At 42.8% G+C, this 72,089-nt stretch overlaps 1 protein-coding gene and 1 long non-coding RNA gene across 2 annotated transcripts; one reads left to right on the top strand and one right to left on the bottom strand.

Annotated features, from left to right (window-relative positions):
- Positions 1-37,608: 37,608 nt before the first annotated feature.
- On the bottom strand, positions 37,609-67,712 carry LURAP1L (leucine rich adaptor protein 1 like). Its single transcript, XM_048851241.2, has 2 exons — positions 66,683-67,712; positions 37,609-38,007 (listed from the first exon to the last, which is right to left on the bottom strand). Exons 1-2 carry the CDS (start codon positions 66,914-66,916, stop codon positions 37,630-37,632), a joined length of 612 nt encoding a protein of 203 aa, XP_048707198.1. The 5' UTR covers positions 66,917-67,712; the 3' UTR covers positions 37,609-37,629.
- On the top strand, positions 50,527-51,618 carry LOC125637112 (uncharacterized). The gene is made up of 2 exons (XR_012668313.1): positions 50,527-50,672; positions 51,060-51,618. It is a non-coding gene; the product is annotated as an uncharacterized LOC125637112 (long non-coding RNA).
- Positions 67,713-72,089: the final 4,377 nt, after the last annotated feature.

Genomic DNA, 72,089 nt, shown 5'->3' with positions numbered 1-72,089 from the left:
ACCTCTTGCCTATTTCCATGTGACCCCTTGCTTTCCTTCCTACAGTATCTCATTGACACATCAGCATTATTTCTGACAAACAGTCCAAGATGATTTTTAGAGTTTGAGATTGAATGTCATGATTGGTTAGATTCTTCTATTCCTTGATGTTTTTCATAAAATCCCACGATATAATGTATTGTGCTGAAAGGGGGGTTCCATGGAATGCATATGCTGTTAAATATTTTGAAAATTAATTTAAAAAATCATGATTCGGTATGTAGCTCGCTGCCTTATGAATTCCAGGGGGATTTAATTTAGGTTTCTTGAATATTTTTGCTTCCTTGAATATCAGGAAGAGTCAATTAAAAATAAATGAATCCTTTTATCCCCTATGTGTAATGTAAAGAAATAGCTACACTTATGTCTCCCTGCACAACATTTGGCCAATATATGGGGAATTGAAGCAGGGACTTCCAGAGCATGAACTACTATAACTTGAGCTAACAAGCCAAGGCTGTCTGCCTGCAGCTGTAAGAGTCTCATAACTTCTGCAAAGTGGGACCTTTAATGCACATTCTGTGCTAGAGAAAAGGAGTACTTGTGGCACCTTAGAGACTAACCAATTTATTTGAGCATAAGCTTTCGTGAGCTACAGCTCACTTCATTGGATGCTGTAGCTCACGAAAGTTTATGCTCAAATAAATTGGTTAGTCTCTAAGGTGCCACAAGTACTCCTTTTCTTTTTGCAAATACAGACTAACACGGCTGCTACTCTGAAACCTGTCATTCTGTGCTAGGTTACATTTCTACTATGATCGTGTATCTTTTGCACCTTTTCTGACACGCCCAATCAAAGACTAGCAGGGTCCAATTCTGTTTTCTTTCCATTTGTGACTATACTCCTCTCAGCTTCTGCATAGGCCAGATCTGTGGTATCTAAAGATTCTCCCAACAAACTGTAGCTGCCACTAGAGGATGGTTGAGGAAGAAGGCAGTCGAAGGAGAGGAAATTCAAGAAGCTGAATGGTGAAACAAAAAGAGAACCAGGCGAGAGGAAAAACTAGAGAGTAGAAACTGCTATGAATAGTGCTGTAGTTGGTGGGCCTGGTCTGCATGCATCCTGAATAAACAGAACAATAATCAGTTATCATGGTGGCATGAGCCTAAAGCCTCTAGTACATCCAGTCCTCTGTGCATGGACTCACAGTACCCGCATCTGCTATCAACCACATTAACACAATAGCTGAGAATCACACAAGGTTAGATTTTCCTTTCACTTACACTGATGTGAATTGAATCACTTCCTTGGAGCAACACCAATGTTAGCGTCGTATAAATAGGATCAGAACCAGGCCCACAGCACGTTCTCCTTTCTGCTGATGTGTGAACTATCCATGCATGTACAGAATAGAAAACATCTGTTTTTGCAGACTAATTTGCATTATACAAGTGTGCTAAAGAGCAGGATCTTCATGTTATAATGAGAAAAAATGGAGAACAGACCACCTTACTCTTCCAGAACACAAGAAAACACCTTGATGCTTGCATTTCTAATCTTACAAATCCACCAGCTAAGCCAGTGGCTTTCAAATTGTGGGTTGCGATCCAGTACTGGGTCACGGAATATAAAGCACTGGGTTGTGGTGGCTCTGGTCAGCACTGCCAACTGGGCCATTAAAAGTCCTGTTAGCAGTGCTAAGGCAGGCTAGTCCCTACTTGTTCCGTACCTGAGTCCCGCCCCAAACCCAGAGCCCCCTCCTATATCCCAAACCTCTCATCCCTGCCCCACTCCAGAGCCTGCACCCCTAGCCCAGACCCTTAAGCCCCTCCTGCTCCCCAACCCCCTGCCCCAGCCCAGAGCCCCCTCACACACCCTGAACCCCTCATTCCCATCTGTGCCCCACAGCCCTCACCCCTGCACCACAACCCTCTGCCCCAGCTCTGAGCCCCTCCCACATCCCCGAACCCTCATCTCCAGCTCCACTGGGTCACGGGCATCACCAATTTTCTTCAACTGGGTCACCAGAAAAAAAGCTTGAAAACTACTGAGCGAAACCATCTCAAACCCCATTCTGCACAAAGGCATAGGCCTTGGTAATACAATGAGAGCTGTCAGGAGATATTTGAATTATAAAAAGAATTTTGACAAAAAGGAATCCAGGAAGGTCATCATTTTGTTCTTCAGTTAAACTTTCTGGAACAGAAAGTTATAGGAATGGCTTCTGATGTTTGTACAGGGCATTAATAAAGTTTAAAAGGCATCACTGCAGAGGGTTTCTATTTTTGGCAAATTCTTTCTCTGTGCTTTTGTCACTGTTACCACACAGATCCCATAGTTTTCATGTTGTAAAATATTTGTATGTGCTTTGCCACATGGGGTTTTTCTTACAATATGTACAAGTGGGTGTGTGCATGATAGATAGGATTGCAATAAGAAAATATGTGCAGTACTCAGTCAAAGGTGAAAAGATGAATTAACTTGATGGACTAATCCATAGAGTTAGAAGCAAGAGTCCAATAGAAAGCAGCAGACCAGTCAGTGGGTTTAATGGTACCTGTAGGATAGAATTCCAAAAGGCTGCTACCCTCACTAGGACATCGGATCAGTGCATGGCTACCATAGTGAAGGAGTGGGGTGAGAAAGAGAAACTACAGAGCACAAGGAAACCCCTAATAAAGGACTATATTTTGCCTGGCCCATGTAGGGGGCCAGGCAGAATTGTAGTTCATCTGCTCTGCATCTACTTCCCCAGGACATTAAAAAGTATCAGAATATTTGTAAACATTTTACATTAAAAATAAACAAATAAAAGTGAAATGCAGCTCTGTACTGGAAGGATCTCCTAGTGTGGAATCCCCAGATAGCTAAAAATATTTTGGTCATACAGGGTTAATACCTCAATGTCTCCAGCACACAAGACACATACATTTTCTTTCTCCCAGTCCCTCCTCACATCTTGTTCTGCACACTCCCTTGGTTTGAAGTTCGAACACTTTGTAATATATTAATGGACTATAAGAACGGCCATTCTGGGTCAGACCAATGGTCCATCTAGCACAGTATCCTGTCTTCTGACAGTGGCCAATGCCAAGTGCTTCCGAGGGAATGAACAGAAAAATTAATCATTAGGTGATCCATCCCCTGTCGTCCACTTCCAGCTTCTGGCAGTCAGAGGCTGATGCATGGAGCTTCATTCCTGACCATGTTGGCCAATAGCCATTGATGAACCTATCCTCCATAAACTAATCTAATTCTTTTTTGAACACCATTATAATTTTGGCCTTCACAGCATCCCCTGGCAAGGAATTCCATAGGTTGATTGTGTGTTGCATGAAGAAGTACTTCCTTATGTTGGTTTTAAGCCTGCTGCCTATTAATTTCATTGGGTGACTCCTGGTTCTTGTGTTATGTGAAGGAGTAAATAACACTTCCATATTCATTTTCTCTATACCATTCATGATTTTATAGACCTCTACCCATATCCCCCCTTAGTCGTCTCTTTTCCAGGATGACAAGTCCAGGGCTTTTTAATCTCTTCTCATATGGAAGCTGTTCTTTTCCCTTAATCCTTTCTGTTGACTTTCTCTGTACTTTTTCCAATTCTAATATATATCTTTTCTTGAGGCGGGATAACTAGAACTGCACACAGTATTCAAGATGTTGGCATACTATGATTTATATAGTATCATTATGATATTTTCTGTCTTATTATCTATCCATTTCCTAATGGTTCCTAACATTCTGTTGGGTTTTTTTTAATTGCCAGTGCACACTGAGTGGATGTTTTCAGAGAACTATCCACAATGACTCTAAGAGCTCTTTCTTGAATGGTAAAAGCTAATTTAGATCCCATCATTTTGTATGTATAGTTGGGATTAGGTTTTTCAATGTGTATTACTTTGCATGTATCAACACTGAATTCTATCTGCCATTTTCCCCCCCAAAGACTAGCAGTCACCCAGTTTTGGGAAATCCCTTTGTAACTCTTCACAGTCTGTCTTGAGTAATTTTGTGTTGTGTGCAAATTTTGCCACCTCACTGTTTACCCCTTTTCTCAGATCATTTATGAATATGTTGAACAGCACTGGTCCCAGAACAGATCCCTAGGGGACACCACTATTTACCAATCTCCATTCTGAAAACTGACCATTTATTCCTACCCTTTTTTTTTTTGTCTTTTAACCAGTTACTGATCCATGAAAGGACTTCCCTCTTATCCCATGACTGTTTTCTTTGCTTAAGAGCCTTTGGTGAGGGACTTCAAAGGCTTTCTGAAAGTCCAAGTACACTATATCTGCTGGCTTGCTCTTGTCCAGATGTTTGCTGACCCCCTCAAAAAATGTGAGGTGTGGTTTCCCATTACAAAACCCATATTTGACTCTTCCCCAACAAATTGTGTTCATCTACATTTCCAGTAATTCTGTTCTTTACTACAGTGTCAACCAATTTGCCTGGTACTGAAGTTAGGCAATTACCAGGATTGCCTTGAGAGCCTTTTTTGAAAGTTGGTGTCGCATTACCTATCCTCCAGTCACCTGGTATGGAAATGGATTTAAGTGCTGGGTTACATACAACAGTTACATAACTGTATATATTTTCAATGCCACTATCATTATCTGGATATATATAGGAATTAAAAATCAGAGGGATTGGATAGCTCATGGGATTTTACTAGGTTATGCCACCTTTTATCCTAGATAGCTAGTTCAGCTGTGGCTTAGACCAGTAATAAGCATAATTAGTAAGAAAAAGGTTGTCATCCCATAGCAATTTGGTGACCTGTATGAAATCAGCTGGAAGTGTCAGTAGTTAACAGTCACTAAACCATGACCACAACTGGAGCAAGTTTGCAACTATATCATTGAAGATTGGGATTAAGAGCCTTCTCTAAAACCCATTAAAGTCAAGGGGAGTTTTTCCCACTTACTTCAATGGGCATTTGATTAGATCCTGAACAGGGGTGGAAGCAAATGAAATGACACTCATCTTTCTATGGACGAGTTCTCGGGTTTGAGCCACATTAACAGGACATCGTTGAGAAGCTTGCACTGATTCTGTCCATGCTGTAGCTAATTTGTGGATAAACAAAGGACTTCAGTTACCAGAGCTGGAATCTGGTGCTGTATGTCAGCATTAATGTTGCTAAAAAAAAAAAGGAATTAAAAATCACTTAGGAATATCAAAATGAAGCTTTCAGACAATTTTGGAATACTTTATTTTCATGATGGATTATCTCCAGTTTTCTCTTCTCAGCTATTCTTGTTGGGTGGTGCCTTTACAGCAACTAAAAGGTATTTTCCTTTTGAAAATTTTCCTTCCAGTATATAGCCAATAAAACAAAACCAAATCACAATTAAAAGGCCAACATTAAAGTATAAATATTCTTTGCTTTTTATGCTATTTTTTGCAAAACCTGCTCCCACTGGTTCCACAAGGGGCTTTTAGCATATTAACATTATCTCATCATGTAGAAAATTCAGAAAAAGAGAGGATTTATTTTGAAGATGTTTATAATTGCCAGCCAAATCCTAATGCATATCTGAAGGAAAGGTTAAGTGCAGTCAACATTAATCTCTCTTTTTTTAAATCTACACTCGTGAAAAGTGCCTATTTGTTTTGGGGAAGGATGTCTTTATGTTCTCTGTTGCTATAGTAAGCTCATAAGTATTTTGAGAAAGACATATTTGCGATAACCCAGAACATTTCTTTTAAAGAGAAGTTTCTTTCTATAAAAAGGTGACGGATGTTTCCGACTGATCTCATGTTTGCTGGAAATTTAGTTGTGTGTGTCAAGAACACTTTTCATTTACACTTGTTTTAGAAAAACTTTGGTAACATAAAAATACTAGCACAATCCTTTTCCAGCTATGAAACCTAAAATTATTAATCTGCTGGAGTACCATGGGCTGATTTTAACTGGGTTACATGGGATACAAGTTTGTGAGGCAAACAGTAATTATTAAACTACTAAGAAAAGAAGTACTTGTGGCACCTTAGAGACTAACAGATTTATTTGAGCATAAGCGTTCGTGAGCTACAGCTCACTTCATCGGATGCTGTAGCTCACGAAAGCTTATGCTCAAATAAATTTGTTAGTCTCTAAGGTGCCACAAGTCCTCCTTTTCTTTTTGCGAATACAGACTAACACGGCTGCTCCTCTGAAACCTGTCATTATTAAACTACTGACATTTCAAATGCTCTTCACCTTGTTCCATTAACCAGTTCTCCTTTTTGAGAGGCAGTGCTGAGAAATGGTATGAATCCTCAAGCCTTCAAGTAGCGCCCCCCTGCTTTTTAAAAGCTGGAAAAACTGATGCCATTTAGAAACTTTGACACCTCAGTTTTAAGAAAAGCATGGGACTCCTATCTCTGTGTTTCTTTTCTCCAAAAGCTTTTTATTTGTGAGGTAACAGGATAGTCTTTCAAAGACAGAGGCCCTGTTTTATAACAGGCCAGAAACAGTGTGCTAACGGATTGGAGGCTATATATTTCCCAGATGTCCTAGTCAAGCGTACACCCTTTCATAGCTTTTGCAACTCAAAAAGACTCAGATCAATACATGACCTGTCACCTAGGTCGGAGATACATTTTATGTTGTGGTTTCCTGAACCTTACCAGTTTAGATGTTCCACAGACTATCTTGCCTGGATCATCTTGGTGGAGTCTCTGAAGCACCCACTTTTCAGATGTGGAGGTCAGTGAGTGGTTTTGTCCATGAACAACGTCTTTGTGAACCTCTGCCCTGAGATAATTCAGTTGCTGGCTGGTTTCCAGCATTTTTCATAGTGTCTGTCAGTCCTTGTCTTTGATACACACAGTCCTATTCTGGGGTGTTTTTCAAAGAAAGACTTGCAGTAGCTTGGAAAACAGACTAGATAGTGTATAGTACATTGATCTAGTCTTGGAAGTAAAGTCAAAGATTTCCATCTGCCATTTCTGGAAATCATCTGTGAAGGAGTCAGCTCACCACTGGCACCTCCTCATGGCCAGGCATGATGCGTCAGCTTTCCCTCTGCTGAGTCTGCTGCTGCTGTCTGCTCTGGCTTTGCAGCAGCCTGCATCTTCCAGTGACTTGGCCCTCCGACCTGGTCATTTCCATATCCCTCCCCTTCCAGGGTAGTCCAGAAGCAAAAAAGCAAGGGGAATTAGCACCAACTAACTGTGTTAGCAAGAGAGGGGAATATCTCCTTCTCAGGACATATCAGGATCAGGGTCTCCATTCCCTTCCGTTGGGGAAGATCCTGCATTCCCTTAGCCCTTTCCTCAGTACCTGAGGGTTGAAGGTCTGTTCTCTTCCCTGGTTGGCCCACAAGTGAGCTCTTTTGCATCCCTTTTAACTCCTCCTCCAGCCTGTGCATGTCTTGCAGGTATGGCAGGGCAAGGCAGGGCTGGACTGGCTGAGCCCAGAGCAGCACTTTAACCCCTTCTTGTCCAGTATGGGGCTTGTATGCCCTATTACATATTATAGAAGAGAAAAATAAAAGCAGCATAGTTAGAGGAAAGGATTAGGAATTGGGAGAGCTGTTTTCCATTCTCTAGTCCTCCACTGACTTGCTTTACGACAATGCACAAGTCAACGACACTTTGTTCTTTTGTTTTCTGATCTGTAAAATGGGGAAATACTATTTACTCACCTTTGTAACGTGCTTTGAGATACTTGACAAAGGTTTGAAGTCAGTGAAAAGCAGTGTTGTTCTTTATTGTACAATGGATGACAAATCAGAGCCGTATTTCCTGCAATGACAAAATGTACCTGTAGGGAATCCCAGCAGAAGCAGCACATTGCAAAGAGGGCATTGCTAGATGAGGACATTCAGAGGGCTCTTTGATGTAAGAGATCAAAGCATAACAAAATCTAAATGCTAGAAGTTGATGCTAGAAACATTCAAACTGGGAATAAAGTGCAAACTGTTAACAGTGACGGCAATTAGCCATTAGACTAGCTTGCCAAGAAATGTGGTAGATGCTTGATCACTGGAAGAATTTAAACTAAGACAGGAAGACTTTCTCAGAGATATCTACAAGTTATTGGGCTCACGTCAGGAATTGGTTGGTGAAGTTTTATGGCCAGGAGATCAGAGTAGATAATTATCATGGTCCCTTCTGTCTTTAAAATCCATTAATGTAATTGTGGATTTTAACTCAGACCCCAAACCTTTCTGTACATTTGAGGTTTTACTCCTGCATAAATCAGAATCGGAGGAAGTTCTGTTCCTGAATTAGACATCACTACCATTATAATTTCTTATAGGAGGTGTGACAAAGTTCCTCCTCTACCTTGGTGGGTCTTGCACTTATTGGCGGATTTGCTCGCTTTGGAGATTCACAGCAGCCCTTGGTGTGGCCGTTTTCTTGAACCCACAGTCCAGGTCAACTCCTCCTGTGTCTGACCAGGAGTTGGGAGCTTTGGGGGCAACCCGGGCCCGCCCTCTACTCCGGGTTCCAGCCCAGGGCCCTGTGGAATGCAGCTATCTAGAGTGCCTCCTGGAACAGCTGTGTGACAGCTACAACTCCCTGGGCTACTTCCCCATGGCCTCCTCCCAACACTTTCTTTATCCTCACCATAGGACCTTCCTTCTGGTGTCTGATAATGCTTGTACTCCTCAGTCCTTCAACAATGCGCCTTCTCACTCTCAGCTCCTAGTGCCTCTTGCTCCCAGCTCCTCACACGCACACCACAAACTGAAGTGAGCTCCTTTTTAAACCCAGGTGCCCTGATTAGCCTGCCTGTCTTAATTGCTTCTGGCAGCTTCTTGATTGGCTGCAGGTGTTCTAATAGGCCTGTCTGCCTTAATTGTTTCCAGAAAGTTTGATTGTTCTGGAACCTTCCCTGTTACTTACCCCAGGAAAAGGGACCTACTTAACCTGGGGCTAATATATCTGCCTTCTATCACTCTCCTCGAGCCATCTAGCCTGGCCCTGTCACAGAGGTAGTACATGTGTCCCCTGAAGGCCTTTTTTGTGGTGGTGGGGGGGTCACCTAGCCTTTTTCTACCTCTTGGAGGGATAGTAGGAATGAATGTGTCTGGTCACATGTAATTTTTATTTCACCCCTTTTATTAAGGGATCTCCTTCTCCGGCCTGTTTTACTACTAGTGAAATGAACTTTTTAACTGTAATACGATAAATCTATCCATGCAGTAATTACTCTTTATCCATTATTTACATCTATGAGGGGGTGGATGACAGTGCCAGCTCTCTATTTTCCTTGAAGTCATTTCAGCATAACTCTAGGGGACATTCAAGAAGGCAAGTTAATATTTTAGGATTTCCTTCATAGTTGAAGAATGCTATGTTCACCTTGGCCTAATGCCAAAAACTAAATCTGAGAAGACAGTCTAAAATTAGCACCTTCATTACATTTAGCAGTGACTATAACATCAAGGCATGCCACTTCTATGCCAAACCCTAGCTGTGGCTTTATTTAAAAAAAAACAACAAAAAACAAAAATCCACAGCCCTTTATTAGCTCATTAGCTCTATTACCAAGACCCAAAGGATAATGGAAAAACAAATGCCTTCAAGTCTGCTTATTTCACAGCTGGTACACTATTTTAATGCCATAATGGGAGATACATTGTTTATACTTTTTCCTCAAGACTATCTGCCACCATAAGGAAGTGGTGGATTAAAAGAACCAGAGGGCTTGTCTACATAGAAAATTAGAGCACAGCAATCCAGAGTGTGAATCTACAGTTCACCAGCTTGCTGCACACTGACTTGCCACGTAGACCCTGCTACCATAAACTAAAAGTTCCACAGTATGTTTTGATACAGTTCAAAGAGAAGTGCATAAAAGCATACTATGGAACTTTTGGTGCACAGTTGCAGGGTCCACAAAGCAAGTTAATGCATGGCAAGTTAATGCGCTGTATATTCATACCATTGCTTGCTGTGCACTAGCTGACCGTGTAGACAAGCCCTAAGAATGTCAGTCAGCCTTTAAGTGTCCCCCATTAAGATCCTTATCAATTCCTGTTTAAGTCAGTAGCAAAACTCCCATTGACTTCACAAGTGTTCATAAGAAGTGTGTGCAGTTCTGGTCTCCCATGTTTAAGAAAGATGAATTCAAACTGGAACGGGTGCAGAGAAAGGCTATTAGGATGATACAAGGAATGGAAAACCTACCTTATTGAGAGGAGATTCAAAGAGCTTGGCTTGTTTAGCCTAAGCAAAAGAAGGCTGAGGGAGATATTATTTCTCTCTATTAGAGAGAGAAATAGAAGTTAAGTGCCAATGCGGACACCGGAACAAATGGATATAAACTGGCCATCAACAAATTTAGGCTTGAAATTAGACAAAGTTTCTAACCATCAGAGGAGTGAATTCTGGAACAGCCTTCCCAGGGGAGCAGTGGGGACAAAAACCCTAACTGGCTTCAAGACTGAGCTTGAAAAGTTTATGGAGGGGATAGTGTAGCCATGACATGTAGCCCATCTGCAACTGCTGGCAGCAAATATCTCCAGTGGCTGCTGATGGGACACTAGATGGGGAGAGCACTGAATTACTACAGAGGATTCTCTTCCAGGTGTCTGGCTGGTGGGTCTTGCTCACATGCTCAGGGTCTAACGGATCACCATATTTGGGGTCGGGAAGGAATTGTCCCCCATGTCAGAATGACAGAGACCGTTGGGGCTGTTTGCCTTTCTCTGCAGCATGGGCATGGATCACTTGCAGGTTTAAACTAGTGTCAATGGTGGATTCTCTGTAACTTGAAGTCTTTAAATGGCTTTAAATTACAGGAGTGGGTGGGCGAGGTTCTGTGGCCTGCCATGTGCAGGAGGTCAGACTAGATGATCATGATGGTCCCTTCTGACCTTAAAGTCAATGAGTCTAAGTCTCAAATTTGGTCAAGAGCAAATTTTTCTCTGCTGAAAGGGATGGAAAATATTGCAAGTGTCCTGGTCTAAATAGAGCATTTTCACTAAAAAGATATATTCTCTTGTGAAAAATACATTTGTTTGAACCGAAAACTGGTGGAATTCTAAATGAAGCCACAACATTTTGTTTTTTGACAAAAATTGTTAAAAATGGGACTTTTCCTCTCTGTTTGGTGGCAGTGTGCCTTCCCCTACCTCCCAAGCTCTAGTGTTTGTGAGAAGTAATTTGAGGGTTCCCTCTTCAGCAAAGTTTTTATAGAAAAATGCTGGAAACATCTGTAAAATTGCCTAAAACTAAAAACTCAGCTTCTGCACACCATGTTGCATATTTGCCCTTGTAAAACAGGTTTGCCATAATATGGAATCATAGAAATGAGAGACAGACAGAACCTATTAGGGGATCCTATCATTTCTCTACCAGTGCAGAATTGTTCTTTACTATGCAGTATAATTTCAAGTGCCTCATCCAGTCTAGTCATAAAGTACGGACTTAACTTCCTTTGGGAAACAATTCCTGAGACTAGAGATCTTATATTTGGGAAAAACTTTCCTGATATTTAGTCTAACGTTTCCTTTAGTCTGTTTAATTTTCTCATCTGTGCCTGGTGTTTATACCTTGCAGTTACTTGTGGACAATGCTGTGGCTCCATGTATTCTTTGTTTAGACAATCGTATAATGATTTGAATCTTTCCTCATAATTCAGGCCTTCTTGACTTCTAATATTTTTGTAGACCTTTTCTGAATACATAGAATTTATTAAATGAGTTTTTCCAAGGACTGAGAACAGTCACAAAAAAACAACCAACCAAAGTTATCTGTTGCTCTACTGCTTTGGGGTTCCGTAGGCTACGATAGACTGTGTACTAAGAAGGAGGGGATTACAGAGTTTATGCCAATCTTGATCCTGCTCTCAGTTAAACCAGTTTTACACCAAGTTAACACTGCTGATGTCAGTGGAGCTACTCCTGATTTACTCCATTGCAAGTGAGAATGGAATCAGGTCCACTGTTTTTCCTTCTCTCTACTAACTACATTGTAGACACTAGTAGAAACCGCATCACTAGATATGTTAATACAAACTTTAGCCTAGGCATACAAACATTCTGAGCATAATTTGAGCCAAAAATGGAATTACATATTTTCAGAAAGGTATTTGAGGACCATGGGTCTGATTCTCGTTTACACTAATGTCCCTTTACACTACTCTGGCAGAGTGAAGGGCCTTAAAGTGGGCATAAATGCCAAAGCATTGTAAAAGGGCCTGGGTGTAAATGAGAATCAGGCCCATTAAGAAACACTCTGTGGTAGCAGCAATGATAGTAAAATACCCCATTCCTGCTTCTGTTGAAATAAGTGACAAGACTGACAGATTAATTCTTTGTTACTGATCCCAAGCTAAAAATGTTAACCCACTGATTGCTTCATTTAATGGCAGAGGAAAGTTTAAGAGATTTTTTAAGGCCAGAAAGGTCTATGTGATCACCCAGTCGGCTCTCCTACATAGCACAGGCCAGACTTTCACCTAGTTACCCCTGCATTGAGCCCAACAACTTGTGTTTAGCTAATGCATTTCTTCCAGAAAGTCATCCACTCTTATAGATAAACAGAAATGGAGAATACACCACTTTTGTTGGTGGTTTATTCCAATGGCTAATCATTCTCACTTATTTCAGAGTAACAGCCGTGTTAGTCTGTATTCGCAAAAAGAAAAGGAGTACTTGTGGCACCTTAGAGACTAACCAATTTATTTGAGCATGAGCTTTCGTGAGCTACAGCTCACTTCATCGGATGCATACCGTGGAAACTGCAGCAGACTTTATATACACACAGAGAATATGAAACAATACCTCCTCCCACCCCACTGTCCTGCTGGTAATAGCTTATCTAAAGTGATCATCAAGTTGGGCCATTTCCAGCACAAATCCAGGTTCTCTCGCCCTCCACCCCCCCACACAAATTCACTCTCCTGCTGGTGATAGCCCATCCAAAGTGACAACTCTCCACACAATGTGCATGACAATCAAGTTGGGCCATTTCCTGCACAAATCCAGGTTCTCTCACCCCCCCCACCCCCCTCCCAAAAACCACACACACAAACTCACTATCCCGCTGGCAATAGCTCATCCAAAGTGACCACTCTCCCCACAATGCGCATGATAATCAAGGTGGGCCACCCCCAGCACAAATCCAGGCCTTCTCACCCCCCCCCCACCTCCATATACACACAAACTCACTTTCCTGTGGGCAATAGCTCATCCAAACTGACCACTCTCAAAGTTTAAATCCAAGTTAAACCAGAACATCCGGGAGGGAGGGGGGGGGGTAGGAAAAAACAAGGGGAAATAGCCACTCCCAGTTCAACAATTTCCATCCCACCATCAACCTCAGCCTGGTCCAGTCCACACAAGAGATCCACTTCCTGGACACTACAGTGCTAATAAACAATGGTCACATAAACACCACCCTATACCGGAAACCTACTGACCGCTATTCCTACCTGCATGCCTCCAGCTTTCACCCTGACCACACCACACGATCCATCGTCTACAGCCAAGCTCTGCGATACAACTGCATTTGCTCCAACCCCTCAGACAGAGGCAAATACCTACAAGATCTCTGTCAAGCTTTCTTACAACTACAATACCCACCTGCGGAAGTAAAGAAACAGATTGATAGAGCCAGAAGAGTTCCCAGAAGTTACCTACTACAGGACAGGCCTAACAAAGAAAATAACAGAACGCCACTAGCCGTCACCTTCAGCCCCCAACTAAAACCCCTCCAACGCATTATTAAGGATCTACAACCTATCCTAAAGGATGACCCAACACTCTCACAAATCTTGGGAGACAGGCCAGTCCTTGCCTACAGACAGCCCCGCAACCTGAAGCAAATACTCACCAACAACCACATACCACACAACAGAACCACTAACCCAGGAACTTATCCTTGCAACAAAGCCCGTTGCCAACTGTGCCCACATATCTATTCAGGGGACACCATCACAGGGCCTAATAACATCAGCCACACTATCAGAGGCTCGTTCACCTGCACATCCACCAATGTGATATATGCCATCATGTGCCAGCAATGCCCCTCTGCCATTTACATTGGTCAAACTGGACAGTCTCTACGTAAAAGAATAAATGGACACAAATCAGATGTCAAGAATTATAACATTCATAAACCAGTCGGAGAACACTTCAATCTCTCTGGTCACGCAATCACAGACATGAAGGTCGCTATCTTAAAACAAAAAAACTTCAAATCCAGACTCCAGCGAGAAACTGCTGAATTGGAATTCATTTGCAAATTGGATACTATTAATTTAGGCTTAAATAGAGACTGGGAGTGGCTAAGTCATTATGCAAGGTAGCCTATTTCCCCTTGTTTTTTCCTACCCCCCCCCCCCCCGGATGTTCTGGTTTAACTTGGATTTAAACTTTGAGAATGGTCAGTTTGGATGAGCTATTGCCAGCAGGAAAGTGAGTTTGTGTGTGTATGGAGGTGGGGGGGGGGTGAGAAGGCCTGGATTTGTGCTGGGGGTGGCCCACCTTGATTATCATGCGCATTGTGGGGAGAGTGGTCACTTTGGACGAGCTATTGCCAGCGGGATAGTGAGTTTGTGTGTGTGGTTTTTGGGAGGGGGGTGGGGGGGGGGTGAGAGAACCTGGATTTGTGCAGGAAATGGCCCAACTTGATTGTCATGCACATTGTGTGGAGAGTTGTCACTTTGGATGGGCTATCACCAGCAGGAGAGTGAATTTGTGTGGGGGGTGGAGGGCGAGAAAACCTGGATTTGTGCTGGAAATGGCCCAACTTGATGATCACTTTAGATAAGCTATTACCAGCAGGACAGTGGGGTGGGAGGAGGTATTGTTTCATATTCTCTGTGTGTATATAAAGTCTGCTGCAGTTTCCACGGTATGCATCCGATGAAGTGAGCTGTAGCTCACGAAAGCTCATGCTCAAATAAATTGGTTAGTCTCTAAGGTGCCACAAGCACTCATTCTCACTTAAAAATTTCTAACTTGAATTTGTCTGGCTTGAACTATTGTTCCAGCCCAGTATCTTGATCCAAGTGATTAGACAGCCATCCACTGAGGCAAACCAACATACATAGTCATGCCAGCTCAAAACTAAAAGGAAAACATTTTATGAAAAAAATAATCTTTACCCCTTTCAATTCCCTTTACTGCTGTATGGTTTCCCCTTGTTTCTGTTGCCATGGATCTCTGCCCATCCAGTCTATAGGTTAAAATGGCAGAGCAGAATCTTGATGCTTGGCTGCTTCACCATACTGTATCTCAGTTTAATCAAGAGAATGAAAGTGTTTTTTCTCCCAATGCATTCAGATTGAATCTCTGTATTGAATTTAGCCCTGGAGAATGATACATTACAAAGTAAATACTTGTATTTTAATAGGGGAACCAGCATTAAACAGGAAAAACATTAATTTCCTCCTTTAAAGCCATTTAAAACTCTATTGGTAATAAGAGCACAGGCAAAATGTGAAGCTTAATACCAGTGAACAAGCATTAACAGATTTTTCTTACTACATATGCTGACCCTGAAATGCACTTTATTTATTCTCCGATTCTTACAAGTAATCCAGCTAAATAATACTCTTTTTATATTAGAGAAGGATAAAATCCATTTTCTTAATGATTCTGAAGCAGTTTAATAAGGGTCTCTCCTCTCCTTCTGTCCATTCTGCACACAGATGAAAGAGCTTTGGAAAGCTGGGAACCTTACAGTTTGTATTTAGTTTTCATTTTTCTTCTAAAATTCTCATTATATGTCTGTAGAGCTGTGCCTCTGAATTGTCTCAAAAAGTGAGGGCAAAAAGGATCTCCCTATTGCAAACAGCAATCTGAATGAAAGAGTGGCAAATGTTTTTTTCACCAGTAATAACAAATTTGGCATTGTGTGTGTGTGTGTGTGTAAAATGACTGGAGGATAGCTAATGTGACTCCAATTTTTAAAAAAGACTCCAGAGGTGATTCCAGCAATCATAGGTGCCGACTCCATGGGTGCTCCAGGGCTTCCTGCCCGGCCGCTGCCAAACAACTGTTTGGCAGTGGGCTGGGAGGGAGGGGGAGGAGCAGGAATGTGGCATGCTCAAGGGAAGAGGCGGGGCCGGGGTGGGGATTTGGGGAAAGAGTTAGAATAGGGGCAGGGAGGGAGTAGGAGGGTGCTGGGCCTTGTGGGAGTGGTGGTGGGGCTGGGGGCAAAGCAGAGGTCGAGCACCCACAGGTGGGAGCAGAAATTGACTCCTATAATATAAACTCTTCTTCAAAGTCTAACTTCCTCATTACTTCTATAGTCCAGAGGAGAACCTCCTGACAATCATTCCATCACATTGTTTTTAAGCTGTGCTACATGGAAGAATCTTTTAATCTACTTAAGAGCCATTTGATGTTATCCATCATCTATGACTTTAGCTGTTCCCGTGGGAAAGCCAACCACAGGTGCATAAAAAGGGAGGAAAACACCACCAATACATCCTCACTTAAGCTCTCCCTTATCATTCCACTAGCAGGCAGGAGGAAATAGTTTGCCCAGCTTTCATCATAGAAATAGATGACCCAATGGCTTCTGCACAGAACACAAAATCTTTCCACGCAGTGTGCCTGAGTGTCTGCTTCACTTCTAGGGCTTTATCAGACCTCCCTTCCGGTCCCTATCAGTGTGGTTCCATTACAGCCACCCTGCCAGGGCTGCCCCAGGCTCGAACAATGGATGCTGGGAGGGTGAAGCTTCCAGTAATAAGAGCAACCAAAAGCATGGTCTCATTCATATACTGGATATGCAGTTTTGTTTATTTGCTTTCAGTACCCCGCAATATCTTCCCCTGGGATTTCACCCTGGTGTGGAATACAGATGCCCAACACCCCTGGAAAGTCATGGGAGAATAGGGAGCATAGCCCATGACAATCTGGGGACTCTGGTAAGTCTGCTTTCTCTGCTTTGTCTTTCAAAGAGTGTCTTTCAAAACTTTGAATCTAAAAATCTCAAATTTCTTATAAAAGTGCAGGAAGACTTGGGAGACTCTAACCAAATTAATAGGCACAAAAATGTTTTCATGGTTTCTTCATGTGATTTTTCTTTTTTAATTTCAGTGAACATTGTTTTCTTGTTAAATTAAAACACATTTCCCTGCCATGATGGAAACTCCAGCACAAGTTTGTTCTAGGGTTTGAGATCCAGAAAATGAAACGTGACCACAGGAAGTGAAGAGAATTAAACAAACCAGAAGAATTTCCCTGCCCAAGCCAAGGGGAAGGCAAATGTTAAAAGAGAAGGAACCAGCAAAAAAATAGTGAACACTGAATTTCATTTTTAAAAAAAATTGAATTATTTCATCCCAGGGACACACTTGGTAAAATATGCATAACCTCCTTCTGACCACATTGTAAATCCTAGTCACCCATGTGGGTACCTCTCTAGCATGTCTTACTGTACTAATTGCTCATCCTGTTTTTTGAATTATTCTCAATTTTTCACCAATTGTCAACTACTTGGAGTGATCAACAGGACATGATATTCACACCTTTCAATTGCATCTATTACTCAGCTCCAGTATGTATATTTAGACCTGGAAATAACAATGAGTTAAGGTTTCATTTTCTCAGAGCACTCTCTCTTGTGGTTTCACAGAAGGAAGATACCGATGATTTGTGCTGTCTAGATTTTAAATGTGCCTTCTAAATCGGAGGAAATGGTTAAAGTTGAGATTTGCCAATATTTTTGGGAGGCCTAACCCTTTCCTCCCACATTTTATTTCCTCCATGCCTAGCAAACTTTAAATATTCCTAAACTATTTCTGTCTCTCAAATGAAAGTGGTTATGAATGGGAAGTGCACTGTCTGATGAATTGAAGGTCTTTTCCACACCACTTTGGAATTGTGGATGACCTTCTTTTATCACACATTAATTTCTATGATTTAACACCTGTATGTATGTGGATTCAAAATGAGTTAACAGGGTTGTGTATTGTCTTGGCGGTCACTTTCACCCCCACCCGGCCAAAAAAAGGGAGATAACGTGGTAAAAGAACGAGAAAAAAGAAAAAAAGAAAAACTCTGAAACCTCCAAGAAGGAAAATCTTGTAAATAGAAAATGATCTAAGAAACATTCTCCAGCCAAATACTTAAATTCAGAGACATAAAGGAAAGACACAGCAGTCCACGTAGGACCCTCAAACTCCAGTCTCAAGGTTCCACACAAAGAAAAGGACTGTATAGACATCATCATGACCACCAGGTGTTTGCTGCATGTTTGCCTTGTACTGCTCTTCTCTACTGAAATCGCATGTCAGCTCTGTATCATGCTTCACTTCCAGCAGAACAAAATGAACAAAAAAAAGATTGGAGCTTCTGGAGAAAAATGAGTGGAAGTTTCCCCTCACAACGCATAAATGAAAGGGCAGCTTTCAAGCCCACCCAGGATGTTGCCCAACTTCCAGTGTCCCAGAAGGAGAATGCCAAGGTGGCAACCCAAGAGATCCTTTAAGAGATCTTCAACATCTTTAGCAAAAACCTCACCCAAAGTGCCTGGGATGGGACTTCCATAGTCAGGTTCCAAATTGCACTTTACCAGCAAGTTCAGTGGCTGGAGGCATGTTTGAGAGCACAAATGGAGAAAGAATTAACCAACCCGGAAAGTGAGGACCTCCAGCTCACCAGTGGGAGAGTGAAATGATACTTTCAGGGGATAGATGCTTTTCTGAAAGAAAAGCAATACAGCCTGTGTGCCGGGGAGATCATTTGCATGGAAATACCCAGACGTTTTGTACTGATTGACAACTCACTAGAAGGCTTAGTAACTAAGGTACAGTACAAATCTTTTCCTTGGAGTAAATGAATTAATATTAGTGTCAATTATACAGCTGAACAGAGATAGCGGATATTTTATAACACTGTTTATACAAGGCCTGATCCTTCTTCGACAGGGTCAATGGCCAAATAGTAATTGATTTCCATAGCAGCAGCTTCAGGCTCTTCCCGTCCTCTGCTGGAAATGGATTTGCAAATTACATGGATTTATTTTTCTGTGTTTCTTCTGTTATTTAGGTTTGCGATTCTTCATAATCTCCTACATAATTGGCGGTCCATGCAACAAAGTACACATATTTGGAATCCTTAGCCACCTCACCAGTACTTTGATCATCAAATAATGATAGTTTCCCTCCACCTGCAAAGTACTCTGACTTCCACATATGTAGTGTGTTTCTATTATGATCATGGTTGCTATTTATTAATCTGTTATCATATTCCACAGCTTGACAAGTTTCCTAGAGACATTTATAAAATATATGAACTGAGCATAAGACTTGTGAGATTATGAGGCATGGAAAGATATTTTCATTTAATGTATTGACATTAATACAATGGAAAATGTATTTTTCCCTTTGTGTTTCAACCAAATCTCATTTCATTCCATCTGAGGATGCAGTGATGGAAGTTAAAACAGTTGGATGAAATTGTACCGTGCGGTGGATTCCCTCCTCTCTGCTGATCTTTCCCACAATGTCTTCTAAGACTCCATAATACTTGACCTTGTATTATGCAATACACTCACTCCATAATGAAATTCCAACATATTACAATTTATGTGATAATACTCTGTTGATTTACTCAAAATTTAAATTGCAAAATGAAGGATATTGATGCAAAAAAGTTACAAGAAAATTAAGGGTTAGACCTTAAACATTGTTGACATTATGTGTTTGCTCTATATTTCTGTGGTTCAACTCCTCTCTGATCAAATCTCATCTCTGAACCGTAACATGCAGTTTAACCACAGTATAACAATTGTAAACTGGAAAAACTTTCAAAGAAAAAAAAGATGTACATAATTTCCCTCTAATGTCAGAACGGAGAGAGACATTTCAGGTGGCCCCAAGGGGCTTTCAAGCCTTGAGTGACCCTGAAGAGGAATGGCAAGGTGGCAATCCAGGAAATTTTTCAAAATATTTCCTGCCACTTTTGCAAAAAATCTCTCAGAAGCTACCTGAGGTGAGAGTTCCATTCAGAGATTCCAACACAGACTCATCAGCAAGTTGGGCATCTGGAGACATGTGTGGTTGCAGTGATGGAAAATGGGACTCTCTGACCAGGAAGAAAGCACCTACAGTTTCCCAGGATGAATGTGAAGAGATAATTATTTCATAAAAGACAAGCCGTTCAGCCTCAGTGCTAGCAGGAGAATCCATATGGAATGATGGGGTTTTCAAATATAGGACATACTCACAAAGAAGTTTAGAAATTTAAATACCAACATTTTTAGAAGTACTAATCGAAATCAAGTAATATTTTACACATGATTTAAAATGAGATGCAGTGGAATTTTAAAAGCTGTTGTTACTATTTATTCTCTGTACCGTGAAAATATTTTCAGATCATTTTACAATATTTGTAACAGGATATTTATGTCAGTCTATTATTTATTCTTCCTATTTATGTATTTACCATAGATATTTGTTACTTATAAATAAATATTTATTTTATTTAAAATGGCAACCTATAGCAGTAATGATTTGAATTAAATACCTATTGAACCAAAAAGAAAAAAGAAGAATAAAAAAAGCCCTGGCATTGTTCAGCCTTAAAAACCCAATTCAAAGAGTACTTATGCAGGTGACTAATTCAAAGTATGTGGACCATCCCACTGATGTTAGTGCTTCCAGTTAGGAACATGCTTAAATACATTGACGAATCAGTGTCCCCGTTCACGGTAATTCCATATTAAAAATAATTGTTACTGAATGATAATTAGCCTTTCCATTCAAACAGACCACACACACACCCCACACCTGAAGTCTGCCACCTTTTCCTATTCTGCTTTTTACCAGGTTACTTTTCCCCAAAAAAGCTTGTCAGTTTGGACGTTTGGTGTAGTAGACGGTTGTGTTGGAAGACGCTAGATTGGTCCCCTTTCCCCCACTAAACAAGATTGCATGCACCCCTTAATACACATCAATTTTTAGTTTGTAATTAGCCTGCCCATACCTCATCAAACAGGTTTATGTGCATTCACATACCCTCTCCCCCCACCAAAATCAAATCTGGTTTGTATATATCCAGCGCCTATCCACAATATATTTACTAGCACTTCCCCCAGTATTAAGTCTGTGCTCACATGCACTGGTCAGGTTTGTGGCCCTACCACCTGATCCCATTACCTCTGTGTGTGCCCAGGCTAAATTCATTCTTGGGCGAACACCACAAACAGAATTACATGTGCATAATGAGAGCAGGAACAGACCATTTTGTACTAGGATTATCAAAGTTTCTTTTTGTCACCTCTAAAATGCAGCTCCCCATTTGGTGGCATACATCAGTCAGCTACTACCCAGGAAAAATACGGAATTCTTCTGAAAATGTCTAACCCCAAACCCATTCAGCTCTGGGGGAAAACTATTCCCCTTCATTCCATCACACCTTTAATAAAAAAGGGCCATGCTGAACGGAGTGTTCTGTTGAGCTCTTTGACACTATCACCCAAATCATAACAAGCAGCCATGCCTGTGGGGAATCCCAGCTCGCATTTCAAAAGAGGAAATGTTTGTGAATATCTCCCTCTGAGGTTCTCCCACATCCTTTCAATCATGGGCAGGAGGGGCGGGTTCATCTCTCAACTTCCTCATGGAAGTGGCTGTCATTCCATCTCCAGACTCAGCGGATTCTATGGTCTCTCCACTGATCAAAAATGTCTCTCCAGACACAGAGAACTGCATCACCTGTCTCAGCTGTGGTCCCACTAGATTCCCTGTCCCCGTCCTTTCAGTGCCAAATAGTATTTACAGAACTACTATCCACCCACACAAAACTTGATCTGAACCACTAGCAGGGGTATTACTATAATTTTGAATGTTGGATATCGGTAATTTTTAGGCATTGTTCATGTTAATTCTGAAAGTTTATACACTCTGTACACCAAACTGGTTCTTGGTGGCAAGGAGCACACAAGCCTGATTTGGAGGGTGTGGAGGGGTGGCACCAGTCAGTCAGAAAACTGAGCGATAGAATTGCTGACTTGAGTGTACACATGCCTGATTCATATGGCTTGATTTGTTTGTGTGCGGGGAGGTCTGTCTGTAAGACTTGACAATACTAGTTGATATTCTGAAGTTGTTATGACATTTCCTAATCATAGGAAACCAGTTTTGATGTGTATCCACCCTGTTGGACAGGACCTACAGCAGGAACTCACTAGGCTGAGGACACTGGGAAACAATTTTAAAACGATGTTCTAATGACAACATAATTATCCTAAGTAGGGAAGCAGTTTGGTCAAGTTGGTGTTTAGGAGAATGGGGGATAGGAGAGGAAAGTTACTGAAGGTCGACAAAGAGTCAGATGACAAAAACAAAAGGTTCTAAAAGAAATCAACAGGGGAAGACCCACAGGACATTTGGACAACAGGAAGGAAGGGGATGAACTGGCCAAGGTCAGGTCATCTGAGCTGGGAGAGAAGGCTCTGTTTTTGTGCATATAAGTGCTGCATTGCAACAGAAGGATGCTGGATGACCCAAAGTAACCCTGATTGGGGCCCACAGAATGGCCTGGTGTGTTGAGGGAACTGAGGCAGTGAATTTGTTTCAATCTGTGCGACTCACTCGCGGCCATCGGTGGGGGGCCGGCCCTGCTCTGGCCTCGAGGCCATCGGTAATTTATTTACTGGCTTTGAAATCTTGAGAGTGACAAACGCACAAGCAATCCTGAACCATGCAGGTCATGACCTCCTACAGGTAGTGAGCTGGTGAAAAAAAGTATTTAAGAAAGCATATAATTACAGGAAAATTTAAATTACAGTTTTTGGAGAGAGTAGCTAGACCAGGGCTAATGAAACTGAGTCGTTTAGACATACATGCATACCTGGTTGGATGGGCTCTACACTATGCTGTTTAAGACACTCTAGCAAGACTTTCCTCCAAAAGAGGAAGAGTTGTGATCTTAGATTGAAATAATCCTGGGAAACGTAGTTCAGCAAGCAACTACAATCATTTTAATTAGCTGAATTGCAGCATCTAGTCTGTTCTATTATCCTGAGCTACCATGTCTCGGAACTACTCCGCCGTAAAAGATCCCACATTCCTTCTGCTTTTGAAGAAGAACATAATTAGAGCACTGACAAACATTTAGCATCTGATTTTCAAAAGGCTAGAACGGTGACTAAGCAGGTATGGGTCACTTTTGAAAGTCTGTCCACTTCACTAAAGCACCCAGATGGGAACTGAGCTCTTGAAAATGTGGCAACAAGGGATCAATTCTGCTACAGCACACACTTTTAGTATCTTATTAGTAAAGTTCCCCACTGAAATCAGGGGACGACTCATGGAATAAAAGTACCGCTCAGTGAAAGTAAAGGAGAGAGGAAGCCAGCCCTTAATGCACGGAATGTGCCTTTTCTAGTTTGGAGTTTATTTATTGTTCCAAGGCAGCACAATCTATGTAGAATTAAGAAACAAAAACAAAAAATAAAAATAAACCCACCAACCAAATTTGGGCTAGGCCAGGAGCTAAGTAAATTCTATTCTTAGCATCACAATTATTTATATGACTTACCAGCAATACCTATCCCATCCCAAAAAAAGGAAGTTTCAAGTAGGCAATCTTTGATTTCATTTTGTATGAAATTTCTTCCAAAGGACTTATGGAATATGGAAGTAAAGATTTCAAAAGTAAGTGCAACCTGGAGTGATTCCCCCCACCCCCTTAACCTTGTATCCAATATGGACAAAGTAAATCACTTCATGTTAATTTGCTGCTGAAAGAATCCCTTCTGCAGATAGGGGCCTGGCAGCACATGTACTCACGCAATATAAAAGTGGCCAAGGACAGTCAGCCATTTACTGTTTGCCAAAGGTGCTATCATCAGCGAGCCTGCCTTTGAAGGAAGTAGAGCTGGATGTAGACTAGGGTGGAGATACAGTGCTTGCCATGAGGTGTAGGAAAAGAGAGTGGACAAGGAAAGCTACAAAAATATAGTTGTTTCAGACATGCTGCAGTTAAAGCAATGCAAGAAAAAGCATTGTAACAGGGTTTACTCACTGCTATGCACTTCCTCAGGGCCAGGCCTGGCATCACAGTGTCCTTGTGGGGTAGCAGCCCTTGTCACCAGTCACTCTGGGGCTGTGGTGGTTTCTTTCAGATAACTCATCCCTCCAGCCAGGGCACAGTCTTTAGCCCATTCCTTCCAGGGTCAGCTATCCAAACTAAAGTTCAAAACTATCTGAACAGAAATAAAAAGCATCCACTCTCTCCACAGCTCTTCTTCAGCAAGGTCACATTCAATCTGCAGCTCCCTCGCTGGGCTCAGCTACTCTTGTACACCACTTCCTTGGGGCTGGTAGGGGAATCCAGTCCCAACCTCAATTCTGGGTTACAGCCCAGGGCCCTGTACTGCACAGCTACGTGAAATCCTCTACCCATATTGCAGTTTTCCCTGCACCATTTCCTTCCTCACCTCTTTACTTCCCTTCTAGGTCTCCCAATCTGTTCTCCAGTTATTCAGGGTACCCCCCTGCTCACTCAAGGACCTGCTGGCCCCTTTTGACTCCCTGCATTCTCTTTCCTCCAGCCCTTCCTCAGGTGGGCCCACTCAGCAGTTAAACCTGGAATCACCCAATTTCTCTCAGGTGGGGCCCATTCCGTAATCAGGGCTGGCTTAGTTAGGGGCTCTCTATTATTATCTCAGAGCTCTGGATGATCTCTGAGTGTTGATCTCTCTCTCTCTCTCTGTATATATATGAATTTTATTATCAGGCTCTGGCTCTGACCCTCTTGCACCAATCACTGTAACTGACTTCTACTCTGGGTTATCTGGATTCTTCTAATGATATTGGGCCAGCCAATGGTGCCATGCTGCATTCCATGAGCTGAGGATCTGGCCCATTGTTCTCATGTTGGGCCAGATTCTGCCACCCTTAGGTTGACTAGTCCCATACCCCACAAGCAAGGCCCATTGAAATCAGTGTTAGTAGAGGGAGGTATTACTCAGTGTGAGTAGGGGTGGCAGAGTTTTGCCTATTATGTCTAGCTATTCTTTCCACATGTAGCAATGTAAATTAGAAGCTATTTTCTAAATACTACACTTTTAAAAGTAGATTTTCTCCCTCCCTAGTGCAGCTGCCATCTTGTCCTTAAGATGCAGCATGTTACAGTCACTGTGTTTTCTGTCATGGAAAATTTCTATTGTTCAGTCTTTGGGCCCAATTCTGAGAAGTGCTGTGGGCCCACTACTTCAGGTGGAGTTCAGAGTGCTCAGTACCTTGCAGGAAGAGGTTAGTGCCTCTTAGGGTTTAGCCCTTTCTTTGATGTTTTTCCGTGACCTGAAATGAAAACAAATCTAGACTGAAGAGTATGTTTTACTCTGTGAGTATGAGCATGAAAAACATCGTTCCTGTGACTTGGAGGCACCTTTGCCATAGCTTGTGGAGGTTCTTCACCTTGCATAATATTTTGTGTTTAGGTAACAACTATAGCACCTCTGTCTTATCTATTTATGTCCTTCTGCTTATAGAATCATAGAATATCAGGGTTGGAAGGGACCTCAGGAGGTCATCTAGTCCAACCCCCTGCTCAAAAGCAGGACCAATCCCCAATTAAATCATCCCAGCCAGGGCTTTGTCAAGCCTGACCTTAAAAGCTTCTAAGGAAGGAGATTCTACCACCTCCCTAGGTAACGCATTCCAGTGTTTCGCCACCCTCCTAGTGAAAAAGTTTTTCCTAATATCCAACCTAAACCTCCCCCACTGCCACTTGAGACCATTACTCCTTGTCCTGTTCTCTTCTACCACTGAGAATAGTCTAGAACCATCCTCTCTGGAACCATCTTTCAGGTAGTTGAAAGCAGCTATCAAATCCCCCCTCATTCTTCTCTTCTGCAGACTAAACAATCCCAGTTCCCTCAGCCTCTCCTCATAAGTCATGTGTTCCAGACCCCTAATCATTTTTGTTGCCCTTCGCTGGACCCCCTCCAATTTATCCACATCCTTCTTGTAGTGTGGGGCCCAAAACTGGACACAGTACTCCAGATGAGGCCTCACCAATGTCGAATAGAGAGGGACGATCACGTCCCTCGATCTGCTCGCTATGCCCCTACCTATACATCGCAAAATGCCATTGGCCTTCTTGGCAACAAGGGCACACTGCTGACTCATATCCAGCTTCTCGTCCACTGTCACCCCTAGGTCCTTTTCTGCAGAACTGCTGCCTAGCCATTCGGTCCCTAGTCTGTAGCTGTGTATTGGGTTCTTCCGTCCTAAGTGCAGGACTCTGCACTTATCCTTATTGAACCTCATCAGATTTCTTTTGGCCCAATCCTCCAATTTGTCTAGGTCCCTCTGTATCCTATCCCTGCCCCCCAGCGTATCTACCACTCCTCCCAGTTTAGTATCATCCGCAAATTTGCTGAGAGTGCAATCCACACCATCCTCCAGATCATTTATGAAGATATTGAACAAAACCGGCCCCAGGACCGACCCCTGGGGCACTCCACTTGACACCGGCTGCCAACTAGACATGGAGCCATTGATCACTACCCGTTGAGCCCGACAATCTAGCCAACTTTCTACACACCTTATAGTGCATTCATCCAGCCCGTACTTCTTTAACTTGCTGACAAGAATACTCTGGGAGACCGTGTCAAAAGCTTTGCTAAAGTCAAGAAACAATACATCCACTGCTTTCCCTTCATCCACAGAACCAGTAATCTCATCACAGAAGGCGATTAGATTAGTCAGGCATGACCTTCCCTTGGTGAATCCATGCTGACTGTTCCTGATCACTTTCCTCTCATGTAAGTGCTTCAGGATTGATTCTTTGAGGACCTGCTCCATGATTTTTCCGGGGACTGAGGTGAGGCTGACTGGCCTGTAGTTCCCAGGATCCTCCTTCTTCCCTTTTTTAAAGATTGGCACTACATTAGCCTTTTTCCAGTCATCTGGGACTTCCCCCGTTCGCCACGAGTTTTCAAAGATAATGGCCAATGGCTCTGCAATCACAGCCGCCAGTTCCTTTAGGACTCTCGGATGCAACTCGTCCGGCCCCATGGACTTGTGCACGTCCAGCTTTTCTAAATAGTCCCTAACCACCTCTTTCTCCACAGATGGCTGGCCATCTATTCCCCATGTTGTGATGCCCAGCGCAGCAGTCTGGGAGCTGACCTTGTTTGTGAAGACAGAGGCAAAAAAAGCATTGAGTACATTAGCTTTTTCCATATCCTCTGTCACTAGGTTGCCTCCCTCATTCAGTGAGGGGCCCACACTTTCCTTGGCTTTCTTCTTGTTGCTAACATACCTGAAGAAACCCTTCTTGTTACTCTTAACATCTCTCGCTAGCTGCAGCTGCAGGTGCAATTTGGCCCTTATACGTCAGTCTGTGTTGTGATCCTGTGTGTCGTATCAGTGCACTTACATTTTCTTATACATTATACAAAGAAGTATCTGACAGATGTTCAAGGAGCAGATGTATACCACACAGACTTATACTAAGGGAGAATTGATGCATTCTGACTTGTATATTTAGTATATGTTTTTGAAAGTCACAACATTTCAACATAGAAGATCGTTTAACATTTTATTATTTTGCAAATGTCAGTTGCATACATACTGCAACTATATTTGCATTTGACCATCACCCGTATGAATACACAGTCAGGTAATTGAAAACAATCACCCCCACTAGATATGAAATTGTTCTTTTGTGAAAGGAGTTGTGCTGAAGGGTTGCACATTGTCAGAAGTTCAGACGAATACAGCCCAAGATGAGCTTGTCTTTTAGCCAAAAAGCTCCTCAACGTTGGAAAGCCACTCAAGGGAAATCAGGATGAAAGGGGTTTATTAGATGGCCCTTACTAGTTATCTAGCACGGTTTTGGTCTAACAGGGAGATGAAGCTGTCCAGAAAAGGAAAAGTACAGGCAACCTTGACACAGACCAAGAGAAAGGAAAAGGAAGAGAAATGATGTGGTAAATATGCCATGAATTTTGTTGTGGTGTCATAATTGTTAGATGAACAGTAGGAGTAAGGGAAATATAGAAGATAATTATTTAGACCTGGTTGGAAGATCTGTTATTTTCTAAAAGCTATTTATGGATGGGACAGCCCAACAGCATTTGGCATTTTATAAAACCTCTAGCTTTGTGAAACAGTTTTTATGATGGTGGTAGGGCAATAAATATAACAGTGTCTAGTAGAATGGAGAAAACATCCTCTCCAAAACAAAAATGGTGGAACAGTAAACTGGGTGCTTTGTATAAATATACAGGGATGAACATGAAGAAAAAAAGACACTAAAAATTGTGATCTCCATCTGCTTTTTCTATCCTTTGCTTTTCCCAGGTTAGTCATTACTGACTGGGAGTTGAGATAAAGTGTCTGAAGATAGTTTGTAAAAGTGAAGAGTTAAAATGGCCTTCTTGAAGAGAGATTACATCAAGTTGCTTCTATGCTTTGGCTGGGCCAATATTTTTCTTGCCCATTCTGTCAAAGTAAAGTATCTACACTTTATATGCTAACCTCCAGTGTTTTCATGAGAGCAATTTTCCCCCTCAGCAGGTCATCCAAGTTTGGGAAATATAGAAAAAACCATGATGCTACTTGTTTGTATTATAGTGTAATACACCACTATTTTCAATTCTGTGTGGCACTTTATCAAATGCAATAAAGTATGGGATCATATCTGGGTTAGCCTCACTACATATCCATTTTGCAATTTGGACATCAAACCAATTTACCTTGGTGCTTCAGAACAGCTAGCGTGCACTCTGCTTGATCTTTGCTTTAGAGTTAGGCAAGGAAAAGTGGTCAGACAAAAGGATAAAATAAGATGGCAGGGATATGGAATTGACAATTTTGCCATTAGTCAAACAAGCATCATTTAGTTCATGGCCATGCACATACATTGTGCTTCTGTGCAGAAGATGACGACTATGTATTAGCAACTTGGAATGCATTAGCTGGTGCATAGCTGTGCCCCCTTGTTGTTGAACCACATTTCCTTGGGCAATGTAGTAGTGTGGGGTACCTGGACTGCACCTTTTAACATTATCTTGAGCACTAGATTGATACCATGTACTTGGGGAAAGAATCACTACACCTTATTCTGGCCATGTATCTGACTAGTCCTGAGAACTCCCAAGTTATTGCTTTTTGTTAGGTGGAGCACTTGGTTACCATTACTATGTCTTTAATCTACCCTAATTATCCAAGGATCCAAGATTGTTCATTCTAATCCAATGTGTTCACATAAATTCAAAAAATTTGGTTGAAGGTTGTAAATAAGGATTAAGAACAAATCAATACTCAGGCTTTTTTTTTTTCTTAAGCTTGAGGACATGCTATACATTGTACATCTTAAGTTCGTCGACTGCTGCTTATCTACTACGTCACCACTGCTTATGACATTAGAAACAACTCGCTATGGAAGTTATGAGGTCACAAAAAAGGGAAGATTATGGTATGCAAATATCCTTAGCAAGAAAATGAGGCAAGAAATACAGAACATATGGGGCCAAATGGTGCCACCTCTCAACAAAGCTCAAAAATCTGGCTTTGCCCCTTAGCCTGCTGGGTTCGCATGGAATAGCTGCACTGGTGCTCTAGTGGTAGAGACAAATGGGGTTCCTATACACCTCATACATTGGTTGTCACCTACTGCAGCACAGACCTGTCTAGTGGCTACACCCGCAGCCCTCCATACTGCTGCAAAGAAAGGCATGACAGAGTCCAAGGGGCATAGAGACTTCCCAGCACACACCCTGCTCTCAGCACAGTACAGCTATTCTGCTTGTATTCTGGTTTTGTATATAAACAAAGGGGAGGACAGCACGTGTGACTTAATATAGTGGCTGATTAGTTTCTAAAATGTTTGGGAGGTTTTCTACTCCAGGAGGTGCCAGCTTTCATTCTTTTACACAGCAAAACTGAGCAAAATTGAAGGACATGTCCTCTGACCTTATGAGGTCTTGACCAAGAAAAGCAAGTATGTCTTAGACCACTTCACCTGTTTACATTGTAGAGACAGTCTCCTTTTGTACAGCTTCTAGCAGATCTAGAGTGTTGTATACCCTGAGATGCAGGACTGAAGGAGATAGGCCTGGGACATACTTCCGTAACCACAACACAGTTTCAGTGTGTATATTTTCCTCACATCATGTGCCTGAACCGCTTAAAGCATTTTGCTCAATTTTACATAAGGTGGTTACATCTTGACCAAAAGTGTGTGTGTGTGTGTGTGTGGGGGGGGGGGTGACGTATTCAGAAGGGAGGGATAGTTCAGTGGTTTGAGCATTGGCTTGCTAAACCCAGGGTTGTCAGTTCAATCCTTGAGGGGGGCCATTTAGGGATCTGGGGCAAAAATAAGGGACACTATGTGGTCCTGCTGTGAAGGCAGGGGACTGGACTCAATGACCTTTCAAGGTCCCTTCCAGTGCTATGAGATAGGTATATCTCCTTGTTTTTTTTTTTTAAAAGGAAATATGATCTTATAGTCACAATATAGCATATACAATATAAATTGATGATTCTTGGCCAATGCAATGTTATAACAAATACACACATGTGGCACTCAGTTATGGCTCTAAGAGTGGGAGAGGGAGCTGCACTGCCTGAGTGGTGGAGGCTAAAGGCATTCCTAGTCTTGGGAGCATACTCTCCCAGTGTCCCTCAAGTGGCAATTGCTGCATCTACAGACCAACAATATTATATGCTCTCTTTGGTGGTGGCCTACATACACCCCACCCCACCACCACAGCATGTGCATATAAGGAGTGTGTCTATGGTCATGTTATTCACCCACCAGACACACATGACCCCTTTGTGCGGCTGATGGATACCAACAGTACCTTTCTTGCACTCAGGCCACGTCTACACTATGGGCACTACAGCAGCATAGTTATAATGTTGTAGCTATGCTGCTGTAAGTGTGTAGTGTAGACAGACAATGGCAGTGGAAGGTTTGGGTTTTTTTCCATTGCTATAGGAACACCATCTCTGAGCAATGGTAGCTAGGTGAGCAGAAGCATTCTTCTATTGACTTAGCTGCAGCTACACTGAGGGTTAGGGTGGCATAGCTACAGTGCTCAGGGATATAGCTCTTTCATACCTCAGTGCCATGGTTATGTTGACCTATATTTTTAGTGTAGGCCAAGCCTCAGCTAGTGTAAGCAGACATATTATGGCCGCTCCCTCTACAGAAACTATGGAGAAGGGGTTGCTTTCACACCATTCACCACTAGAAATACCCATGCTGTGTGGAGCTGCTATTGTTACGTAAGGATAAGGGTGTAACTGCAGCAACAGAGGTCATCCTGCCTCGTGAGAGCTGGAACAGCAGACCATAACTGCAGGCCCTGGTTACTGTGTTCCTGGTTACTGTTTAAATACAAGTAGTTTGTTAAATACAAGCTCTCCCTGCCTTACTGTGCAGTACCCCACAAGCAAAGATTACCATAATTTGGCCCGTATTATTTTGACTAATTATACTTTCATATTAGTTAAACAGCATTTCACCAATGGAGTTGTGTATACTGTTGGGTGAAAACATATCACAATCACAATAAGAGTCCATGAAAATGTTACATTTCTTCTGGGAGGATTAGATCCTCAATATCTGAACACATGTTTATGAAACTTGTGGCCAGAGTTGGCACCGACCCTGTTACATTTCTTCTGGGAGGGTTGCTCTTCAGCCAGACTCTCCCCTTTATCAGCACTTCAGTCGCTTGGTGTGATGATGTCTGTAGATGTAGCTGGAAGAGAGAGGAAGAGCATGGCAAACATCTCTCCCTTTTTTCATGTTCTTTCTTCCCTCTTGGCTTTGTTCCCCCGACCCACTTCAGAGTCAGGTGAGCATTATCTCATCACAGTCCCAAACTGTCCAAAGGAAGGGAGGGGGGGTGGAGGGTCGGGAGTGTGTGACTCACTCAAGAGTCCAACAGATTCTTTTGTTGCTGCCTAGGCCAGCGTCCTTTGTTCCTGTGAGGCTGGGCTGGGTTTGTCCCACACATGCCCTGATGACGTGTGAACTGCCTTTCTGTCTTGGACAGTTTTTGCTTGGGTTTATTTTAAGCCATGAAAACACATTTTCAGCCTCACAACTATATACATGAAATTATAACCTATAACATTGTTGTAACAACAATTACTATAACATCACTATGACCACAATGCTAAGTGCATCATGAGCCTTCCAAAGACACCTGACACAACAAACTTTGCATTAGATACCACACAATCATATTATAAGGATGAACATGGGGGGTCTAGGGTGTTCCCACGAGGTACAGAACGTCACACCATAAAAATGTTACATTTTTTCTGGGAGGATTAGATCCTCAATAGCTGCACACATCTTTATGAAACTTGCGGCCAGTTGGTGCCAGCCAAATGAGAGTCCATGAAAATGTTACATTTATTCTGGGAGGATTAGATCTTCAATAGCTGAACACATCCTTATGAAAATTGTGGCCAGAGGTGGTGCTGGCCCTGGTCTTGTGGCCATGCAAGTCAGTATGTACTGTTTTCCTCTGGGTGTCTTCTTAGGGAAGGGACCCAGAATATCCACAGCTAAATGCTGAAACGGAAACTCAATTATGGGGAGTGGCTGGAGAGGGGCCTTGACCTGGTCATATTGCACCTTGGAGCCATACAAACCATAGGCGTCGACTCTGTGGGTGCTCCGGGGCTGGAGCACCCATGGGGAAAAATTAGTGGGTGCTCTGCACCCACTGGCAGCCAAGCTCTCCCCACATCCGAGCATGCTGCATCCCCACTCCTCCACCTACCTCCCAGCGTTTCCCACCCAGACACTGCCAAACAGCTGTTTGGCAGCATGCTGGGAGGGAGGGGGAGAAGTGGGAAAGTGGTGTGCTAAGGCGGGGAAGAGGCCGGGCCAGGGAGGGGATTTGGGGAAGGAGTTGGAATAGGAGCAGGGAGAGGGTGGAGTTGGGGAGGGGCAGAAGTGGGGGGAGTGGGGGCAGGGCTGGGGGCAGAGAGGGGGGTTGAGCACTCACGGACGGGAGCAAAAGTCTGTGCCTATGCCAGCAATTACAGGCCAGTAAGCCTGACTTCAGGACTGGGCAAACTCGCTGAAACTATATTAAACAACAGAATTGTCAGATACAAAGATGAACATAATTTGTTGGGGAAGAGTCAACATGGTTTTTGTAAAGGGAAATCATGCCTCACCAATCTACGAGAATTATTTGAGGGGGGTCAACAAACATGGAGAAGGGAGATCCAGTAGATAGAGTGTACTTAGATTTTCAGAAAGCCTTTGACAAGGTCCCTCACCAATGGCTCTTAAGCAAAATAAGCTGTCAAGTGATAAGAGGGAAGGTCCTCTCATAGATTGGTAATTGGTTAAAAGATGGGAAACAAAGCATAGGAATAAATGGTCAGTTTTCAGAATGGAGAGAGGTGGTGTCCCCTAGGGGTTTGTACAGGGACCAGTCCTATTCAACTTATTCATAAATGATCTGGAAAAAGGGGTAAATGGTGAGGTGGCAAAATTTGCACACAACACAAAATTACTCAAGACAGACTGTGAAGAATTACAAAGGGATTTCACAAAACTGAGTGACAGGGCAAAAAAACGGCAGATGAAATTCAGTGTTGATACATGCAAAGTAATACACATTGGAAAACCTAATCCCAGCTATACATACAAAATGGGATCTAAATTAGCTGTCGCCACTCAAGAAAGAGACCTTGGAGTCATTGTGGATAATTCTGTGAAAACATCCTCTCAATTTGTAGCAGGAGTCAAAAAAGCCAGCAGAATGTTGGGAATCATTAAGAAAGGGATAGAAAATAAGACAGAAAATATCATAGTGCCTCTACATAAATCCATGGTATGCCCACATCTTGAATACTGCATGCAGAAGTGGTCACCCCATCTCAAAAAAGATATATTGGAATTGGAAAAGGTTCAGAAAAGGGCAACAAAAATGATTATGGGTATGGAACAGCTTCTGTACGAGGAGAGATGAATAAGACTGGTACTTTTCAGCTTGGAAAAGAGATGACTAAGGGGATATGATAAAGGTCTATAAAATCATGACTGGTGTGGAGAATGGAAATAAGGAAGTGTTATTTACTCCTTCTCATAATACAAGAACTAGGGGTCACCAAATGTAATTGATAGGCAGCAGGTTTGAAACAAATAAAAGTATTTCTTCATACAACACACAGTCAACCTGTGGAACTCTTCGCCAGAGGATGTTGTGAAAGCCAAGACTGTAACAGGGTTCAAAAAAAGGGCTACATAAATTCATGGAGGATAGGTCCATCAATGACTATTTGCCAGGATGGGCAGGGATTGTATCCTGCTGTTAATTGAATTGTCTCGTTAGACTGACCTCACGCTTGGTAAGGCAACTCCCATCTTTTCATGGATTTATACCTGCTCCTGTATTTTCCACTCCATGCATCTGATGAAGTGGGGTCTAGCCCCTGAAAGTTTATGTCCAAATAAATGTATTAGTCTCTAAGGTGCCACAAGGTCTAAGGTTCCTCGTTTTTATCCCTAGCATGTTTGTCAGAAGCTGGAAATGGGCGACGGGGGATGGATCACTTGATGACTACCTTTCTGTTGATTCCCTCTGTGGCACCTGGCATTGGCCACTGACAGAAGACAGGATACTAGGATTGATGGACCTTTGGTCTGACCCAGTATGGCCATTCTTATGGAATCACTCTTTTCGAACAAGTCACAGATTGTAAATGTGTCACCGGAATTCACTAAATGCCTATGAGTTCAAAGAAAATAATTTTCTAGGCATTAAAAAAAAGGTTGATTTTAGGTGGCAAATGTCAAATTGTTAAAAAGGAAAATTTTTCTCCACCTGTGGAACCCGTAAGATATCACTGAGGCCAAGGCCTTAGCAAAAATTAAAAAAGGACTGGACAAGGATAACAAGAATAAACAGAATTATAATAGTAAATATTGAAAAAATAAACAAGAGTTTGGGAAAGGATCTAAGTTCTCAAGCTTCAGAGCAAACTAACTAATCAGGGTTAGGAGAGGGCTGCTTAACCCTTAACTGCCTACTCTGGCTAGGATTGGCCACTGTGAGCAATAGGTATATTAGATGGACCTTTGGGTATCATTGAGCAGGGCAATTGCTATATTTCATAGCAACTGAATTACATAGTCGAAGAGTTTAAAAAAATGGATGCCTAAAGTTAGGCTCCTGCATCCATATTTAAGTGTGTAAATATGTGTCGACACTCTCTTCCCTGCTCTGGCAACGATGCCCACGTGTTTTTCCTGAGTTGAGACAGTTAATTTAGAACCCTGCAGCAAATCATATTGCAGTGTATGTATTCCATAGAAAGCAAGAGAGACAGACAAAATATTGGAGAACAGCCTCCCTCCAAAAGCAAGCTAGTACCCAGGTCCTTATAGACTAAAGTTGTAAGAAAGGCAAACAGTCCAGATACCCCAGTAGATACTGTTTTATTGAAGGCCATGTGAGTTTGTCTCAATAAAGGCTAAACCCAAACATTATGTTGAAGTCTAGAATATCTGTTGAGTGAGCGTAAAGTGACAGAAATAGCTTCAAGCATAATGGAGAGCCTTTTTTTTTTTTTGAGTATCAGATTCAATCATCATGGATTTGTGGTCTATTACTATCTAATTTTTAAGTCCTCAACCATTTTTGGTCTTTAAAAAACAACACACACACACAATTTTATGAATTGCACCTGTGAGACCGTATCGGCTTTCAGCTACTAGTTTTACATATAAGGGGAACATTTTTCAGCAGGTTTAAACATGTATGCACCATTGACATCACCAACTGAGGATTTAACGCTTACACTTCATCTAAAAAAGGGAACCTCCAACATCACAGCATCTCTTAACTGTGGTACCAGTTTAGTGTTGTCTCAAAGTGAACGAACCACATACTGACTCATCAATACCATTTCCTCAAACATTTACGTTTTCTTTGGAGGTCTTTCATCCTAATACTTATCCACCCCAAATATGCTTGCTGTGTTATCCTATAAAAACCCATGGTGGAATGGCCTATTTACATTATAGAAATACATGTAAATTCCAGTGTATTTTCTGAAGATTTTCACTCTCTCTATATCGGGTCACTTGCGTTAGTGTTAAGGGTGCATTTTTGGCCAGCTTGGTGCATCCATGAACTGACAAGTAGGAGAACACAGAACAAGGCCTGAAGAAGGTTAGGATTCCTTCAGGGGTTTCTCCAGTCATATCCCCCTACACATAAAAAGTCTACTGTCTGAGCATGTATCAGAAAAGTTAATTCAGTCCTCTATATTCTATATACTAATAGTCCTGCTGGAAACAAACCAGTGGCATCTATAGCATAGGAGTCTCCTGCAAAGGGATATTTGTGGGCCACTTCAGATGCCCACTAGTTCTAGCATGATTTTTGTGGATTACAATGCACTGGCAGCATTAAACTTCATGACAGGAATTATCCATTGCCATTTTATTAGGCAGTCATGGGCTGATAAACAGGAAAGTTTCTCATCCTGGTAACTTATTGAGATATCTCTGCTGTAAACTAAAACATCAATATTGAATACCCTTATGCATATGTTTAGCTTTACTCTTGTAAAAAGTCCTACTGTATCCTGTAAAGGATCGAGGACTCCTAATGCCCCTCTACAGCATGTATGAACTCAGGTTTCACAAATCCCTAGAGAAACCACTTTTTTGAGGGGAAAGCCCCCAGTTGGGGCTTCTTTATTAGTTTACAGGCTCACAGTCTCACCCCAAACGATAGTCTTAGTGAAAGCTCTACAAGGTACAACTGGTTGTTCATATGGACTCTGAAAAGCTTCGTGCCACTCCTATTCCTTATGCTGGACAATTGGATTCCCATCTCCCTGGAGTCCCCTGGCAAATAAGGAGCTTAAACAGTCCTTCTCATTCCAAGGTTAAACTCATGCCAAACAATTATAACCCACCCCACCTTAACTTCTATCTTCTTCAGGAGATTCTGGCTACAATTTCCAGCCACCCCACCTAAACTTCTACTCCAGGCAGTTGTGCCTCTCAGACCCCACGGAGAGCCTGCAAAGAGCCTCATTTATTCTCCTGAGTGCTGCGACATACAAAATGATCCTAGCCATACACCAGCTGAGACTGATAGCTCCAACAGAATTTGTCCCAGGGGTACTCAACTGAGCTACACTGGCCCCACTGAGAAGCAGCTCCCTTGTCTCAGAGGACTAGTCCCAGTCCTTATCAGAAGGAACATGCACCCTGTGACATAGTGAAATGTGGCTACTCACCTGAGTAAAGTTAATCTCTTGCATAGGTGTTAGCAGGTTCAAGGCCAAAGACTAGAGACCCAGAAACCGTAAACTCCTTCAGTTTTGGAAATGAAGACTATTAGTTCCTCAAGAAGATTAACTACAAACTACAGGTATCAGTAGGTGTTTTATTGTCAAACAAATATAAACTGGTACTTTCAATCCCTGATGTCTTGTTTTGAAGATAAAAGCTTATTTCCTTCATCTTTTTTAAAGTTGTAAATATGGGATTATAAAACAAAACCCAAACCCAGAGCAATAAATTAAGATAAAGAAAAGGAAAAAAAAGCTAACAAACTACCCAGAATGAGAAAAGTTAGAAGCAACAGCAAAATTCTAAAGCGGATTCAAAGTAATTTTTCTTTTTAAAAAGGATTTTTTTTTTGCACACAAAATAAAATAGCAGCAAAGAAGGAAGATAAATACAAGTGCACACATGTCCCTCTGGAACTTCTTTTTATTAACCAAAACAGTAGTATTCATCAGACTCAATTTTGGGATGCTTGTGCAGAGTCTGTGAGGCCTCTAGAACAGAAGTATCAGTGAACTGTTCCATATCTGAAGGGGTGTGGTGACCTGGGACATCATCCACCAAAGTGTCCAGGTAACTCCCCACTGATATTCCATCCAGTCCATCACTACAATCTTGTAAACTGTTATAGCTGCCTTGAAGGGAGGTCTCCTGACTTTCCAGCAAGCTGCAAAGGCTGCCACTCAAACTACTACCTCTGCTGATGATGGCTCCCTTCTCTTCAATCACCCACTTTATTGATTCGATGCTTTCGTTGATGATGAGCAGCTGGCGCATGAGCCGGACGTCAGTGGCTCGGAGATTAACCTACACAGTAAAACAACAACAAAAATCAATTTTACTGTATTTTTTAAACAAATGGGTGTGAAACCAATTTAAACCATAGTAGGCTGTGACCAAACGGAGAGGTAAAAAGTAAATGATAGCAGATTTCAAGCATGAAATCTGGATTTGATATTTTTAATAAAGCAGTAGTGGATACTAACATTTGAGAGATATTATTCCATGTCCGTATTCCACTATAATGTACTTACAATCAGTACCTTTGCACTTTGTAATTGTCCTGGGCGATACAATAATATAGGGCCCAATCCAACTCCACCTGAAGTCGATGAGATCCTTTCCATTTACTTCAGTGGGAGTTAAGCCCTTATAGACATTTAATAGAAACTAATCTTACTTCATTTTTAAATTAGTCCACCACAGGACTCATTGGAATACTGGTGAAATGTTATTGGAAGAGCCGCTACCATTTAAAGGAACAGTGTTGAGTGTTTTCATTTCCTTCAGGTCTCAAAGAAACAGGACATAAATTCAACCTTGTACCTGTAAACACACTGAATGTAGGACACATATTATATGTACAAAACTTACATTCTCCTGCACTCTCTTTATCCAGAGCCTCTCTTATTGGTACTGTAACTCAGAGTATTGACTGAGTCCTCAACTGTGCATAAATTGTGAGGAAGGCTTGCAGTACGCTGACTCTCAAAGCATATCCGAGTTCAGGTTGCAAGTTTCAGTATAAGTATTTCACAGTTAAAAAGATAGCTTAGCTGGGCTGAAAATCCTAAATTAATTATGTAATCTCAGTTACTGCCACCAGACATGCACAGAAACACATACATATGCCAAAGACAGTACTGTTCTGTGACTTACAAGCAGCCAAGCAAGTTTTAAATAGAGTTGTAAGTTCTGGTGGCCGCAAGAGAACGGAACTAACCAGCTTTGCTGAGTAAAGCAGTAGGGGGAACAAAAATTGAGCGAAGTTTCCTCTGATCATGAAACTTATCACTGAAAAAGAGGCAGTATCGCTCATTGGATAGGGCAGTGCCGACGGATCAGGAGTTCAGGTTCTAATTCCTGGCTCCGCTACTGAACTGCTGCGTGACTTTGGAGCTTGAAGTCATTCTTCCTCTTTATCCTTCAGTTTCCCCTCTCACTTTTTGTCTCTCATCTATTTAGACTGTAAACTCTTGGAGGTAGGAATGGTCTCTTACTACATGTATGTACAGTGCCTAGCACAATGGTGCCCCAACCATGGTTGGGGTCTCTAGGCACCACCGTAACACACACACACACACACCAATGTCTAATAATTAACTGAAAGTAAAATAATTACATTGCTGGCATTGCAGATTATTTTTAAAATCAGGTCAGGTGAAGTTTATTAATCCAGCAGCTCACTAGTGATGGATTTCAATAAAGTAAATAAAAAGCCTGCATGGCATCTTATCTACATTCTGATAACAATTTAACTGTATTGGTTGGCACAAACTATTGAAATGTCTGTGACTCGAGCACAATGGACTGCTGTAGTGGTACATTTCAGTGGGAATATCAATGTTTAGTTTCTTTATTTTCTTAAAACCCAATTAAAAGTTACAATTATTGTTTGAATGTGGGAATTTGAGCAATCCAGGGAATAATGATGTAGCACAGGTGTTTATTTGTTGCCTTACCATAAGAGGGGTTGTTAAAAACAAAAATATATTCCTTGCCAGGATTGATCAGAACCAGAATCAGGGTTGCCAAGGTTCTGTGCAGAACTGCAGGATTCTTCTTCACTTAGAAATAATAAAACCACAATTGTCACATGAAAGAAATGCACTGAATATGAGGGTCAGAGAGGCCAACAAGACTTTAGTCTATGTATCCAGCACCTCTAAATTCATGAGCACCTGACGTTATCAGAACAGTCTTTCCTAACTTCCTCTAACAGTGGTACAGTATTTCCCAGATGATACCATGAAGTTGGCCTATACTGATAGGTAATGATATTCGCGGTAGGTCAGGTGGAGGGGCAAGAGTATCTGACAGTAACAGTTCCTGGAATTATCAAATATGACAGCAAGGGTTCAGGTTGCACGAGGGTAGGCTGGCAATTTCGGGAATGTCGATGTGCAAATCAATCCTCAGGTGGGAGATGACAATAGTTTTAAAGTGCTACAAATCACAATCTAAATACACCAGTGAGGTGATTCTCTGCTTCCCTAAAATTTGTGTACTTGGAGTTAGAGCTATCATAGAGACCCTGTCTCCAGACCAGTATAAAAAAGGTGTCTGGAGGTAAAGTTAGGTAAAAATTTCTCTATCCTGATTTTTGGCCTCAGTGTCTGTGAAAGATTGAAATAATTGGTTTGTGCAAAGCAGAGAAATCCTCAGTTTCTCCCAATTCCTGTACTAAGGTAATGCAGTGGTGGGCAAACTACAGATGATGGGCTGAGTCTAGCCCATCAGATGTTTTAATCCGGCCCTCAAGCTCCCACGGGGGGAGCGGGGTCTGGGGCTTGCCCTGGTCTGGTGTTCCAGATGTGGCCCTTGAGCCAAAAAGTTTGCCCACCCGGATGTAATGCATAGTACTTCCCTTGCAAAAAGCCAGTTTTTCCCTGTCAAAGAAACATACATTCTTAAGCTATATTTTAAAATAGTCTTCATATAATGTAAAAATATTCTACTTATAAAAATCACCTCATTTCATGTTATCTGTGAAAGTTTTGTGAGGGTTTAATGGTTCTCAGGATGCCTAGGACTGAGTGTCAACTTGTTACCTCCCTGCCTCCAGTGAGAAGAAGGAGCATTCCCCTGGCACTGCCAGTCCTTCCCAGCCACCCAAACTCTCTTCTCTAGGCTATGCCATCTCTTTCTTTGCCTTGCAGGTTAACAAGTGTACCTCAGTACACAAGCCCCTGTAGTATTCAGCCCTTTATCCATGAACACTCACAGAATTACCAGGTCAGCTGTCCCCAAAAGGAACAACAGCATGGATGCTTTAATTTAGGATCAGCTTCTTGTTCAATATCACAGCATTTAAATATGTTTAAAGTTAAAACAGTAAGTTTATTAACAAAGAACAGAGATTCAAAGATTCAAGTGAGTAGGGATAATGGAAGCAGAAGGGCTAAATATAAACCAAAATCATAAATTTAATCTAGAGAAAATGTGTAAAGTTAAAGAGCTAACCTTCTGTCTAATGAAGTTTTATCTGACCCCAAATGTCTTTTGCAGAGTTTCGAACCAAGGCTGATTTAAAAATTGCTCATGGAGAATTCACCACAACTCTTGGTAAATTGTTCAAATGGTTACTCTTACTGTTAAAAATTTACATCTCGTTTCCACTCTGCATTTATCTAGCTTCCACTCCTGCCATTGGATCATGTTACACCTTTCACTGTTAGACTGAAGAAGCCATTATTAAATATTTGTTCTCCAGGGAAGAACTTGCAGACTATAATCAAGTTGCCCCTTAATTTTTAATTTGTTAAGCTAAATAGACTGAGCTCCTTGAGTCTATGACTCATGGTTTTCTAAACCTTTCTCATGGCTCTTCTCTGAACCCTCTCCAGTTTATCAACATCCTTCTTGAACCGTGGACACCAGAACTGGAGATAGTATTCCAGCAGCAGATATACGAGTACCAAGTACAGAAGTAAAATAACCTGTCTACTCCTACATGAGACTCCTCTGTTTCTTATGCATCCAAGGACGGCATTAGCCCTTTTGACCACAGCATTGCACTAGGAGCTCATGTTCAGCTGATTATCCACCATGACTCCCCAAATCTTTTTCAGAGTCGCTGTTTCCCAGGATAGAGTCCCCCATTGTGTAAGCGTGGCCTACATTCTTTGTTCCTCGATGCCATATTACATTTTGCCATACTAAAATATATATTGTTTGGTACATAAATGTAAAGTGGGGTTTTCAGAAGCACTCAGCATTGGCCTTACTCTGGTCCCATTGAAGCTGATGGTGAAATTCCCATCAACTTCAGTGGGAGCAGAGTTAAGCTGAGGTGAATGCTTCTGACAATCCCAACCATTGCATACTGCAGATTGAAGATTTGTATATGTATAGCCATATAGGTCCTTGATTCCGGAAACATATGCATGTGTGTAATATTTCGCTCGTGTGTGAGTGGTCCCACTGATTTCAAGTGAACTATTCATGTGGGCACCAGGGCCATAGTTCATAAAATATAATAGACATAAAAATCCTATGCACCTGAAAATATTGGTCTACAAAAATCAAATAAAAGAAAATGTATAAACTATTAGTACATTAATATTTTCTAAATATATAAATTATGTTTGTCACATGGAGTTTAGTATGTCTATAAATGTATATATTTGTATATAAATATGTCTATATATATTTAAAATATTAATATATTTAGTGAAAATGTACATTTTTTTATACAGTGTAAATGTGTTTGCTCCATATGAGTTAACATGTCAATTTCTGTGATGGTTAATTCCGAAATGATATATACTACTGTAAATGTCTATTTTAAATATGGAGTTTCATTCAACTAAGACATAAAAAAGAAAATGAATAAAATTTGTCATGCCAGGCAATAGGCATTTTATCCTTGTTCTCCAAATTCATAAATTTCTGTACAGGAATACCGCATCACCATTGTTAATCCACAACAGCCTGGAAAGGAATTCATACTCTGAGGAATTGAGTGCTTTATCTTATTTTGGCAAGGCTACTTATTGGACTTGATTTTTCCATACATACCGTATTTTTAAATTGCAAATCCTTCAAAATATACTAAATTATATTACCTTGATATAGTTGCTCAAAACCCCCCCTCTTTCAATAAATCCTTGTTCTGTTAGTACAGCAGACATTTCAAAAGCTTCTCTGGATCTTATATCCCTGTATTTCAGAGCCTGTTTAACTCTTATGCATGCCTCCTCTCCCTCCCCCATCTTAGAATGACTTTTGAATTATTCTCACGGCAGTATCACAAGCATTATTAAGTTAACGAATCTGGGACTCTGCAAGGCAATACTGCCAATCACAACTTTAATCATATTTTCCACGCATCATTATTTTTATGTGATGTTTTGAAATCAGAGATTCAGGATTTCCCAGCCCCCCGGCCTAAGCAGCCTCCTCTGCTCCCATCAATAAATTACTGCAAGACATCTGCCTGGACACTGGCCTGCTATTGTGACAGTAGCAAATGACCCCCAATATGTAATGCAAGCTTGTTGAAACTGAGCAAATTTAGGAAACAGGAATTTCCCCGAAGGCTAGTTAAATACAGTGCCAAACAACACTAGCATCAATAAAGTTACTGATGTAATGGTTTCTTCTTGATAAATTAGAAGATTTATGTATTTCAAAACTAGTTAACAGGAAGCCCGTTGTTGCCATAATTACATCCACAGCTTCAGCTCTTGTGCAGAAGAGCCTACTTAGTAGCAATTCTTTGCATTCTTGGTGACTTGCACACGTTCCTTACAAACCACCACTTACTCCCAAGTGGCTCATACCAAGGTTGTACTTTTCCAAAGGCAAACACAAAAGGTGGCCCACACAATACTGTCTTTCCTCAATCGGGTTTATTTCATCAGATAGCACTCCGTTATCTATGGCCTTTTTGCCACTTATATCTACTTTAGTTCAGACATAATCACATTAGTTTGGATGCAGTCATGTGGTTTTAGCCAATGTAACTTTAGTGGTAAACAAATAAAATGCAAGAACATTCAATTAATGTGACTAAAGGAAACATAATCCCATCATGTTTGACAGCTCCATTTATTACAGCGCTGTAACAGATGCATTTCACAGAGACAAACCGAACAGGTTGGATTCATATCTAAAACTACTTTAGAAAAGCTTCTACAGCTGCTCTTATGAGTTAACAGCAGTGCATAGCAGGGGCTGGGAAAAGTTCAGATGAGTAGGTACCAGTTTTCTGGCAAACAGTTGTTGTCTTATCCTCCTCCACAGCATGCAACTGGGGCTACAGGCTGGCCCTTATGCCCTGCCACTTAATTTGATGTCATGCCCAGGGAAGGTTCTTCAAATGCTCTCCTAGCTAACTGTAAACATCAACCAACATCAAAACAGATAAATGAGTTGGAGGGAGTGACACAAAATTATGAAAACAATCAGGTGACTCCCTTCCTTTTTCAGTTTAAGCCACTCACGTATAAGATTGTTCTGCAAAGAAAGTTTTTTTTTCAATGAGAAAATATATTTTTAAAGAGTTTATAGTAGAAAACTATTATTTCTCCTGGAGAGTGAGCTACAGTGAGTTAGGGATTGATTCGGATTAGATCAGTTTTAAAATCAAGCTCATAATGTCTATAGCTGCTAGAAAAGGCCACTGACAATCAATGCTCAGCCTATGGTTTTCTGAATACAGCACACTACACATTCCCTTCTATACATGGTATTATTAAATCCTTAGAAATATTTTTTGACCTTTTTCAATATTCTACCACTCCTTTATCTTAGTTGATGAAGCGATGTGACTCTTTGCCAAGAGCAGAGTTACGGCATTATTAATGGTAGCTATAAGTGTACTTTAATTACAAATAATTTCTTTAATTTTAAATTTCACAACACTTGGCTTTATTGTGTGTGCCCTACAGCATGGATGGCAAGTATATAAAACAGAAGATGGACAAGGAAGCGTGACACGATGTTGCCCTAAAGCCAAATCCTCTGCCCAGAGTGCATCCCAAGTAAAACAGATGAATGCTGGGAAACTTTGTGGAGATATATGGGAAGGAAACCCATCACTGGTCTACAGCTGAATAGTACCAGTCCTGTCCCTTATAATTTTGGAGAGACATCCCACATTTTGTGGAGGGGGAAGGGAAAGATTAGCAAAACATGGTGGCTGCTTAAAAGCAGCTCAAAGGGTTGGAGTGTGAGAAGTAGTTCTGGGGAGAAGGATTAGTGGGCAGAGGGTAGGTAAACTGGCCACAGATGCAATGTTCTTCCATTTTGAGAAATAGTCCCAGTTCCAATGATAGTTTCCATTTTATATACAGAGAATCTCAAACCAGTAGAATCTTTCAAAACAGAAGTAATATTTTAAATGCAACCACTGTAGTTACCTCAGCTAAAATATTAGCATTAGTTACTGTAGTTTTCCTTTCATGAGGTGTGTAAAATACGTGAGTCTCAACTTTTTTACCCTAATTGTTCCAGTTCCTCTGTTATTCATATTGAACAATTTTCTGGCACCATCTATGGATATCTCCCTCTTTATTTTTTCTACTGAGTTAGCCCTGCTTTCCTTGGAATTTAATCTCAATATATTTCAAGTTTACCAAGTCTTTTAAAAAATATTTTAACAATAAATCAACATCGAAAAAGTTACCTTTCTCTGAGCTTTATGAGTCTTCTCCATTTCCTAGCAAAAACAATAAAGCATACTCTGTTTTTCCTGATATTAATTTTCCCACTACAAAAATTCTCACGTGGTAGCAATTTAGTGTAGTTTAGTGAATTCATTAATTTGTCCTTTCTTCTGGGTAACGGAAGAAATCATCTACACCTAAGCAATATATAGATGGCATCATGCTATTTGAAAATATGTGGTCTGACCAGCTAAAAGAGCAACCACAGACAGCGTATCAAACCCACCAACAGCAACACATAGGCCAGTCCTTGGCAGACGACGTATATCACAAATTGAACTCTACAGAAATTAATAGACTCAAGTTCAGACCCAGTGTACGTGAGCACAATTCTGTTGAAGTCACTGGAGTTACATTTGTTTAGAACAGGGATGAATTTGGCCAATAAACCATGAAACCAGCATTCTTCATTTACAAAATGATAACCACAAGCAGGGCACTAAATTCTGTACTTGTAGGTGAATGGACTCTGTGAGCTATTGTTTAATATTTATACTACAATAGTGTCCAGAGGCTCCTGACAGGAGAGGTTTCCCATTGCGCTAGGTGCTGTACAAACACAACCACCACATCCTGTAAAGATTATAGTGTAGGGGGTCTTACATACCTTTCACTATGATTCTATTACTAATATCTCACTATGTAATATAGTCAGCTGAGTCTTTTTCCCAACAGAACGCTGAGTGCTGCTATTAATATTACCTTGCATTTGTATAGTACATTACATCTGAGGATCTGAAACCACTTCACTATCTTTAACTAATTTAGCCTCACGATGCTCATGGGAGGTAGAGAAATATTATGACCCCTTTTATTACTTATGAAAAAGGTGGCATGGAAATGTTTAAGCATGAAAGTTTGAAAGTTAGTCCCTTAAGTTAGGATACTAGTTACATGAGCAACCTGAATGATTTTCAGAGGAGCTCCTGGAACTCCAGGCCACTTGAGCACATCAGTAGTCTCATTGGCTTTAATGAGACCTTGCTGAATCAAGGTCTTAGTGTTGATTAGTGCACCTAAATTCATACTGATGCACCAAAATCAGAGGCCTAGATTTTCAGGAGCACAGTTCATTTTTAAAAATATCAGCCCATTTATTTAGGTGCGAATATACAAAATTTAGGTGCCTAACCTCTCACCCTGAAGTTTGAAAATGCTCCCCTATGTGATCTTCCCAAGGTCATACAGGGATTCTCTGCCAGAGCTGCAAACAGAATGTGAAAACCAACCTTCACCACTAGAAGTTAAATTGGTGGTGATTTAGAAAACAAATTTTGCATTTCTTTCTTCTTTGCTTCTGACCTGATCTAGGTTATGTTGCATGGCTAACAATATTTTTTATTTCCCTATCGCCTTGAGTTTTTTAGATTTACAATGGATCTTATCTCATTTTTGAGGGCTGTAGTTCATACAAATTACATTTTTAGTGAAAGATAGGTGGGAGTTGGAGCTGCTAAATTCTTGGGCATTGTAAATTATCCATTATCAACTGTACTTTTAAACATTTATAATTACTCATATTTAAAATATTTTGGCAAATCGGAGAAGCACATAATCTTTGCATTTTTTTATTACCTTCTTTTCATGTAGAAAGAATGATTATGGTGAAAAAATAGCTTAAGAAAATATTGGGAGAAAAAAAGGGAGTTAGCAGCTTCCATTTCTTGCCTTTTAATACCTCTTCTTTCAAGCCTCCAAAGTACCCAAAATGTTAGTTGATGTTACCCAGCATATATCACAATTAGTTTTAAGTCATAGCTCTTTTAAAATGAGCAGTCATTAAGGCTTCACTATTGCTGTCTGAGCCCTTGACCTTGGTTTAGAGGGAGACCACAGCCTTGCGATGATCTCCTTTCAGTCTGCTGCAGTTCAAGAGAAACTATTCATTCAAAGCTCACAACAAAATGTTTTTTTAGGGCTTTTGTAACACATTGTAGCAACATAATGAAACTTTCCGATGAGCGGCCTTTAAACAGGAGAGAGAGACAGCAAATGCTTTGGCTTCAGTTTATTGAGAGATTTCTTTTTTAAACTGTAAGCAGAAATCCACTTAAAGGCAGAGTAAGAAAACAGAGCACCTGAAAATGGCACAGAATCAAGCACCTGTTATTTTTAATGAGGAAGTGTGCATGGCAGGTCAGACTGACTACTTTTACACTAAGCAGGCAAAGCAACTTGCTCAATGAAATGTTCTTAAGTGCTCAAATCATCCCACAAACGGTTCCCAAAACATTTTTGAGGGTGTCTGCAAAATAGTTTTAAGCATGAATATTTTAATAGCATAATTACTCATGGTTTTGATACAGTAGATGAGACTATTAATGATTTATAGTTGTCTTAATATGCTACAGAAACACAAACAAATGTAAAACTTTGTTCATTAAGTGATCCACTTCTGATTTGACAGAAAAGAAACACACACAGTCAAGTTGTGCTGCCATCATGTTAGTTTCTCGAGGTCTCTTCTCCCTCTTAAATTACACTTTATTTATTTGGGTTATTTTACTACAATCTGCTGTTCTCTTTGCCAAATATTTACCAATATTTGTGCTACTCACAAAATGAACCAGTTGTAATCCACAGAAAAATAATTCTGTACTATACCCCCTCAAACTGCATTCTCTATCTTGAAGTTACATATGACAACTAAAACACACATGCCCCAAATATACTGACAATTCTCTATTGTGCGAGAGGAAGAAATAAGAAAAGGAAAAAACCCTCACTATGTCTATGACAGTTATACTGGATCAGACTGATATATTCATCTTCTGTTCAACAGCTTAACAGTGAGCAATGCAAACCACTAGGAGAGTCAGGTAATCTTAGCTATTTTTTCATGCATTCTACAATAGCGGAAATTAAGTCCTGTGTAAAAGGTTGAACATATGTGGAAATTACCATAAACTAAGGTCTAATTCATCACTTCAAATACTGCAAGACCCAGAATTAAGCGTGATAAAGACAGATGGCTAGCATATGGCACCAGAAGGACCACTGCACCTAGAAGAGCCTCAAATGTTTCTTTTTTATGTTCTAGGGAAACAATAGTGTATGGAGGTGAGAGGAGTGGAAAGCTTCATTGCTGTCCTGACTTATGATAGCCCAGATTTTTCTAAACCCCTTTAAGTATGCAGATGCTGCCGTTTATAAAAACAACTTTTGATGTTATAAACATGTCTCACATCACATGGAGGTGAAACAAAATGTTCAGAAAGTTGATGTGAACCCAAATATGTTGGCAGACATGATAATACAAGTGCAAACATTTAGGTCAACAGCCAGTGGCAAGAAATGGCTGCTGGTGTCAGCAAGTGTTAGAGCAGATGGTACAGGATAGAGTTATTATCATATGCTCTGGACATCTGGCTCAGCAGCAACACACAGCTTCACTTCTCCCCCTCCCTCTCCATCAGATGGCATCCTGGCTCAATAACATAAATAGTTTTTTTCACTGAATTTCAAATATGGCACAGTTAAGTCTCTGCATTATCCCTGCCTGTCTTGACATAAGCCTATTTAATTAGTGTAGTACTGGCTGCCTGAATGGGAAAACATTTGCTCACTTCTGAGTTTGCTAAGTAAGTGCTGATTCCTGTTCTGCTGATCCCTCTTAATCTAATGGGCTTAGATCCAACCACTGTGTACAGTCAAAAACTTAAGAGTGCAAAAGAAAAGAAATTGAAAGATCATCTTTAGTATGCAGTATGGATTTATACAAATCTGAAGCTGTTGCTTGGATTTCACCATGAAAGACTGTAGTGCGCCATATGGTCAAAAGTAACTCTCAAACTAAGGCAATTTTTTAAAAATATATACATTAAAGGTATATATTGAGAGTATAATATGATATAATATCCACTTCAGAGTCCAAAAGTTAAGAACTGGAATTGGATCCAAATCTCAAACTTTTTTGAAGTACTAGTGTGTTCATATTTGATTTCACAGTACAACTAATTAAAAAGATGCATGTGAGATGCAAAATTAAAATCAGGGTCTGACATTCCCAGAAGTTTCTATCGGGTGTTTGGCATCCATTTTAAATTATACTGCATTAGAAGTGTGCAAGTTTTTGAATACGGTATTTGTGTTTCATAAAGACAGAGGGAATCAGGCAACTTTTCAAATTCAACATTTTTTTTGTTTTGTTTTGTTTTTTAAAGTAACCACAAACTGAAAACTTTTCAGTTTAAAGCCAAAAGTTTTTGGCTTTCAAGTTTTAATTTTTTCAGCAGAAACATTTTTTTTCAGTTTTGTTTACATTTTTCCAAGGGACAAAGTTTCCCCAACCCGGTGCTACTCACTCCTCTACCAGCTTATTGTCCATGTGTGTTTCATGGGCTTTGCTCCATGCCATGAGTATAAGCCCTGGTCTACACTAGGACTTTAGGTCGAATTTAGCAGCGTTAAATCGATTTAAACCTGCACCCGTCCACACAATGAAGCCCTTTATTTCGACTTAAAGGGCTCTTAAAATCGATTTCCTTACTCCACCCCTGACAAGTGGATTAGCGCTTAAATCGACGTTGCCAGCTCGAATTTGGGGTACTGTGGACACAATTCGATGGTATTGGCCTCCGGGAGCTATCCCAGAGTGCTCCATTCTGACCGCTCTGGACAGCGCTCTCAACTCAGATGCACTGGCCAGGTAGACAGGAAAAGAACCGCGAACTTTTGAATCTCATTTCCTGTTTGGCCAGCGTGGCAAGCTGCAGGTGACCATGCAGAGCTCATCAGCAGAGGTGACCATGATGGAGTCCCAGAATCGCAAAAGAGCTCCAGCATGGACTGAACGGGAGGTACGGGATCTGATCGCTGTTTGGGGAGAGGAATCCGTGCTATCAGAACTCCGTTCCAGTTTTCGAAATGCCAAAACCTTTCTGAAAATCTCCCAGGGCATGAAGGACAGAGGCCATAACAGGGACCCGAAGCAGTGCCGCGTGAAACTGAAGGAGCTGAGGCAAGCCTACCAGAAAACCAGAGAGGCGAACAGCCGCTCTGGGTCAGAGCCCCAAACATGCCGCTTCTATGATGAGCTGCATGCCATTTTAGGGGGTTCAGCCACCACTACCCCAGCCGTGTTGTTTGACTCCTTCAATGGAGATGGAGGCAATACAGAAGTAGGTTTTGGGGACGAAGAAGATGATGAGGAGGAGGTTGTAGATAGCTCACAGCAAGCAAGCGGAGAAACCGGTTTTCCCGACAGCCAGGAACTGTTTCTCACCCTAGACCTGGAGCCAGTACCCCCCGAACCCACCCAAGGCTGCCTCCTGGACTCAGCAGGCGGAGAAGGGACCTCTGGTGAGTGTACCTTTTAAAATGCTATACATGGTTTAAAAGCAAGCATGTGAAAGGATTACTTTGCCCTGGCATTTGCGGTTCTGCCTTTGCAAAAGGTTTCTGGGGAGGGCAGCCTTATTTCGTCCTTCATGGTAGGACACTTTACCACTCCAGGCCAGCAACACGTACTGGGGAATCACTGTAGAACAAAGCATTGCAGTGTATGTTTGCTGGCATTCAACCAAAATCCGTTCACGCGGTGGGAGGAGGCAAAATGCGACCTTGTAACGAAAGCACATGTGCTATGTATGTAATGTTAACAGCAAGGTTTACCCTGAAAGAGTGTAGCGACTGTTTTATAAAATGTGTCTTTTTAAATACCGCTGTCCCTTTTTTTTTCTCCACCAGCTGCATGTGTTTCAATGATCACAGGATCTTCTCCTTCCCAGAGGCTAGTGAAGCTTAGAAAGAAAAAAAAACGCACTCGCGATGAAATGTTCTCCGAGCTCATGCTGTCCTCCCACACTGACAGAGCACAGACGAATGCGTGGAGGCAAATAATGTCAGAGTGCAGGAAAGCACAAAATGACCGGGAGGAGAGGTGGAGGGCTGAAGAGAGTAAGTGGCGGGCTGAAGAGAGTAAGTGGCGGGCTGAAGACAGGGCTGAAGCTCAAAGGTGGCGGCAGCGTGATGAGAGGAGGCAGGATTCAATGCTGAGGCTGCTGCAGGACCAAACCAGTATGCTCCAGTGTATGGTTGAGCTGCAGCAAAGGCAGCTGGAGCACAGACTGCCACTGCAGCCCCTCTGTAACCAACCGCCCTCCTCCCCAAGTTCCATAGCCTCCACACCCAGACGCCCAAGAATGCGGTGGGGGGGCCTCCGGCCAACCAGCCACTCCACCACAGAGGATTGCCCAAAAAAAAGAAGGCTGTCATTCAATAAATTTTAAAGTTGTAAACTTTTAAAGTGCTGTGCTTAAAGTGCTGTGTGGCATTTTCCTTCCCTCCTCCACCACCCCTCCTGGGATACCTTGGTAGTCATCCCCCTATTTGTGTGATGAATGAATAACGAATGCATGACTGTGAAGCAGCAATGACTTTATTGGCTCTGCAAGCAATGATTAAAGGGAGGAGGGGAGGGTGGTTAGCTTACAGGGAAGTAGAGTGAACCAAGGGGTGGGGGGGTTCATCAAGGAGAAACAAACAGAACTTTCACACCGTAGCCTGGCCAGTCATGAAACTGTTTTTCAAAGCTTCTCTGATGCGTACCGCGCCCTCCTGTGCTCTTCTAACCGCCCTGGTGTCTGGCTGCGCGTAACCAGCAGCCAGGCGATTTGCCTCAACCTCCCACCCCGCCATAAACGTCTCCCCCTTACTCTCACAGATATTGTGGAGCACACAGCAAGCAGTAATAACAGTGGGAATATTGGTTTCGCTGAGGTCTAAGCGAGTCAATAAACTGCGCCAGCGCGCCTTTAAACGTCCAAATGCACATTCTACCACCATTCTGCACTTGCTCAGCCTGCAGTTGAACAGTTCCTGACCACTGTCCAGGCTGCCTGTGTACGGCTTCATGAGCCATGGCATTAAGGGGTAGGCTGGGTCCCCAAGGATACATATAGGCATTTCAACATCCCCAACAGTTATTTTCTGGTCTGGGAATAAAGTCCCTTCCTGCAGCTTTTGAAACAGACCAGAGTTCCTGAAGATGCGAGCATCATGCACCTTTCCCGGCCATCCCACGTTGATGTTGGTGAAACATCCCTTGTGATCCACCAGAGCTTGCAGCACTATCGAAAAGTACCCCTTGCGGTTTATGTACTCGGCGGCTTGGTGCTCCGGTGCCAAGATAGGGATATGGGTTCCATCTATAGCCCCACCACAGTTAGGGAATCCCATTGCAGCAAAGCCATCCACTATGACCTGCACATTTCCCAGGGTCACTACCCTTGATATCAGCAGATCTTTGATTGCGTGGGCTACTTGCATCACAGCAGCCCCCACAGTAGATTTGCCCACTCCAAATTGATTCCCAACTGACCGGTAGCTGTCTGGCGTTGCAAGCTTCCACAGGGCTATCGCCACTCGCTTCTCAACTGTGAGGGCTGCTCTCATCTTGGTATTCATGCGCTTCAGGGCAGGGGAAAGCAAGTCACAAAGTTCCATGAAAGTGCCCTTACGCATGCGAAAGTTTCGTAGCCACTGGGAATCGTCCCAGACCTGCAACACTATGCGGTCCCACCAGTCTGTGCTTGTTTCCCGAGCCCAGAATCGGCGTTCCACAGCATGAACCTGCCCCATTAGCACCATGATGCATGCATTGTCAGGGCCCATGCTTTCAGAGAAATCTGTGTCCATGTCCTGATCACTCACGGGACCGCGCTGATGTCGCCTCCTCGCCCGGTATCGCGTTGCCATGTTCTGGTGCTGCATATACTGCTGAATAATGCGTGTGGTGGTTAATGTGCTCCTAATTGCCAAAGTGAGCTGAGCGGGCTCCATGCTTGCCGTGGTATGGCGTCCGCACAGAAAAAAGGCGCGGAACGATTGTCTGCCGTTGCTCTGACGGAGGGAGGGGCGACTGAAGACACGGCTTACAGGGTTGGCTTCAGGGAGCTAAAATCAACAAAGGGGGTGCCTGTACATCAAGGAGTATTTCAGGCAGGACTGCACGGAGGGTTCCAATAAGAAATGGTGCACCTAAGTTATCGTTGTTATTGGAACAAGGAGGTTAGCCTGGCCTCTGATTGATACATGGCTAGATTTACCTCGCTGCACCTTCTCTGTGAGTGACTGCAGTGTGACCTAGAGGAATGAGTCCCCTAGACAGGGGAGGAGGCAAATGAGTACAAAACAAATCTGGTCTATTTCTTGTTTTGATCCACTCCATCTATCTTTTACATCTTTGGCTGGCAGCAGACGGTGCAGAAGGACTGCATGCCATCCACATCTCATGGCTGCTCGGCAGAAGATGGTACAGTACGACTGCTAGCCATCCCCATCTCTTGCCTGCCTGGCAGAAGATGGTGCAATACGACTGCTAGCAATCCTCATCTCTTGCCTGCCTGGCAGAAGATGGTACAGTACGACTGCTAGCAGTCCGTATCGCCTGCCCGCTCACCATAAGACGGTTCAATAGGACTGACTGCAGGACTAAAGAGAATGACCTGGTCAAGTCACTCCAAATTTAGTCCCTGCGCCCATGTCTGCCCAGGCGCTCCCAGCCGACGCGGCCAGGAGCACCTCGGACACGATGAGGACGACTACCAATCGTATTGCACCGTCTGCTGCCAGAAGGCAAGGGGTTGCTGCTACTGTGCAGCAAAGCCGTACCGCGTCTGCCAGCACCCAGGAGACATAGGGTGACGGTTACCTGAGCGGGCTCCATGCTTGCTGTGGTATGGCGTCTGCACAGGTAACTCAGGAAAAAAGGCGCGAAATGATTGTCTGCCCTTGCTTTCACGGAGGGAGGGAGGGAACGGGGGGCTGACGATATGTACCCAGAACCACCCGCGACAATGTTTTAGCCCCATCAGGCATTGGGATCTCAACCCAGAATTCCAATGGGCAGCGGAGACTGCGGGAACTGTGGGATAGCTACCCACAGTGCAACGCTCCGGAAGTCGACGCTTGCCTCGGTACTGTGGAAGCACTCCGCCGAGTTAATGCACTTAATGCACTTAGAGCATTTTCTGTGGGGACACACACACTCGAATTTATAAAACCGATTTCTAAAAAACCGACTTCTATAAATTCGACCTTATTCCGTAGTGTAGACATACCCTTAGTAAACTTTGGCTCTTCCAGACACAAAAGGGAAGTGAATTTCCTGATTTGAAGGCTTTTCACTGAGAATGCCCTGCCAGTAGCTCTTTCAGGTATTTAAATCTATAAATAGTTAGCTCAAGCACCTTAGATGATCTCAGCTGATGTGGCTGAGCACAGATCACCTCTTTCCCTCTCAAACAGCCAGCAGCCAAATGACATGTGGGTCCTTTGGTCAGTGTCTTCACTTTTAATTGCATCCAGAAGCAAATGGGAAGCTAGTTTAGTTTTGACAGGCTGGTGCAAAATGCTGCCTTAGACCAACACCAATAACCAAGAAAGCTGCTGAATTCTACACCAGCTGTAGCTTTTAAGTTCTCTTCACAGGTAGTCCCAGAGCTCATTAAAGTAATCCATTCTGGAGGACATAGAAGCATGACTTTCTAGACAAACTCTACATCAGTGAAACACTGTCACAGTCATTGTGCGAAGCACAGATAAAAAAACAAACCAAAACAAACCAAAAACCCAGACACACACACTACTGGCCAATGATGTCTCCTGGGAGACTAGCATCAGTCAAAGATCCTGACGTAATTAGTTTGCTAACTTTTAGGGCACAAGATGAGCACATAGGCTAAAGATATCAACCTTTCTATATTCTCTGGTTGCTTCTGCTAACCCGCCAGCACGACACCTTCTTATCTGGAATACGCCACAGCCAGCTTGCCCTAACTATGCCCCTATCTTACTGTCCCTTTATTGGACAGTCTTACCCCCAAGCAGTAGCCTTTTACAAAAAAGGGTACAAGCAAGCATGGTCTGGTCCTGGTTCAGCATGGAACATCAACATCATTGGAGATATAGTGCTGTGAAGGATGTCTGGAAATCACAGGCTAGGCTAAAAAAGGGTAGGGGGAAGGGCTGACGACTGTTTGGATTTTTTGTTTTGCTATAAGACTCTTGTTGCATTCAGCTGGAGGGCTGAATCCCAAAACACGATACCCGTCAGGGAAGGCCATTGTTGACTCAGGGGGAGGGAAGGGGCGGGAGGGATACTGAGGCAGCAGCCGTGTCTCCATTCCAGGGACTACTAAACTGCTTTTATAGCTAAACACTAAAGGCTTTGTCTACACTGCCAATTGAATGACAAAACTTTTGTTGTTCACAGGTGCTTAAAGAGGCCCCCCTCGCCCCGAAAGACAGAAGTTTTGCCATGGCAAGTGGCAGTGTAAACGGCTCGTTGTTGGCAGGAGCGCTCTCCTGTCGACAAGGTGAGCTCCATTTGTAGCGGGTGGAAGCGCTGACAAACAAACAGTGTTTACACTGCCCGACTTTTAGCGACACAGCCATGTCGACGTGGCTGTGTCACTAAGAGCTGTGTAGTGTAGACAAAGCCTATGAAAGCATGGACAATACTTTCTAGATTTGATGGAAAATGGAGTGTGAAGTTGTGCGTTATTTACATGCACTGATTCTACTCTTCTCTTGCCAGTACACAAAAAAGGCTTCCCTTTTCACTCCTGCATTCCTTACAATTTCTCTTCTGACCTGAAATATTTACTATGCACATAGTACTAATTCCAGGGACCCACACCAAATAGTCGATTGTGTGCTAAATATTTCCACTGGAAGCTGGAATTCTCCCCACTAGGCCAAGGAGCAAGCTACATAGTCACTGTAGGGAGGCTGCTTCACTCTGGTGGCTGAAGTAGCCCTCTGCATGTGCAATGCACCCCCTGCTATGAATTAGGAGGACTGGAGGATTCTTGCAGCAGTTCTTCTGGTCGCACTCCAGCCCCAATCCCACCTGCCCATTTTGTGCTGCTATCCAAGGAGACCCTGTGGGCTGTGGATTGTGCACCCTCTTCTTGTGTAGCTGAACCACACAGATCCAGTTATTAGGAAGACCTCTCTGACCATGGAGGGAGTTGCTGGATTTGGTCCTTCCATAATCCTAAACTATAAAAAAAGCACACGTCATCATTCTGTCCTCACCCACACCTTGCTCTCAGCACACACATCAGTTGGCTTCATCTTCTGGAGATGGTGGACTGCAACAGAACAGTAATTAAAGCAGAGAAATAATCACACTAGATACAGAAAGTCAGATAGGGAAGGGGAGGAAGGTCATGCATTTAAGGATTAATAACAAGGATTTTTGTTATAAATTGGGGACGCATCACTTGGAAGTAACAGAGAAGGAGAAGGACCTCGGAATATTGGTTGATCATAGGATGACTATGGGCTGCCAATTTGATATGGCTGTGAGAAAATGCCGTCTTGGGATGCATCAGGCGAGGTATTTCCAGTAGAGATAAGGAGGTGTTAGTACCGTTATACAAGGCACTGGTGAGGCCTCATCTGGAATACTGTGTGCAGTTCTGGTCTCCCATGTTTAAGAAGGATGAATTCAAACTGGAACAGGTACAGTGAAGGGCTACTGAGGAATGGAACACCTGTCTTATGAAAGGGTGGGTGAGATTCTGTGGCCAACAGAATCAGCGTGAACAGCTGATTTGCGGGAAGCGGGGTGGGGCGGGGCGGGGCGGGGCGGAAAAGCAGAGTAGGGTGGCGTGTTCAGGGGAGGAGGCAGAACGGAGGTGAGTGAGCTGGGGCCGGGCTCAGAGCCAAATGGCTCTGTAGGTCTTAATTAAAAAGCCTGGGAAACTAAATATAAAGCTAGTATTAATCCAAACTGAGGCATGATTCACAGCACAATTCACATGTTTAAGTACATAGGTAAGTGGAGAGTGGGTGAAGGATAGGTGGAGTTTTGGCCCCACTCACCAATATGCAGCTGAGTTGGCATGGAGCTGGAAATTAGGTACCTAAATACATTTTCCAATTTCTGCCTCAGCCCCTCTGCCTTCCTTACTCTTAGAGTACCACATTCCTTCTTCTATTATCCCACTTGCCACATAACAGATGAAGTTTCCCCTCTCTCTCTTCTTTAGATGGTAGGGAGCTATTTATGCAACTAATGAGCACTCTCATGACGATCAAGAGTGTGCGTGATTGTCACCTGGAAACCAGCTAAAGGCTGAAGAGTCGAGGATCTAACTCATTTTGTGAGGGTTACAAGAAGACTTCCTCATTTCCTATCCATCTGAATTACTATATTTAAAAATAAATTAGTGACATAGCTCACTCCTTCAACCCATCACATTTATTATATATTTTGAGTTTCAGGATAGTTGCAAAGAGTTCTTTTTAGCCTAGTTGGTCATATCCATCCTGAGCAGTGGTGAGCTGGAGCTGGTTCGCACCGGTTTGCTGGAACCGGTTGTTAAATTTAGAAGCCCTTTTAAATTTAACAACTGGCGAGAAGTGGTGCCTTCAGTGCTGACTCCATGGGTGCTCCAGGGCTGGAGCACCCACGGGGAAAATTTGGTGGGTAGCTCCCCGCCCGGCCCCAGCTCACCTCAAATCCACTTCCTTCCCTGAATGCCCCCGCCCCCAACGGCTTCCCACAAATCAGCTGTTCACGTGGGAAGCCTGGGAGGGCTGAGAAGCAAGTGGCGGCTTCGCACTCAGGCCCACAGAGGCGGAGAGGAATGGAGGTGAGCTGGGGTGGGGGGACTCAAGGAGGGCTGCCCGCGCTGCAGCAGGTAACCTGGGGGTGCGCAGGGGAACCGCTCCCCGCCCCAGCTCACCTCTGCCTCCCTAGGCCTGAGCGCGAAGCCGCCGCTTGCTTCTCGGCCCACCCAGGCTTCCCGCGTGAACAGCTGATTCGCGGGAAGCGAGGTGGGGTGGGGCGGGGCGGGGCGGAGAAGCAGAGTGGGGCGGCGCGTTCAGGGGAGGAGGCGGAACGGAGGTGAGGTGAGGTGAGCAGGGGCCGGGTGCGGAGCTGCTGGTGGGGGCTCTGCACCCACCAAATTTTCCCCATGGGTGCTCCAGCCCCAGAGCACCCACGGAGTTGGTGTCTAAGGTGCCACTTTTGATGTGATCAGTGGGGGAGTAGCCGCTCCCCCTACTTTCCCCCTAGCTATGCTAGCCTGCCCCTAGGAGCCAGAGGGACCTGCCGGATGCTTCCTGGGAGCTGCCCCAGGTAAGCACCGCCGGGACTTCCCACCTTGCCCCCCGGCAGGTCCCTCTGGCTCTTAGGGGTGGGATGGGCACCCACTACGGTGGCCCACAAGACCCTCCTGCCCGGTTCTGGGGGCAGTCAGGGGACAGGGGTGGATGGGGCAGGGGTCCCGGGGGTTGGGGGGAGCATCAAGGAATGCTAGGGGGTTGGATGGGGCAGGAGTCCTGGGGGGTGGGGGTGGGCCACGACCCCCTCGTGGGGTGAGGAGGGAACCGGTTGTTAAGATTTTGGCAGCTCATCACTGATCCTGACCAAAAATTCTGCATCTATACTGTATGCAAATTTCCTCAATAAATTGAAAGTCTATTTATTTTGTGACCTCATTTGGGATTTGAAAAAAGCCTTTGGGATTCATGCACAAGCTTTAGAGATCTGAGGATAATATATTTTGTGCACAGTATAACATTCCTTTGAATAACCCTGGGACTGATAGCAATGATGGATTAAAACAGCTCTGATGCCAAAATACTTCCTCCACGCAGTCAGACAATAATAATCATGGAAGAAAGTCACATGTCTTTATCTCTGTAAATTGTTTTAAACATTAGATGCTATAGGAACCTCCAATACAGTTGAGAAGCTACTTTCTTTGGGAGTACAACCAGAATTCAAAGCATGGTGAAGTGCTTGATGTACTCATTTGAATACCAATATCTAGAAGCATTTCTACCTCAAATTTTTCATAGTGATGCTATTGGCTAACGCAGTGGTTTTAAGAACAGCTGGTCTACAGGCTGGAAGCAGAGGTTTGGGTATGCAAGTGGATTTCACAAATGCTTGTCCATATTGTTCGTTAATAGAGTTTTGGAGGCAGCAGGAGTCTTAGGGCTTGTCTACACTACCCGCCGGATCGGCGGGCAGCGATCGATCCAGCGGGGGTTCATTTATCACGTCTAGTATAGATGTGATAAATTGACCGCTCTCCAGTCGACTCCGGTACTCCACCAGAACAAGAAGCGCAAGCGGAATCGACGGGAGAGCATCAGCTGTCGATTTACCGCAGTGAAGACATCGCGGTAACTAGATTTAAGTACGTCAACTTAAGCTATGCTATTCACATAGCTGAAGTTGCATATCTTAGCTCGACCCCGATCGGTAGTGTAGACAAGCCCTTATAAGCAGTAGGGGTGAGGAACTTGACTATGTTGTACAACAAGTAGGATATGTATGTGTGTGTGGGTCTATATGTATATATGAGATAATGTTTTCCCTGTGGAGTGTTCTGTGCATCCTTGTCAGATGTGAGGATCTCTATACTGGTTCCCCAAACCTATGTACCTTCCACCTCAAGACTACAAGCTCCTCATCACAGCTACATTCCTGCTGGCAAAGAAGACCCAGACATAGTGGAGACAGCGTGGGCTAGCAGATAAGGTGCTGGTCTGGGAATCAAGAGGCCTATGATTCCATTCCTGGCTCTGTCAGTGAACTACGGTGTGACCTTGGGCAAGTTACTTCACCTCTGTTCCATCTCCCTGTAATACAAATAATTATTAAGACAAGGTGAGTGAGGTAGTAATTTTCTATTGGACCGACTTCTGTTAGTGAGGGACAAGCTTTCAAGCTCATATAGAGCCATTCTTCAGAACCTGAATCTTGTCTCTCTCACCTACAGAAGTTGGGCCAATAAAAGATCTTGCCTCACCCCCCTTGTCTCAGGACTAAAATTCTCCAACCAGCACAGCTACAACACTGCAGACCTGAAGAAAAGCTCTGCTGTGTAAGCTCAAAAGCTTTTCTCTCTCTCAGCAACAAAAGTTGGTCCAATAAAAAACATATTACCTCATCTTGTCTCTCTAATATCCTGGGACCAACATGGCTACAATAACACTGCATACAAATAATTAACAACAACAACAACTCATTGCGGTTGCTCATCGGTGGAACGAAGGTGAAGCAGCCCCTTCTACCCAGACTTAAGACTGCGTCAGTTGGCTATTTTATTTACAGTCAAATTTTAACCAAAAAATTCTAATAACCAACTTAATAGAAAATCAGCACTTAGCTTTGTGATGCTGTGTACACATGCTGGGCCGTATCTCCACTGAAGATGATGAAAGTTCTAATTAGCAAACACCATTATAAAGGGGCTAGACTGTGTCTATAATTAGGTGATATGGGGTGTTTCAACTCATGTTAGCTCAATTTTAAAAGCACCTTTTTTACTCATTAGACAGACCCTAACTTTGTCCCACTTAGTATGACAATAAGTGACACTGAAGTTGGTGTAATCAATATACTAATGGCTAGATGGGAAAAGTTAAGCAACTAATACAAAGGTGTAACAGGAAAGTTAAAGCAGCCCTGCCCCTAACCTTCTTTATCCTACACATTCGCAAAGCTTCTCAACCTGAGAGAAAACAGGAGAAGGAAAGGAGATGGAACTCCAGGAGCAGGAAGGGCTAGGTTATGAAAATGAATATATTTGCCTAGTGAATTCCAGCAGGTGGCAAGACTAATAGCTCTGCTTCATTTTGACTTGGAAGACCTAGATAAAGTATCAACCATCACAATTAACCTCATAATTTAAAAAAGAATAAACTAGAAGAGAACATCTCAAACTGTGGTCTGTATACATCACCAGTGGTCTGCAACCCACTTAGTAGCTGGGCATGCGTGTACATAGGTTATGCATCTAACTCCTGTAATGTCTTACACACCACTTCTGAATGTGTCCCCCACCCTGTCTGTACTGTCTACATCTCAAATAGTTTATTGGGCAACCCCAAAATTCTCTCCACTTCTTTATCCCTTCCTTCCAAAAAGCACTGCATATTGGACATCCAGGGTTGGCTGGGCTAAGCTTGTAAATATCATCCTTAAATAAGCCATGAGAGACCACTGTTAAGTGCAATATACACTCCCAACATTACTAGCCTGCCTTGTCTTCTCCAAAAAAATGCTAGGGCTACTGCCTTTGTCGTGTTCCCTTGAAAAATTAAAAAGGATCCCATTATTTTACTGATGCATATTGCACATACTGTAGACACAGCCAAGGCAAAATACTCCTCAACCTGTCTTGTCTGATTTTTTTTTCTTGTTTTGCTTCTAAGATACAAGAAATTTGATTTTTGCAGGGTCTCCACTAAGAATCTCTTTGCTTATTTTTACTCCTCTCATGTGTTTTAAGATCATGTTTTCCCTGGTTAATTATGTGTGATTATTGTGAGAAGAGAAACAAGGCTTTTGAGGAAAGCAATATTTTATAATTGCTTACAATAGCAGTTAGGGTCTGGGAATTAATCCTGGCTATTTATTGCAGTATACTGCTATTGAGGCTGTATTCGAAGGGAAAGAAGGCTGAATAATCAAGAATAAAAAGGTGCCCAGTTAGTATTTAGTGCCTGGCTCTGCCCTTAGTTTTGATCTCCTGAACACAGATCCTTCCATTTACCCCCCAGATCATTTGTGTATAGAGTACATGGATTACTACTGTGGTGCTGGATGTTCCCTGAACTATATTTTCTTTTAGTGATTGATGTAGACGGAAAAGTCTTCACAGTCCTGGAGATCAAAGCCCTCCAATTAACAGAGCAGGTGACTCATGGACATCAGTAATGCAAGCTTCCTCACACTCTCACCAATGGGCCTCAACTCTGATCAGCCCAGGCAACCTCTAGTGTGTGAGAAAACAACTCTGTGCCCATGGCCTTAACCAATCCTTGGCCACTTTTCCTAGAGTGTCAACAATAGTCAATTTGCAAAGATTACACTGGTTCACTAAGAAGGGGACTGAGATCACTAGAAGCCACTGATCAGCTATTGGGTTGTAATAACTTTGTGGAGTACTGACTTGGGATGGATATGAATCAGCAGCGTAACACGGAAAGTTCTCTTTTTATGTTACCATATAAGAATAATCTTAGTGTTCAATATGTTTTATACAAAACTACAGAGAGCCTCCAAGGAGATTTTATATAGGAACATAAATGGGCCAGTACATGCCAGTATGCCACAACACAGAAGGAATGATTAGAGAGGTTGGAGGAGAACAAAGAGAGGACCGTTATGGAAGGCAAGGGAGGCCAAAATTCCAAGAAGAGGAGCATGGTCAATAGTGTCAAAGGCAGCTGACATGTCAAGGAGGATGAGGATGGTATACTAGTTCTGACTTTGGCTAGGAAACAGCCATTACAGACTTTGGTGAGAGTGGTTTCAGTGGATGCCATGGCCCTGGATTGGAGAGAGTCCAGGGTGGAACTGGAGGAGAGGAACTCCAGACAAGATTGCAGACAGCATGATCAATGAATGTAGAAATGAAGGGGTGATGGGCAATAACAGAAGAGGCAAGAGGGGTCAAGTTTTTGTTTTTTGTTTTAAATGGAGAGATTAAAGCATGTTTGTATAGAGAGGGGAAAGAGTCAGGAGAGTGAGAGGTTAAGCAAAAGAATTAGAGGGAATGAGAGCAGGCACAGGAGAAAGAGCAGTGGAGGGGACTGGATGGGGGGGTCAGTGGACAAGCAGAGGGGTGGAGGACCCTGTGTGTGTGTCTGTGACAGAATAGGTGCTGGAACTAGGGGTTCCTCCTGCACCCCCCGGCTTGAAGTGGTCTCCATTATATACAGATTTACAGTTTGGTTTAATGGCTCTCAGCACACCGATTATACAAACTGTTCCAGCATCAGTTTGTGACAGGGGAGGAGGGGAAGGGGATGGGCACATTGTATCTTACCCCCCTATCTGGCCCTATTCATGCCACTAGGCAGGAGTATTTTCATAGCCATGCACCAGCACTCACTAATGCCAAATTAGCTTCCTCTGTAACCTACTTTATCTTGCCCTAACACAGCACATGCATCACTCCGTAACTGTGCTGTGCTAGACTGAAACTTTGGTTTGCATCTTTAAGTACCACATAACAAATAAACCTAATGAACTTCTAAAGTAACAATTTGACACCATTACCTTCATAGAGTGATCATTACAGTAAGTATCAAGACTGGTTTAGGTGAATACTTTGTATAAACCATATTCAATGAGGTATAAAAGCAAGAGTGATAGCTCTAGATATGAAATGGCCATTCTTAAAATTTAGGTTGTCCGGCTACAGAATAGGCATCTGAGTTGTCGCTAGCTCTCAGTAAATTAAGCCTTGTTTTTTCCTCCCCAAACCAGATGCTTCATTCCAACCCACCCCCATCAATGAATACTACATACAAAAAGCATACCATGTGGTGGATTATAAAAGTAGTATCAGCATAAGTTTGAGACTGCAATGTTACCCATGGGTAAGGATGTGAGTTTGTCATGGAGGTCACGGATTCTGTGACTTTCTGTGACCTCTGTGATTTCTGCAGGGGCCAGCGCGACTGGCCCAGGGGCCGGCTGAGGAGCTTGGGCAGCCCCTGGGCCAGCCGCACTGGCTGCTGCTGGGACAGTCTTGGGCCACCGTGCCCCTCTCCGACAGCAGCAGCAGCAGGAGTTTTGTTGTGGGAGGAGGCTCAGGGCTGGGGGTTGGGGTACGGGAGGGGGTGAGGGTGCTGGGCAGAGCTTACCTCAGGGGGTTTCCCAGAAGCAGCATCATCCCTCAACTCCCAGCAGACAGCTCTGCGTACTGCCTCCGATTGCAGGCACCACCACCGCAGCTCCCATTGGCCATGGTTCATGGCCAACGGGAGCTGCAGAGCTAGTGTTTGGGGCGGAGACAGTGCACGGAGCCTTCTGGCTGCACCTCCGCCTGGGGAGAGCCATGAGGAGCCAGGTAGGGAGCCTGCCAGCCCCGCCACACCCCACCCCCCAGCACCAGTGGGGTCACGGGCTGCTTCCCCCAGAGCACCCGCAGGACCCCCTGGGCCGTTCCCGCCCCCCACCCCCAATCACATGTAGCACCCACGGGCCGCCTGTCCTTCCCCCTCCCCCGCCCCCCCAAGATTTAGTCAGGGGTACAAGTCATAGTACAAGTCATGGACTGGTCACAGGGCCATGAATTTTTGTTTACTGCCCGTGACTTTTACTAAAAATACCCGTGACTGAAACATAGCCTTACCCATGAGTAGCAGAACCCCGAGTTATTTATGCAGCTCATCCCAAATGGGAGCCCACAAAGCCATCATATCACACCACACTATCGGCTACTATAGAGTTTATATTAAAACTGTATGAGAAGTGCTATAGGGAGTTACTACAAAATGTATTGGTGCTATTTTCATATGCCTGTAAAGCCAGGTTCCCTTAATACCCGCTGTCTACACACTTCTGAGTTACTCTACACTTACATTGATGTAACAGAGATCAGAATCTGACTACTAGCGATAATGCATGCTGTTCACTAGGTGCTCACTGTGAATTTCATGGTAGGACAGCCTATTTTAAGTGAAACCTGCATTTTACTTAAAAAACAAAACAAAACAACAGTTGCTTAACAGAGTTGGTCTTCTAATGAAAAACAGACTTAACCCAGTACATAACACTTAGCATAATATAGCTGGACCATTTACATAAGAGTTGAGTTAAAATATGAATAAATATTGCATGGTCCAATGGCAGACCACAGACAAACAGCCACTTTGCCAAATTATAAATGGGGTTTTTATGGAAGCATACAGATCTTCCAGTATACTCAGTTTAGAAATAAATAGACCTCAGAAGTTTAGTCTTATAAACTGAATGACTGATGGCACGACAATTTTTAGGAGTAAAGAGCTCACATCCTTTTAGAAAAGTATTAGTCACATTAAAATGGAGTATTTGTATAGATTTACAATAAATAGAATTCAGGGCATTATCTTAAATGTTTACCAGTATGCTAACATACCCCAGACATCAGAAGTTATCACTCAGAGGACTAAAATCTACCTAAACACCACTGGCTGTCAGTTTTCTTCATTCTGCCAGCTAATCCTATGAGGTACATATATCCTGGAAGTCATGGAGTTGGAAAGCCTCTTGAGCAGGTGAGAAACCTGCTCACTGCCACTTTGGTGACATTATGCAATTGTGACCACAGCATGGAGGTAGGAGTTGCTTTGACTGTGCATGGATTATAACAACTTTTGTTATACATGACCTTTTCCTAGATTCTAAAGCCAGATGGGACCACTGTGATCATCTAGTCTGATCTGTATAGCACAGGCCATAGAACATTCCCAAAAGCATTCCTAGAGCATATCTTTGAGGGGGAAAAATCCCATCTTGAGTAAAGAATCATCAGTGATGGAGTACCCACAACACTTGGTGCATTGTTCCAGTGATTAATTACTCCCACCTTTAAAAATGTATGCCTTATTGCATAGACTCTGAATATGTCTAGCTTCAACTTCCAGCCATTGGACTGTGTTATACTCATCTGTGCTAGACTGAAGAACCCATTATTAAATATCTGTTCTGCATATAGGTACTTACAGACTGTAATCAAGACACCCCTTAATCTTTTCTTTGTTAAACTAAATAGACTGAGCACCTTGAGTCTATCACTATGGTTCCTTAAGGGGCCATATTCACATGGGATTAGGAAACCATCAATGAAGTGTGTAAGGGGCGTGGCTAGACATTGCTAAAGATTCTGAAAGATAATAGTGGCTCCCTTTCTAGAAAGGGAGCGGGGAATGTATTTAGCTGCTCTCCTTTGGCCTAGCAGGAACAGGGCTGTTTTCAGAATTGGTTTTGTGTGGGTAGGCAGTGATGGAAATTAATTGCACAGGGGCCTAGAGATCAGCAGCACTTCTCCCTACCAGGAAATGGGGGAGTTCAGCAAAGTATGTGGAGCAGATCATACCAGATTGTATTTTTTTTTTTACAAGAATTCAAGGAGCAACAGGGCAAGGATAGGAGTTGTCAGTTAGTTAAGTCTGAACTGTAAAGTATCTCAAGGGCCACCAAGGGAACACCCATTATTTAGCGCCGTCCATAATCCACTCAAAGCGCCACCGATCCGTGTGCAATAGAGAGACCCCGGAGGGCTCTCTCGCCCCGCTTGTCAGCGGAGGTGTGGGGGTGAGGAAGAAGGCATTCAGTGGCACCCTCTCACACTGCGCACGCTCACAGGCACGGGGCTGGCGAAAAGGGAATGGTGGCCGAGCAAAGTCCAGGGTGAGCGGCGCACGGGTTGGTTTGCCAGCCGCTGGCACGGGGCAGAGAGACGCGGGGCGCAGCAGGGTGAAGGGGACTCCAGCCGCCCGCGCCCGCTCCCCCTCCCGCCGTGTGCAGCGCGCACCCCCGGGCGCGGTGCCAGACTCACCATCTCCTGCTTGAGGAGGTGAAGTTTGGTCTCCAGTCTCGCCAGGGCACTGGCGCTGCTGCTGAGCCGGGAGGCCGCAGGGGCTGAAGCAGGGCAGAAGCCGCTGCCCCCTCCGCCGCTCCGGTCCCGGGCAGCGGGCTCCTCCCCGCGCAGGGAGCGCGCCAGGCTCTCGGGCACTTTGCGCCCCAGCTTCAGCTCGACGTCTCGCAGGTCTGGCAGGGGACCCTCTTCCATGGCTGGTGCGCAGCAAGGCTTTCCGGACTGAGGGCGGTGCAAGGCGCAGCGGACGAGCCAGCACTAGCCGCAGTGGCCCGGGCTCACCAACCTCTCCATGTCAGCAGCGTCTCTGTGATCCACCGCAGCAGCGCCGAGAGGGGCGGACAAGCCAGGCAGGTGACCCGCGGGAGACATGAGGAGTAGCTGGTCGCCAGCAGCATTGTTTGATTGGCAAACCACTTCTGCCTCTCTCTCTCTCCCTCCCCTTTCCCCCCGGGCGCGCACGCTGTCACCAGCTGCAAAGCAAGAAACTGCGGAAGCAAAAGAGCGCTTTGCCCAGCAGAGAGGCTGCCCCTTCCTCCTTTTGCTTGTTGCTTTAGCTGGTGAATTGCGGCGGGCTGTTCATTGCATATAATCTGTCCTTCTGGAAGGAGTCAAGTCCAGGGGCAGCAGACTCCCAGGTTGGCTGTTTTCTCTCCCCCCATGTAGTCATGTGTCTGCTGCTTCCCTAATGGCTTTGGCTTCTAGGATACACGCTGAGCAGCTTACAGCCTGTCATGTGCGCGCCTACGGAGCTGTCTCTCCATGTTCTCCCAATATAGCTACAGTTTATCCACTTCCCTGATGAAATCAGACTTTCTCTCCAGGCAGTTTGATCCAAGTCATTGTATTTCCCGATGGGCTGAAACTTTAAACCCCAGTGGCAGGTGGACCAGCTGAGGGCCAACCCTTGTACCGTAATGCACAGAGAAGAGACTCACTCTCATTGCCCAGCCCAGTCTCTTAATGATACATGCATGCTGTCGCTTTTAGACTAAAGGAGGGAGGGGGGCACAAACTAGATTTTTGTGCATTCATTTAATGTTTCCGCTGCTGAAATACTTAGCATATATTATATTCAGAGGACAAAGTGCTTAAGGTTCTGACAGGAGCTAATAAAAGCAAGGAAGTTCAAAGTAAAGGGACATTAAAGAACTCTCCATTGTTCATAAAAATTCACGGGAAGCTGAAATCTGCTTATTGATGTGTGCAGGTGTTTGTGCATATAACCATGATGTATAGTTATTCATGTTTATATACACTAGGATTTTTTAAATCATACAATTGCTCATATGTGCAGGATTACAGGCACTGAATTTTTTTTAAAGAAAAAAACCCCAGAAGCATTCAAAAGTTGACAATCACATGAACTTTGAACAAAAGAAAACAGTCTGTCAAATTTGGAGCCCAGCAAGAGTGGCAATGCCACTTTGCTTTTTGCCGCTCAGGATAGCAGCACATGTGCCCTTTGATTTTAGAAAGGCTTTTGAACATAGTCCCACAACATTCTAACAAGCAAGCTAGGGAAATGCAGTCTAGATGAAATTAATATAAGGTGGGTTCACAACTGGTTGAAAGAATGTACTTAAAGAGTAGGAGTATGCTCAAATAAATTGGTTAGTCTCTAAGGTGCCTCTAGTACTCCTTTTCTTTTTGAGAATACAGACTAACATGGCTGCTACTCTGAAACCTACTTAAAGAGTAGTTATCAAACTGGGAGGGTGTATCTAGTGGGGTCCCACAGGGGTCAGTCCTGGGACCAGTACTATTCAATATTTCCATTAATAATTTGGATAACAAAGTGGTGAATATGCTTATAAAATTTGCAGCTAACACCAAACCGGGAGGGTTACAAGCACTTTGGACGTTAGAATTAGTATCTCCCAAGGTAGTTTTGAATTCTATTGACCTGAAAATTCAAAGCTATTATCGTTCATAATGGAAAACTGTATTTGGATATTTTACCATACATATACGTATCCAATAAAATTAAAAAGGACTTTTAAACAATATTACATTTTGTTTTTTAAGTGGTTTATTCTCCTTTTGGTGTCTAACAGTGCATAAATTTCATGGACACTAATAGAAGTTGTGTACATTAATTTGAGCGTAGACCCCATATTATGTATTTAATAATTGTTTAGCCTCAAAACCCTTTAGGTTTGAAATGGTTTTTAATGGCAGTATCTCTCAAGTCTGCTACAAATGTGTATATAGCTCCCATGCAGAAGTCTTTGGGTATGCAGAGAAGACATTTCTAAATTTAAAAAAGTTATCAAGGTGAGTAGCCTGCAAGTTATCAACAACAACAAAAAAAGTCAGTTTTAGTTTTATGGGAATATAAAAATAAATTTAAAGCTACTGACCAGTCTATATTAATTATCCTCCACAATTTTGGAGAACTGATCTGCTCTATTGTAAGTATCAGACTGGAGGATATTTTCTGGAAATTATCCATTTCAGCAAGTAGACTTTATTAAGAGTGTGACACAACTTTAAGTATAGCATTGCTGGTATAATATCTTTGTATCTGAGAGTTGAATTTGGCCCACAGAAGGTAGTTTCATTATGATGTCTTCACATATGACACTGCATAGGATATCATGCTTCAGCATCACATTCAACCGGTTTTCATATAATACAAGAAAAATCAAATCTTAAAACTTGACAGATGGTTTGCTTTCAGTATGCCTCCATATTTTGGTTCCAAAGAAGTAAGTTTTTAAACAAACCTAGGATCAATGTAAATATTCACAAACTTTTGTCAATTCCAAATTAAGCAGTTTAGGAAAGACAGAAACAAATAAACATTCCTGTACAAGTTTGCCTTTCAAACACTGCTGCCAACTGATAAAAGTGAAACCATCTCTTTTCGTTGTCCAAACTGAGTGAAATGCAGAAAGTAAACAAGCCACGTAAATAAAAGTAAATTAGTTATTAAAGATTTTCAGTTTTAATAATCTAAAACGTCATTCATGTATACATAAACATGATTAAGGAAATGTGGGGGAGTTTTTCAAATTATAGTGGGCCTTATTCTGATCTCCCACAGTTTTACATCAGTGTAACTTCACAGAAGTTAATGGAGTTACTCCTGAACTACTCTGGTGCAAGTAATAACACAATTAGGCCCATTATTGTAAAATGGTTGTTCTCCAATTCTGGATGACAATCTGGTCTGGTAAAAAAAAACAGCCTCACAAGAAAATAGTTTATTCCTTAAATAAGGAACAATAATACATGCAGGCTAGGGATGCATTTTTACTACATTTAAAAAGTATCTGGTTATATTTTTCCCCTGTTAAAGGGTTCTTCTATGCTATTTTCAGAGACTAGTGAATTGGTCCATGTTGTCCACCCTCTTCTCCTCCCCTGGCTTTGAACTATCCACACTTGAGGCCTAATCCCAAACCCAGTGAACTAACTGAAGACACTCCCATTAACTTCAGTGGGCTTGGGATCAGGCCCCTGGGGCCTCACTTTGCAGTCACAATTTTTTTACAGGTAGAAGTAACAAGACTTTTTTCAGAGCCTGTCAGTGCCACTCCTTGTTTGGCAAAGAGATCGTTGTTGAATGACACATAGCACTGTCCCCACCCCAAAGTCTTAGACAACAATCCTGCAAAGTGCCAAGTCCTTTCAACTCCTATTGAATAAAGTGGGAGTTGAGGGCAATCAGTACCTTGCAGGGCTGAGCACTGCATGAGCATTATTTCTGGTCTCCTGTCTATACTGGGTCTGAGGAGTGAGCGTCTGGGAGCAGCCCGCATTACCATACAAAGCAGTACCACTAGGCCACCATGAACAGAACCAACCACTCTAACATGTGATCCCTTCTCTAATTATTTTAAGTGTACTGGAGTTATTATAACAAGCTGTTCTACTCCATGGTTTTCCTTGGTGCCCTAGCAACCTACCCAGATCTGGAACATGATATTCCCTTTGTCACAGAGGATAGTATAGTTGTAAACAAAGACATCATGAGGCTGCTAGCCCCTTTATATAATTGAGACCTGGATTTTCACAGATCACATTGTCAAAGTGATTTAAAATGTTTCAAGGCACATAATTTAGCAAACTCACAACTCTTTATCCCTTAAGAGAACTACCAACAAATTAAGGGGGTTATCTTCAACTTTGGCTCTTAAATGATTGCTCAAGCTAATCTTGCAGGAGATATCTGGGTACAAGTCATTAGACTAAGAGGAGGACAATTACTGACAATGGAGCACAAATAAGTTTTGTTCTGATTATTCACACACTCCCAGCAGACTTTGCACAGAAGAAAGAATAGAGGTTGTTAAGTAAGAGGGGATTGAAATAGGATTACAGCAAATGAATGGCAAAAGAACTCCCCTCCCCCCCTCGCAATATAGCACAATAGCAATGAAATGAAATTTTCTGCAAAAGACTTTAATTTGTATAATAAACAACATACTATCAAAACGTTAATAGCAGTATGAGAATTGCAGTTATTCTAAGTTTCTATCACCATTGAAGTCCAATAATTAAAAACAAAAACAAAAAAATCTAAAACAATCTTGGAGGCTGAACTTGCAAACACTTCCTACTGGTGACAGTTAGGACCTAAAAAGAAAAGGAGTACTTGTGGCACCTTAGAGACTAATCAATTTATTTGAGCATGAGCTTTCGTGCGCTACAGCTCACTTCATAAGCTTTCGTGAGCTACAGCTCACTTCATCGGATGAAGTGAGCTGTAGCTCACGAAAGCTTATGCTCAAATAAATTGGTTAGTCTCTAAGGTGCCACAAGTACTCCTTTTCTTTTTGCGAATACAGACTAACACGGCTGTTACTCTGAAACCTGTGAGTTAGGACCTAGTGAGTAATCCCACTTACTACTCAATATGTTACTCCAGGTGGGAATGTTTGCAAGATTGGACCCGTACACATGTAGACGACTTGATACCACAAATCCTCCTGTGTAGCACTCTTGTTGAAGTCAGGTAGAGTTCTATGCAAAGAGGGTTTGTAAGGTCAGGCCCTTCTTTAGTCCAGTGAGGCAATACTCCTATTGAGGTCAGTGGGAGTTTTCTTCATATAATGATGACTAAGGGACTGGTCCAAAGCCTACTGAAATCAATATAAAGACTGTCCAACTTCATTGGGCTTTGGACCAGGCCATAAAGACAGCAAGATTTGGCCTTTAGTGTGCATTTTGAATGCTTAATCATATTGAGCCAAGTGTTCCTATTTAAATTAAATCTTCATTGGTTCTTGCATGTACTAATGGGGCTGGAAGAATATCCTGATATAGTGCCAGCAGGTACACAAGTCCCCAGAAGTCTTTCCATTGCCTTAATCTGGCTTTCAGCTCCAGATGGATTCCGATGGCATTGGGGTCAAAGATT

This window comes from Caretta caretta, chromosome 5 (genome assembly GCF_965140235.1).
Source record: "Caretta caretta isolate rCarCar2 chromosome 5, rCarCar1.hap1, whole genome shotgun sequence".
NCBI lineage: Eukaryota > Metazoa > Chordata > Testudines > Cheloniidae > Caretta > Caretta caretta.
This window is presented reverse-complemented; position numbering and strand designations above follow the sequence as displayed.

Bases quoted from the DNA above. Each gene is read 5' to 3' on its own strand.
- LURAP1L (XM_048851241.2), bottom strand. From the start codon at position 66,916: ATGGAAGAGGGTCCCCTGCCAGACCTGCGAGACGTCGAGCTGAAGCTG. The intron at 38,008-66,682 runs GTGAGTCTGGCA...TTTACTGTGTAG, and splicing joins ACCTCCTCAAGCAGGAGATG to GTTAATCTCCGAGCCACTGA.